This window comes from Pseudorca crassidens, chromosome 9 (genome assembly GCF_039906515.1).
Source record: "Pseudorca crassidens isolate mPseCra1 chromosome 9, mPseCra1.hap1, whole genome shotgun sequence".
Lineage (NCBI taxonomy): Eukaryota > Metazoa > Chordata > Mammalia > Artiodactyla > Delphinidae > Pseudorca > Pseudorca crassidens.
Genome location: NC_090304.1, coordinates 100,662,204 through 100,725,929, shown reverse-complemented (window position 1 = coordinate 100,725,929; position 63,726 = coordinate 100,662,204). Strand labels below are relative to the sequence as shown.

The 63,726-nt window shown below is 41.8% G+C and overlaps 3 protein-coding genes across 12 annotated transcripts in view; 1 reads left to right on the top strand and 2 right to left on the bottom strand.

Annotated features, from left to right (window-relative positions):
- Positions 1–4,601: 4,601 nt before the first annotated feature.
- On the bottom strand, positions 4,602–15,364 carry SPA17 (sperm autoantigenic protein 17). Of its 2 annotated transcripts, none has more exons than XM_067751414.1 (5): positions 15,225–15,364; positions 13,979–14,159; positions 10,314–10,384; positions 8,234–8,308; positions 4,602–4,914 (listed from the first exon to the last, which is right to left on the bottom strand). In XM_067751414.1, exons 2-5 carry the CDS (start codon positions 14,130–14,132, stop codon positions 4,771–4,773), a joined length of 444 nt encoding a protein of 147 aa, XP_067607515.1. In that variant the 5' UTR covers positions 14,133–14,159; positions 15,225–15,364; the 3' UTR covers positions 4,602–4,770. The 2 variants fall into 2 exon arrangements, with proteins under 2 accessions (XP_067607515.1, XP_067607516.1); XM_067751415.1 differs by lacking the exon at positions 15,225–15,364 and adding an exon at positions 14,721–14,834.
- A 45-nt stretch (positions 15,365–15,409) lies between these two features.
- On the top strand, positions 15,410–50,643 carry SIAE (sialic acid acetylesterase). Of its 7 annotated transcripts, XM_067751406.1 has the most exons (11): positions 15,442–15,561; positions 16,677–16,819; positions 19,140–19,301; positions 27,362–27,537; positions 36,188–36,326; positions 39,980–40,157; positions 41,569–41,678; positions 42,257–42,390; positions 46,395–46,552; positions 47,805–47,997; positions 49,410–50,643. In XM_067751406.1, the coding sequence occupies exons 3-11, from the start codon at positions 19,178–19,180 to the stop codon at positions 49,659–49,661; spliced, it is 1,464 nt and encodes a 487-aa protein (XP_067607507.1). In that variant the 5' UTR covers positions 15,442–15,561; positions 16,677–16,819; positions 19,140–19,177; the 3' UTR covers positions 49,662–50,643. The 7 variants fall into 7 exon arrangements, with proteins under 7 accessions (XP_067607506.1, XP_067607508.1, XP_067607507.1 ...); XM_067751405.1 differs by lacking the exon at positions 16,677–16,819 and having other exon boundaries at positions 15,410–15,561; XM_067751409.1 differs by lacking the exons at positions 15,442–15,561; positions 16,677–16,819 and adding an exon at positions 21,582–21,645 and having other exon boundaries at positions 19,229–19,301.
- A 2,658-nt stretch (positions 50,644–53,301) lies between these two features.
- Positions 53,302–63,726, bottom strand: part of TBRG1 (transforming growth factor beta regulator 1) — a 10,491-nt gene continuing 66 nt past the window's right edge. The window contains exons 1-10 of one of the 3 annotated variants that reach the window (XR_010946332.1): positions 63,384–63,726; positions 61,625–61,695; positions 60,778–61,010; positions 60,059–60,195; positions 59,617–59,763; positions 56,521–56,618; positions 56,167–56,277; positions 55,928–56,045; positions 55,614–55,756; positions 53,513–53,651 (exon numbers count right to left, since the gene is read on the bottom strand). The exon at positions 63,384–63,726 is cut by the window's right edge and continues 41 nt beyond it. Coding sequence is in view for 2 of the 3 variants with exons in the window: in XM_067751412.1 (XP_067607513.1) it covers positions 53,506–53,651; positions 55,614–55,756; positions 56,167–56,277; positions 56,521–56,618; positions 59,617–59,763; positions 60,059–60,195; positions 60,778–61,010; positions 61,625–61,695; positions 63,384–63,533 (1,236 nt within the window). In the remaining variant the exon portion in view is untranslated. Of the gene's footprint in view, positions 53,652–55,613; positions 55,757–55,927; positions 56,046–56,166; positions 56,278–56,520; positions 56,619–59,616; positions 59,764–60,058; positions 60,196–60,777; positions 61,011–61,624; positions 61,696–63,383 lie in introns of all 3 variants that reach the window. The other 2 variants (XM_067751412.1, XM_067751413.1) reach the window with 2 other exon arrangements.

Sequence of the window (63,726 nt, the reverse complement as noted above, 5' to 3'; positions counted from 1 at the left end):
CTGTGTTTGTTAACCCCTCCTTCACTGCTTTAACTATTTCCTTTTTTCTCGGTGCTTCCCTAGCCTTTGGTTTTGACAAAAAATTTAATAAATGGCGCAGTGTAGTGAGAAGCCATGTGGATTAAAGTACTGTGATGGGTATTTGTTGTTTGCTGCCCGGCATCCATTACCCCTTCCTCCTGACATTACTCTGTTTCCCTCAAGGAACTTCAAATTGCCTTGACTTTCACCCAGGTGACCCCTTACCCCAGGGGCGGGATCTGACGGTGATCGGTGTACTCCAATTAGCATATTCTTTTCCCCAGACCTCAATGATCCATTCAGGGATGGATGTATAACCCAATCAGAGATAGTTTGACAGAAGGGATATTTGTTAGGACTTCTCCCACTTCTGTTTAAGCCACCAGAAATAACTCACCCTTTCTGGCTGCATGTTAAAAAGGCTGTGAACAAAGTAGCAAATCCCTATCCTCCAAGAGCATACGTTCCAGCAGCAGGAAACAGGCAGTAAACAGGTTGGATGGAATGGTGTTCAGAAACAAGGAGAAAGATTAAAAAGGTAAGGAAAAGTGGTTAGAGAGGTAACGGGAGGCAAGATCTGCATAGAACTCTGTAGACCGTTATCAAGACTTTAGCTTTGACTCGGAGTGAGATGAGAAACCACTGGGGGTTTTAGGAAGAGCAGTCACATGATATGACATAAATTATAACAGGACATTCTGGCCTCTGTGTTGAAAGGGGAAAAGAATGGAGGCGGGGAGATCAGTTATGACAGCTACGAGGCTGTAGTTTATTGAAATATTGGTTCCAATTCTTCACTCCTCAATAGAATTAAATCTAGAGAGAGAGGGAAGCATATCTATAAAGAAATTGTGAGTGCAGCTTTTGACACATGGAGCTGACTAGAGTCAAACACACAGAAAACCCACAAAGTTTCTTGGAAAAGTTTATTGGCAAAGCATTGCCAACAACTAAAAGAGGCTGAGGGTGTGCAAGATGTAAACATCTTTGTACTCTCGGTTTTCTACAGACAGGAATCAGGTTGAGACACATCCACCCAAAAGGGTAATTTTCCAATGCCCTTTCCAAGGAAAGATGTATGGAAGATGACGGAAAAAGAATGATTGCCTAGATTATAGAAATAAGAGCTATGGAGACTAGACTGGACAGTCATTCTTAGGGAGCAGAACCAGCACTTAATCATGAAACATTATCTCCCCTCCCCAAATAGAGGAACCTGAGGACCTTTGCTCAGTGGGATTTTATAATTGGTTTGGACCAGTGACTGCTATTTGCTTCCATTATTCTCCTTAATGAATGAGAGTACTTTTTAGTGGTTATGTTATCCCTGTCCATTAGTTGTGGTATGTTGGGCGTACGAGAAGACACTTGCTTTTTTTTCTTTTTCTGGCCACGCCACACAGCTTGTAGGATCTTCGTTTCCTGACCAGGGATCGAACCCACGCCCTCGGCAGTGAAACCACTGGACTGCCAGAGAATTCCCAACACACTTGCTCTTTTAATTCACAGGTCTCTACATCAAGAAGAGCCATATCAGGACCTGATGTGGATCCTGGACTTCAAGGATTTGATGGGTCTTTTAGGGGCCGTGGGATAGGAATGAATGTATTGTGCATGTCAAAAGGACGTGAATATTTATAACCAAGAGTGCAGACTGTGGTAGATTGAGTTATTGGTTCCTCACAACTCTTCACTACCTCTTCATAGTAGTACTATGCATACACGAGGCCTTTGCCACAGTTGCATGGTAAGCAGTGTATTTCCTCACCTCTTGACTTTGGGCTCGGTCACATGACTTTGTTTGGTCAATGGGATGTTAGTGGAAGTGTTAGGAGCAAAAGCTTGAAATATTCTCCTATGTTGGCTTTTCCCGCTTGTGCTTCTGTGACCACCATGAAAAGAGCATGCCCCGGGTAGCATTTTCAGCATGGGCTCTGAATAGGACACATGAAGCAAAGGGACTGCAATTGACTCTTGGGCTCACGGCTTGAAGCAGACCTTCCCCAGCTAACCCACAAACCCTTAGCTTAGAGCAGACCTGAATCTACTCTCCAGCTTGAAGTCCAGCGCAGCTCAGCTAAAGTCTACATGGATCTACAGGTCCATGAGAAAAAATAATTGTTTTAGATCACTGAATTTGGAATGGGTTGTGCAGCATTAGTGTGGCAATGACCAATATAGAGGTAACTGCAGTAATTCATGAGAGAGCTGATGGGAACAAGGACCAGGGTGGTAACAACAGAAGTGGTCAGATTCTGGGTATATTTTAGCGACTGAGTCCACAGGTTTTGCTGATAGATTGTAAACGGGGTGTGAGAGAAGGAGATGAGTTGGGGATGAATTCTAGGTTTTTGGCTTGAGCAAGCAGAAGACTGGAATGGCCATTTTTCAGAGATGGGAAAAACTGAGAGAACTGAAGATTTGAGGGGTATTATCAGGAGCACAAACATGCTACTGGACATGTTGTTTGAGTTGCATATAAACATCCAAATAGGGATGTGCGGTAGGCAGTTGATTATACAAGTTTGGAGCTGGAGTGGAGAAAGGTCCAATATATGCAGGTGCACATCTGGGAGTGACCGGTATGCAGGTGGCTTTTAAAGCCGAGACTGGATGAGATTCACAGGTATGTATGATCACTTGAAAAGAGGTCCAAGGACTGAGCCTCGGGGCATTTTAGTATTTGGTGGTTGAGGAGTTGAAGGATTAGCAGCAAAGGAGATTGAGAAGAAGCAGCCAGAGAGATAAGAGGAAAATCAGACACATGCAAATAAAGTATTAATTCATATGTATGGTCCTAACACACCACACCCATTCCTCTTCTACCTTCTCCTCTTTCTTTTCCTCCTCCACCAAAAATATCACCATCCCTAGATGTGTGTGTGTGTGTGTGTGTGTGTGTGTGTGTGTGTGTGTATACTGACTATATGGAAGGCACAGTTTTAATCACTTCACATGTATATTAGAATTATTGAAAAAGTTAACTGGTACCTTTTTTTGCCCCGCTATATATTCACTGGGAAAAAACTTTTTCTCTTCTGGTCTTCTCTCCAGGACAGGGAAGTCAAGTCTTTGCCTAATTTGGAGTCCCCTTGATAATCTCCCAAGCAGGATGAATTTGTTTGGGGTGGAAAGTGGTTGGATTGGAATAGGTGCTTTGAATGGAATGAGGGAATGAAGAGCTGGAATCCTGGAAGACAGTTAAATTTTTTCTCTCTAAGCCTGGGAGAAGGGGGTTAAGGATGGGTGGAAGGGGTCCATTGGGTATTAGAGACTTGTGTTTAGCTAGCACATAGCTCTCTACTGGCAGTAAGACCTTGGAAGAGGGATGGCTGCCTGGAGGTGAGTGGAGATCAGAGGATGAATGTCACAACCTGGAAATCATTGGCATAAGTCGTCTGTATTTGGGTGGAGAAGATCACTTGGGTGAACTTCTGTTGTAGAGCCTAATAGAGGCTCTGATAGGACAGGGCAATCGGGTAACTCAAATGGGGTACCTTTCTGCTTTGCAAAAAGATAATGTCTGAGCTTAAGACAAGGATCTCAGCGTATGCAGTTGATGTGCATAACATACAGCTGGTTTTAGAAGCTCTTCAAGTCTGAGCCGCCCAAGCATGTTATTGAGCTTTGGGGAATAATGGCTGTGTGACTATGAACTAAGAGAGGTCTCACCCTAGAACCAAAGCCTGGGACATCCATTGTGGTGCAGACAGGAATATTAACCAGCCAGGACATTACCTCAGTCTGCTGCTCATAGACGGCAACAACATTAATTAAATGTTAAGACTCCACTTTCTCTCCATTTTGTTTTGGGAAGGGAACTGCATCTTTTGGTCTAAGAAATGAACCCTGCAGTTTCTTGGATATTCTAGGGTGGGGAAGCCTCAAAAAGGGAAAACTGAACTTTCTAAAAATAAGGCACCAGTAGCTTGAATGGTTCATTGGAAAAAAAAAAAAAAAAGGCATAGGCTCCTGAGTTTGTGAAATAGGTATTATCATTTACACATTAAAGAAACTTGGGAAGTTTTAGCTAAAGAAGAGAGCATTTATGATGTTATGATAACTTTTGTTTTTTGCAAATGTTATGCATTAGTCTTATTCTGTGTGGTTCTGGAGAGCAAGACAATAAAAAAAAAAAAGAAAACTGTCAACAGCTGCATGAGTGTAAGAGCAGATATTTACTACTAAATCCCAGCACATGAATTGTGCGCAATACATTTTTTTTCAATGAAAGATTGCATACATGACAAATGAAAACCAATGGGTGAAACTTACAGGGAGACAGATTTTTGACTCAACTTGTCTTCTAATAATTTGAGTTATTCAAAAATTAAATGGACTATCTTTGAAAAGCAGTGGAATTCTCTACTACTGGGAGTGAAAGAGGAGCCAAAGGACTATTTTTCAGGGATGTGATAGAGAGGAGTTATTCATTAGATAATGGTTGAATCACACAGCCTCTGAGATCTCTGAAAACTCAGATACTCCAGCTTTGTAACTCTAAATCCAAGGGTCTCTAGACATAGACCTGGGAGAAGTATAAATAAGACTCATGATCTCAGAGAAGTCTTCAAGAGGCATGGGTTCAATGGCATGTTTATTAAACACATGCTCGCGACAGATTTTCACAACAGCAACAAATGTTATTTCACTACCTCAAATCTCACTTATTAAGAAAAATAAGACAGTCACAACAAGGTTGATGGATTTGGATTTTTTCGTGTTTTCTGGGGTGTAAAGCCAGCCTCCTCACTCGTTTTCCTCTGTTTTTTCTTGAAGATCACTCGATTTCATTTTCTTTACCTTCTCTCTGGCTAAGTGTCCCCGGAAGGCTGCTTGGATTTTGATAGCAGCATTTTCCTCCATGTCCTTGTCTTTTTCAGAAGATTCATTCTCAGAGAGGAGAAAAAGTAAGAGACTTCTTAAGCATCTCATATTTTGATGCTATAAAAATAAGTGTATAAACTTAATCAACTTAGGGATGTAACAATTGAGATGGGTTGCTTCCTGAAGGAATTTTACATATCATCACGTTGTATATGTACCAAATGGTGAATGCCAAAATATCAGACATCTTGTTTTGTCACTCTTTGATATGTCTCTGCAATAAAAGATCATTGCCAACTTCTTCCCCGCAAAACAGCTCCTATTCAACATTTTTTTGGGGAAAATAAGTGAGAATCCTTGAAGCAGGGTAAAAATGCCAAGAAGGGGCTTCCCTGGTGGCGCAGTGGTTGAGAGTCCGCCTGCCGATGCAGGGGACACGGGTTCGTGCCCCGGTCCGGGCAGATCCCACATGCCGCGGAGCGGCTGGGCCCATGAGCCATGGCCGCTGAGCCTGCGCGTCCGGAGCCTGTGCTCCGCAACGGGAGAGGCCACAACAGTGAGAGGCCCGCGTACCGCAAAAAAAAAAAAAAAAAAAAAAGCCAAGAAGAATAGTAAATGTGTTGTTTCAAAATAATCATGATTACACAAAATGGATTATTTTTAATTTCTCAATGATTAGCTAATTAAAATCATACATTTAAAATGAAATGCCAAAGAGGAATCCATTTAGTCCAATAAAATCAGTTTTAACATGGTTGGTTGAATTTTTGTACACAGCTTCCTTTTTAAAAAAAATTTAGGTATAATTTACAGAGAGTGAAATGCACAGATCTTAAGTGTACAGGTCAATAGATATATAGCTTTTAATATATTTTTTAAATTAAAAAAGTGATACATATACATTTAAAAACTTAAATACCACTGGTAGTGAAATTTTCTCCATCTTCCCAAATCCTATACCTAAAAGGTAACCCATCATCATGGATTGAGTATATATATCCTTCTAAAATTTCTCTATATACAAATGTATTCATATGGGTATATATTTGCCTTTTTATTAAAAAAATGAGATCATGCTAATCACAATGTTCTGCAGCTACTTTTCCCATGTAACAATGTATCTTGGTTCCCTTTTTCCCTTTTTTTATGTTATTCAGTATATAATTCTGCCCATTCCTTTTTTTTTTTTTTATGATACCATTGTAGTCCATTGTACTGATATACTTTGATTTATTTACTCATTCTCCTACTAATGGACCTTTGGGTTGTTCAACCACCCCCTCCCCCCATGGCAAAGAGGCAAATCTATCTCTTAAACTTTATTTTTATTTATTTTTTGCGGTACGCGGGCCTCTCACTGTTGTGGCCTCTCCCGTTGCAGAGCATAGGCTCCGGACGCGCAGGCTCAGCGGCCATGGCTCACGGGCCCAGCCACTCCGCGGCATGTGGGATCTGCCCGGACCGGGGCACGAACCCGCGTCCCCTGCATCGGCAGGCGGACTCTCAACCACTGTGCCACCAGGGAAGCCCCTAGCTCTTAAACTTTAATATGCAAACAGATTGGTATAAAATCCTCTGAGATGATGCCCTAATGTGGGCAAATGAATTATGCTGAAGTTGGAAATCAATGGGCTCTCAATTCAAAGTCATAAAAACCTGTGTAAGGGCACCTGTTAAAGATGTAAGGAAATGACACTACCTTCCTTCTTTCCTGACCTCCCACTGCATCTTATGCTAATGTCAGGCTGACTGAGTTGCACTGATATAATTCTGAGATGACTTACAAAGGTTATAAGGTAAACTTATGACCCACTGGGTAGGAAGTAAGGTATTCCTGGAGGGGGATTGCCCATTTTGGGTGTCAATTATTGGGTAACTAACTGGGACATTAATACATGAAAAGAAACTCAGAAGTTTGGCCTTCAACACTGTAGACTGTGAGTTCTTCTTTCTCACTAGGCTTGGTCCTCTTGAATCTGGACTATGAAGCATATAGGCAGTGACATCCTGGTAAACGTTTAACAACTAGCTCTCCAGAAAAAAAAATTGGTCCTGATTTGTAGTATTTATCATGATCTTAATACTCCCACTGTGGCTGATTTCAAGCTATCAAAGTGATATTATTGAACACGGGGTTGTGTACATATGTGCATGACTGTCTCTTAAGAGCTGGCTTTAGCACACCACTGAATACAGGCATCCTTGAGAGTGGACCGAGCCTAACCCATTGTTGCTTGAATGTAGGCTGTCAGGCAGGAAGTCATTTTTGTAGAGCGAAATGCATGGAAGATGAGTAGGACTCATTGTGTAAAGCCATTTTATTTGGCTGTATGCAATTCCCCATGAGCTTCCTTTTGTTATGTCTGAACCTTTACCACTGTGTGGTGATGAAAAGTTAGTTAGTGAAAAGTTAGTGAAAAGTTCCTGAAGTGGAAGGTGAATCTGAAGGATGAAGACTGAGGCTGTATACCCTGAGAAAACCATAATTCAAAAAGACACATGCACCCCCAATGTTCACTGCAGCACTATTTACAATAGCCAGGTCATGGAAGCAACCTAAATGTCCATCAACAGATGAATGGATAAAGAAGATGTGGTACATATATACAATGGAATATTGCTCAGTCATAAAAAGGAACAAAATTGGGTCATTTGTAGAGACGTGGACGTACCTAGAGACTGTCATACAGAGTGAAGTAAGATAGAAAGAGAAAAACCAATATTGTATATTAACACATATGTGTGGAATCAAGAAAAATGGTACAGATGAACCTATTTGCAAAGCAGAAATAGAGACACAGACGTGGAGAACAAATGTATGGACACCAGTGGGGGGAAGGGGTGGGATGAATTCGGAGATTGGGATTGACATATATATACCACTGTGTATAAAATAGATAACTAATGAGAACCTGCTGTATAGCACAGGGAACTCTACTCAGTGCTCTGTGGTGACCTAAATGGGATGGAAATCCAAAAAAGAGGGGATATATGTATACGCATAGCTGATTCACTTCGCTGTACAGCAGAAACTAACACAACATTGTAAAGCAACTATGCCTCAATAAAAAATTTAAAAGAAAAGACTGAGGCTGTGATTTTTGTCTGTTCTTCCCCTTGGGGAGATTTTCCCATCCATAATCTTCTTCCATAATCTTGGAAAATAAGATTTTATTTTTAAGGGGAACAATGAGTTTTCCTTTATAAGAGGCACGGCTAAAATTGATCCACCAGTTAGTATATCACTGGTGCTAGTTATCTAAAAAGCAAAATCATGATTTTAGCAATATGGATAACAGACTGGATTCATATTTGGAGGATAATTTTAAATTGAGGGATGTCATTCTTTGTAGGAATCCAATAGTACATGGAAAATATAACTTACTAAGGCTGTCACCTCTTCCATAGATGTCTGAGACTTTTCCTTTTCAGGCTCACATTTCTCCAGTGGTTCTTGCTCCTAGAGGGGAGAGGGCCAAATAGACAATATTTCCAAAACAGTAAAGTCTTGGATCAAACTGCTTAAAGGTAATTAAATATTACTTTAAGTTATTGATAAGTGGTGGGAATTAAACACATATATTTTTTTTTTTTTTTTTTTTTTCGGTACGCGGGCCTCTCACTGTTGTGGCCTCTCCCGTTGCGGAGCACAGGCTCCGGACGCGCAGGCCCAGCGGCCATGGCCCACGGGCCCAGCCGCTCCGCGGCACGTGGGATCTTCCCGGACCGGGGCACGAACCCGCGTCCCCCGCATCGACAGGCGGACTCTCAACCACTGCGCCACCAGGGAAGCCCTAAACACATATTTTTTAACAAGGAAAGTAGGTTGGGAAAAGGGATAAAAGAAAACTCTCAAGGGAATATGCATAAACAAATATTAAAGACCAAGGAATTGGTTAAAAAGTTTGATCTTTTGTTTTTGGAATGTGTATAATATTGTTTTATATTAAAAACAAACCATTGTCTTAAACTAAAAGTTGATATGATGCTGTAATGAATCCTGAACAAGGAATAAAAAAGAGGTGCCAATAGTTTCTCAAACAGGAATGAAATAAATGCTATTGTATTCCATAGTATGAGGTCAAGTTGACTTTTTAATGATGTTTGTAGATTAAAAACTGAGTCAAAGAAGTAAGTTTTGCTGTAGGGAAGGATTTAAATAGAAAAAAAATGGAAACCAGCTCCATTTATTTTGACATGGTTACTGAAATATTACTCCAGAATAGAAGCATGGTTAATTCAAAACCTTATGGGAAGAGCTTCTTTAATTCATAAAACATAAATTTAAGCACATATAAGCTAATCAAATAAAGCCTTTAGAATTCAAAAGAAGAAAAACCACTCTAAAATTGCTATGTGAATAAGATTTAACATTTTTCAACATTATTCCTTTGATTTCAATAAAACATGAACACAGAGAATCTACTTAAATGGAAATAAACAGAACACCCTCATATCTGGCAGGCACAGATGGATGGAACTTCACTTTTGAATTCATGGAATAAGTGACAGGGGGATTTCCTCAGGAAATCCCCCAAATCTACTGTGCAACACCATCAACATTTGACCTTTGTTAACTCCTTTTAATTCTAATATCTGCTGCTGCTTCACGGCTAATTATTATCATACTTGCCTAGAGTACTGCTTCTCAGATTTTAATGTACCTACAAGTTACTGCGTGGATCTTGTTAAAATTTAACCTCTAGCTGGGGTAGAGCCAGAGATTGAATTTCCACCAAGTTGCCAGTTGGAGGCAATGACGCTGGATCATACACAGCCTTTCTCAACCGGTGTTCCTCATTGGGATCATAGAACACAGAATCTTGAAGTGATTATTTTTCTCAATTTCCCAAAGGATGGTACACAAATAGAATCATTCTAGATACAAAGAAGAGACATTGATTCCTTACGTGCAATGGATGCCTTTGGCTTAGGGCTTAATTATTTTGAGGCGTCTTGGTTGAGAAAGACTGGTTCTGAGAATGCTGCTAAAGAGAAGATAGACTCTCTGAACAGATTGGCTTAATAGAGAAGACTCTATACCATTACCATCTTTAATTCTAATCAGTCTTTTGTAAGACGTCAATGATAATGAAATAATTGGACAAACAGCGTTTTATTTTATGAAATATCATTCATTAATTCAACCAATATTTATTGGGTATCTGCTATTGATAAGCACTGTGATACTCAATAACATTGGAACAACAAATGAAAGTAATTATTCTTTCACTTTCAAGTACGTGCTTCCTGTTGATCATCTTTAAATTTAACCTAAGTACTGTACACGATGCAGAAACCTTAGAAAAGAATTTCTTGCCAGAAAGAACAGCACAATCAAAAAGGTTTCATAAGATATTTGTGATGCCTCTCACAATATTCATGATTTTGGGAGATCCCAAAAATCTCTGTATCGGAGACAGGAAGAAGAATTAACCAAATCCAATAGCTTCACGGGACCATACCTTGAATGCATGGTTGTTATAGAAGCGGTCATCTACCTTAGTCGCCCATTCTGCTGGATCAAAGTTGGTTTCTAAATAACAAAAATATAATAATTTCAGACTTACTTTGAGTTCATTAAAGTAAATGTAGACTAGTAACATAAAATGTTTTCTTTTTCAAATTATAGGTCCTTTACTGCCAGTTGAAAATTGTATTGACGCTGTACACAGCCTACTGCTGTAGATATAACCAGTGATTATTAAATATATGATGATGAATTAAACATTAGATGAACGCTTGAGGATATTTAGAAAGGCAGTTAAAAAGCCTAATTGCTGCTTTCAGAGTTTACAGTAAAATGGGAGAGACAGAGAACAAATGCTAATACTTAAATATAAGTATAGAAATTTATCGTTATATAATTATGGAAACATTATGTATTAGCAAACATGGGGGAAAATGTAACAAAAATAAATGTTAAATAGTAAGGAAGTTTGGAAAAGTGAAGGATGGGAGAAGTTTTTTAAAAATTAGGCATATTATGTAGTCAGTTGACATAGAAGTATTTAAACAGAATTTTTCTTTAACTTTTCATTATGAAGAATTTCAGATTTAGAAAGTAGAGAGGATAATAACAAATTTCCATGAGCACATTACTCAGATTCAACAATTATAATCTCATGATTGATCTTATTTTATTTGTAACTTCACTCACTTTCCTGCCCTTTCTTCTGATTATTTTCAAGCCAATCCCAGGCATCCTACTATCTTATCTACAAATACTTGCTTCAGTATGCATCTCTAAGATGTAAAGCCACAATACCATTATCACACCTAAAACTACTAACAATAATTCCTTAATATCATCAACTATCCAAATTTCTCCCATTGTCTAATATATTTTTGTTTATTTATTTTTTTACTGCTGATTTGTTCAAATCAGGACCCAAACAATGGGCACACAGAGCCTTTTGTTATGTCTTTTAAATCTCTTATAATTGAAACCTCCCTACCTCCCACCCCACATTTTTTTCCTTGCAATTTATTTGTTGAGGAAATTGAGTCATTTTTCCTTTGGAGTTTTCCACAGTTTAGATATCTGATTTCATTCCCGTTATGATTTTTTACCAAGTTCCTCTGCCTTTGAATTTCCTGTAGATTGCTAGTTAGATCTATAGGTCTTATCTGATTCAGGTTTGAGTTTTTTTTTTCAAGAATACTTCATAAGTAGCGCGGTATAATTCTGCCAGGAGATATATAATATCTGGTTGTTTCTCTTTATACAATTTTTATGGGCCCATTGATGATGACTGCTTAGATCATTTCTTTAGGGTTGCAAAATGGCAATATTCTAATTTGATCATTACTTCTTTATTTCTGGAGTACTCAATAAAAAATACTTTCCCTGTTTGGTTACCCTGAAATACAGTTCTTACATAAAAGGTAGGTTAAAGGTTTGATTCTTTTCCTTTATTTACCAGTTTTCAGATTAATCAGTTGGTTCCTTAGGATCCTCTCAACGAGTTTTCTTGATTTTCTTTTTTAGTAAATAATTATGAATTAATGAATATTTAACAAATTGAACGAATTTCAATCCACTGCATTTATTAATCTTATTGATGCTCTAATTGTCCAAAATTGGCCAGTAGGGGCTTATTCAGGTGCTCAGATGTTCCTGAGTCCTTTGGAAACAACTCATAATCTTTGATAGTTTTCTTATTTTCTGGAATGGCAAGGTGTTGAGGCTCATCTTGCATATTTCCTGCCCAGTTTATGGGATTGGTTAGTTCTCCAAGAAGCTCTGGTTCCTGGAAGATGGTAGTTGGAGGCCAAAGTCTAGGGACTAGGTGCTCACTGGGACTGGGTTGGTCATTGTTTTGAGGCCTTTAAAAAATATAGAGAGCTAGAAAATAATACTTTCACTTTTCAAAGAGAAAATATATCATGAAGTCTGATGATATTTTTCAATTCAAATTTAGAATTATGGGATTTTATCAACTTCTTTCATTTTTATATTTGTATGTCATTTTTCTTGCACTAAAAATCCTATTCCTAATAACAGTAGGACAGTTACTTATTTGCTATGTTCTACAATATATAAAAATTACAGAATAACTGCACTATAATATTATTAAATATTATTATTTTCAGTGATAACTGAAAACAATTTAAGATTTTTTTTAAAAACTTCATTTTATTTTTAGGCTGTATCCACCAGGAATGCACAAAGTACTGTGTTATAAAGTCTCTTGAAATAATTCTTTTTTGTGTGGTTATGTTACCCATTTAATACTAGTTAGGTTCATTTGTTTCACTTTGCTTCTAAATTTAGAAATTGCTTAACAATTAAAAAATTTAATTCTATTTTATAACTATGTGAAACATATATGATTTTGAATTTAAGATGTATTCAGACAAGTCTAGCTTCTGTCCTGTTCCCTCTGCTCTCTGTTCCTTCTCCTGCTAGAGGTAAATGTTTTTTTGCTTTTTTTTTTTTTAGAGGTAAATGTTAATTTTTTAAAGATTTATTCTTCCATTTAAAAAATATAAATGAATGGTTATGTATTCATATCAACACCTCTTTGTTAGATAATTGGTAGCATACTAAATACATTTTTTTCCACCTTACTTTTATCACTTAATATATCCTGAGGGTCACTGCATAACATCATAGAGCTCTTCCTCGTTCCATTTTTGTTTGTTTGTTTACAGCTATACATTAATCAGTAGTGTAGATGTACTCAAGTTAATTCAAAAAATCCTCTATGATGAATATTTGGGTTCTTTCCTCAAGTAACAATAAATTGTAAAATGATTAAAAATGGAATGTTTATTTGCTTGTGACTATTTCTAGTCATCTTTACTACTCTGTTGGAATACTGTAATCAAAAGTAATGATGACAGCTTAAACAAAATGGTTGTTCTAGTCAGGGTTTTTAATAGAAACTTATAGCTGTAATAATTCTCATTTTGACCAGTGGGTCAGGTCTTGATTGTCATGAACCGTCAAAGCTGGGAATTTGGAAATTTTATTTATGGAAGTGAAGAAACTCTGCTTTAGCTCTCAACCAAAGAGTCACAGTTGGCAGGAATCTTAGTCTCTGGACAGGATGGAACCTTGGAAATATAGAAAAAGAATATAAATTACCTTCCCAAGCTGGAAGTTCACTTTTCAAAGCAGTTTTTCTCTGTGCCTTTATTGAGGAACAGTTTCATATACCCCTGTGAATACCAACTTATTGAATCTAAGGAGTACAGAATTATTTTTTTTACAACACTTAATAATACTTTCAAGTAAAAAGAGTCAAAATGTAAAGAAAACCATAAACTCTCCTCCCAAGAAGAATAGACAGTCAACTGCCTGGGAGGCATAGGAACAGCATGTTGGAAAACAGACAGCTAGAGTGGGTGCTCTCCTGAGCTCCTCTTCCACCCCACGTGTCCATGAGAAATACAAAGAAGAGGGTCTGAGTGATAAACAGTAATCTTCAATAATGTGAAATAATGTGATTTAAGAGAGCCTGTCAAAAAGGCACATGCTGTTTCAAATAGCAAGAACTGTTAGTTGAAGATACCTGCCCCATAAAGGCTTTCTGTGGAATAGGAATGGTCTTAAGCAGGTCTCACCATAATCAAATGCTTAGTCTCTTATTTTTTAAAAAGTGCCGATTTTAAAAAAGCTTACTCTCTCTTTTCTCTAGAAGATTCTCAAAATATGCTGCTGCAAAAGCTGGTATATTGTCCGGTTGCTCCCTCAGAATCTCGCGTGTGAGCCCTTCAAGAAGATTCCCAAATCCTTGTGGAATTCGGTAGTGGGTGTTGGAGAATGGAATCGACATCTCCTTGGGAGGAACTGCCTATTGTACCTAGAGATTCATTAAAGAGTACTGTCTTTAAATTTGTCTGATTTTACTTATATAATCACAACTATGACAACAAATTACTTCTGAGACTCCAAATTTCTGGACTTCAGTCCTTTTTTTCCCCAACACAGCCCAAGTCCATCCATTTCTTCCAAAGAGTTTTGAATTTTTCCATTATTAGAATATTAAAAATATTTAATAGGTGAAATTATTTTTTAAAAATAATTTCCTCCCTTTTTGTCTTTAAAATGGTAATTTTTCCTATCCCACAGGAATTTAGAGAGAATGATTGTTAAAAATTCATCTTAAATTGCCGAAAAGACCCTGTTTAAGGTCTAAAATTAAAAAAACAGAGGAAAAAAACCTAGTCCTTGTTATAGAAATTAATTTGTCGAGTGAATTAAGTTTCACACTTAGTCGTTCCCTTAGCTTCCACTTCTGAAGCATGACCTACAATGCCTCGTTGAAGCATCTATATACTCTGGAAGGGGCAGTGGGGACAGAGCGGCTGGGGGCAAAGTCATGATTTTGCAGTTCCAGCCTGCAAAGTTTGGGGATGCTTACATTTTCTGGTTTTGTCTCGACCCGGTCTTCTCTTCCTGTCTTGGAATACAAGGGTCAGATAAGGATAGCTGCTAAGCAGCGGGATGGGCTACTGAGTCTGCAAACAACACTCAGGGACCTGGCCTGTTTGTGAGAGTATCAATGCCGAATAAGGCCGGAAGCCGTGGTAGGGGTCTAGGTGGGGGACTAGTCGGTTTAATGAGGCCGAATCTATAGAGTTTTTCCTTCTTATTTTGAGGGAACAGGAAATGAGGCATTGAGTCATTCTAGGGTTGTGAAAAGGAAAAGACTCTGAACTAACGTGGGGAGTGGAGGGCGGTCGGAGGGGGAACACTGGTCTAGTCGGGGGCGGCACGGCGAGGATCTGGGATTTCGGACTCGCTGCTTGGCTCCCAGTCTGCCCTAGGCTTCCCAGAATGCGGCGGGGATCCTGAGAGAATACGAGAGGCGAAGGGAAAAGGCGAGGTCTCGATTTCGGAAAGGAAACGGGGTAAACCGCCTCACCTCTCAGGTCTCTCAGAGCTGGAGCTGATGGTTCAGGTTGTGTTTTCTCGTTGCCGGGAAACCGTGTTTTGTTTTGTTTTTTCCATTCAACTACGGCGGCCGAGGAGAGGCACGGGCCCTCCCGGAAGCCGCGGACAGCTTCGCGGACTGAACGGCCTGGGAAGGGCGGAGTCAGGCCTTTTCCGCCCTGATCAGGCCCCGCCCCACGGCCCCGCCCCCGATGGCGTCCCCGCCCTGAGACCTTCGCTGTGGTGAGGGCTTCTCACAAACATGGTCGCGCCGGGATTTGTGTTTGGGCTCGTGCTGCCGTTACTCCTGCGGGCCGACGCAAGTGCAGGTGAGGCGGCCGGGCTCGGCCCGACCCCTGCCCGTCCGTCAGCCTGCGCGGGCTCCGAGATAACCGCGTCCTCCGCAGGACCGCCCCCCGCGCCCTTCTCTCTAGCTCCGGGAAGGAACTCCGGGTAGGAGCCGGGTTCCACCACCCGGGCCTCGGTTGCGGGTGTCCGCTGGGCGGGAGCCCCGGCCTGTCCGCTTCCTCCACTCCCTTCCACCGCCCCTATGTTGCAGCATGTGGGGCAGCGGGAGAGTTGGGTTATCTAAGGAGGGGAGGCCCAAATGTGCCCAGACCGAGGCCCTCAGTGTCTGAATAATTGCAGGGGAACTCGAAGGGGAGGGGGCGAAGCTAGTTAGATAATATTTGGAAACTGGTGACTGAGTCATCCAAAACATTTCAGTGCAGCCCCCTCAGTGGTGCCCCTGGGGAGGGTTTGCTTCAGGCTGGGTTGCTTGGGGGAATTAAATTTTCCTAGTTTAAGTGCTGATTAGGGCTAAGGCATACAACCCCCTCACTAGCTCAGAGTATGTAAGACTCAGCTTTGATTCCTGCTGCAGCTCGCAGACACTGCTGGTGGGATAATATGCATGGCATTGGGGAGGAGGATGACTCACTTTGACCATTGTCCAGGTCATATCGTGTCATTTGAATACCCCAGACTGGATGCTGGGTCACAGAAAAGAAATGAAAGTTGAGGTGGGAGAACAGAGTGCAGAAAAATGACTGCACTACCTAAGAACCTGCAAAGTACCCAGATGCAGACAAACCGAAGCCCTTAAGTGGTTTTTCAGGGTTTAACAAAAGTGAAAACTAGCAGCAGTTTATATCATTTCCTGACTCATCCCCACTCAGTGACCTTTGAGTCCAGTATATGAGGTGGGGAGAAGGGAAAGAGGAGAATAGGGCCCTTATTCTATTAATTTTTCTGTTAAAGGCTGTTAACTTTAACATCACTATTTTACCTTTGCTTTTGGGTCATATTGTTACATCACCTTCATTAACAATGACTTTATTTTCTAATTTATTAATGCTCTAAATTTTCTTCCCTTATTTGGTTGCATATCCTGACTTCTTTCCTTCAAATCATTCCCCCTGTGCTCATGTTTATCACGTAATAGTTGAAATGTGCAAACATGTATGTAGCAATGATAAAATGAACACCCCGAGGCGCTTCACCCAGCTTAAGAACTAGAACGTTCCCAGTTTTATTGAGACTCCATGGATATTCCTCCCTAGTGCATCCACCAGTTCCTCACCAGAGGTAACCACTGTCCTCATTTTGTCAGTCTACTTTTAACTTCCCAGAACACTAATTCCTGTTTTTCTACTCCAACACCCAAAGGAAACATTGAAGACCTAAAAAAAAAAAATCAAATGTTGTGTCTTTTATTTGACAAAAACAATTACCAGTCCCACCTCCTTTCTTGTTCTCCTGTTTTGTCCATTGCTCAATTCCTTGGTAATATTCCACTGTCTATTCTTATCAGCTTGGAATGTGAGCTTTATAAGAACAGGGAATATGACTTGTCTGTGATTTACCCCCAGTGTCTAACTGTGGCAGAGTGGAAATTGCAGTGACTTTGGAATCAGGTGGCTTGATTTCTTGTCCTGTCTTAAACTACCTATGTGATTTGAGGCCAAAGAAGTTACTCTTTGTTACACAGTTACTCTTCCCAGTAGAATGTAAGCTCCCTGCTGGCAAGGATTTTTGCCTGCTTTTTTTTTCTTTCTTTCACTGTTACATCCTCAATGCTTAAAATCGTGCCTGGCACACAGTAGGCATCTTTAAGTGTTTGTTGAATGAATTAATGCGCAAGCTATTTTAAAAAATTACCTAATCTACTTGGGTCTCAGTCTGTTGATCAGTAAATAACGTGATTATACCCCAGGGTGTAAAAAATTCTTTCCACCTCTAAAATTCTTTAACTCAGAATAGAGCCATGCACAAAGAGGTTCGGTGAATGTGTGTTGTCGAAAACAGACTTACTGGGAAAAGTATTTTCCCCAACATTTGAGAAGGTGGCTGCACACCTCCAGAGCCCCTTATTCGCCTGGGTTCATGCCTGCGGCAGCCAGTTTTATTCAATCCCTTCCCCACCCCATCCTCTTTCTGCTCAGCTCTTAGGCCTTTGGTTTTCAGGTTTTGTTCCATATAAAACACTTACCCAAGACAAGGCCTTCCCACGCATGCGCCTCTTCCCTTCCCTCCAACGTGCTTATGCAATTCTGGGCTGTTGTAGTCTCTTCTTAGAGCGTTTTGCTCCTGGTAGCTGTGCATCTCCAGCCCAGTGGGTCTTCCGGATGATCTTTGATTGTCATGTAGGTTTTATGATGGAACAAACTCCTAAGAGAGAGCTGAGGATGTCTAGGGACTGGGTTGTTATTCGAAGTGCAGGAAAAATAGGCCACCAAGTCTGTGTAGGAGACCCCATTAGCTGTGCTGCCCTGTTAAGTATAGCCTGAGGGGCTGTCATCATTGTAGCTTCCAGGGGGGAAAATGTCAACTTTGTTAGTTCTGATTCTCTTTCCTGCCAATCATTTTTGTTTAAAACCCTTTAAAAAAACCTTAATTTTGTTAATTATTTTCTTCTAGGGAGTTTTGTCTGTTTTGTTCAGACAAATTGGGATGTAACTTAAAAAAGATTTTTTTCCCCCTTATGAAGTTTTGATGAGGAACCCACTGAGATAATTTGGATAGATGCTTGTTATTAATAAAATACTTCGATATAGGCTGGATGTTAAAAATAGGAATGATATCGTTAAAGTGAATTCTTATTCAGTCTTGTTAGTGACTGTCTAGAATAGAATCCACAGTTTAAAGTGCTCATTCTCTTTTTGTATAATTTAGCTTGTGAAATGGGTGAATTGCAACAAAAGACCTTTTGTTCAGACACTTTGACCTTCTGTCTCTCACTGACCTTATTTTTTGCATCTTAATTTATCTGAATTTACCTTAGAAGGAAGCAGACTTGTTGCAGATATTCATAAATGTTTATTTAGAATTTTCAGTGGGTTGTCAAAAAACACCATAAGGAGAATTATTGAGGGAAATTGACACTGAGAGGATGGAAAGGGGGAGATAAAGAGGGAGGAAAAGTTTAGAAAAGGCTGTGTTGAAGAGAGGCAGCCTTCTTTATTCCCAGCTGTGAGGAGTGGGAGTGGTAATGGGAAGTAGGGAAAGGAAGTGGTTTATTTTTCTCATAAATACCGTCTGTGAGGTACATGAAAAGAGAATTTTGGTGATTATGGGGGCAGAGAGTCAAGTGTTTGGGCCAAGCCTGAGAGCAAAGGAAGATGAAGAGCTTTGAAGGGGAGGAGGCTTGTGGTAAATGGGTTGCCCTAGGCTTTTTGAGTTTTCCTTATTGGTCATCTTGTACTGTGATGCATATTGCTGGAAACTGTTCTTGTTATGTTGCTTAGCTAATTAGGAGGATTAAGCTCTCACTTTAGAAAATTAAAAGGACTGGTTATCTTCAAATTCTCATGTATTAAGACTGTATGTTCCTTGCCATTTAACCAGATTCAATCTGGTGATGAATCTCTCCAACGATGCTCTCCTAAGTGTTTGCTAAATTTTTTAGATGTTGGTTTTCGCTTTGCTTCCTACATCGATAATTACATGGTGCTGCAGAAGGAGCCTGCAGGGGCAGTGATTTGGGGCTATGGAGTATCCGGAGCCACAGTGACAGTGACTCTGTGCCAAGATCAGGAAACCATCATGAAGAAAGTGACCAGTGTGAAAGGTAAGACAGGCCATCCTCCGCTCAGCTTTTGTCTTCTTCTGCCACCTGCTGGATGATCTGAAAATGAATCCTAATAGTCCAGCTCAGGTTATCCATCCATCTGTCGATCCATCCATCGATCCATCCATAAAAGTTCTTTGAGTATTTACCATGTGCACTGAGGATACAAAGAAAAATAAGACCAAGTCAAAGTCCCTGTCCTCAAGGAGCTCATGGAATAATGGGAATAGACACCAAGCCATGTAGTGCAGTGTGATAGGTGCTCTGGTGGAGGTGGATATGGGGTATCATGGGATACAGAAGAGAAACATCTAACTCAGATTGGATGGTAAGGGAAGGTTTCTACTGAAGGTGACATTTGAACTGAATCATATATAAAAGAGAGGTAGTATTGAGGAGGGGTTAAGAACCTAGGCTCTGGAATTCACCATCCCCATTCAGACCCTGACTCTGTCGCTTAATGGCTATATAACCTTGAACATGTAATTTAACATCTCTGTGTCATAATTTCTTTATTTGTATAGCAGTGATAATAATAATATTTAGGATTATTGTGAGGGTTAAATGAATTAACATATCTAACGTACTTAGAACAGTGCCTGGCACACAATAAGTACTGAAGAAGTGTTAGCTGTTGTTATTTTTGTTACTATTATTATTATTATATTTAGTCAGTCACTCAAATATTTACTGAGTGCCTACTAAGTGCCAGATACCATGCCAGGCACTGGTTATGCAGTGATGAGCAAAACAGATGTGGTCTCTCCCCTAATGAAGTTTATGGATTTGAGGAGAGACAGAAAAATAAGAAGCAATTACAGTTAAGTGTAGTAAGTGCCACAATTGGGAAGTATAGAGTCCTATGGGATTGCTTAAGAGGGAAAATTAACTTAGCCTAAGGCTTATTTTGAAAGGTGAGCAGGGCGAGCCAGGTAGAGGGAATAGCCTGGGCAAAGGCATGGAGGCGTGAGTGAGCCTGGGTCACTGGAGGAATGACAGGCAGGTTGGTTTTTCTGGACCACTGGGGTGTGTGACCGGTGGTGGATGGCAGGAGATAAGGTTGGAAATGTAGGGAGGCTAGTTTGTCGTTGCTATGGAGCGTGCACCGTACTTTGGATAGATGGATTTTAAGCAGCAAAATAACACAGTCCAATCTGTGTTTTAGAAAGATTACTCTGGCACCACTGTGGAAGAAGGACTGGAGATGCATGAGACTAGAGGTGGTGGGACCTGTTAGCAGGCTGTTATGATATTTAGGCAATAGACCTTGAAGGCTTGACCCCAAATAGTGGCTAATTCTCAAATAGGTGAGAATTAGCAGTTAGCAGGCTTCAGGAGCAGAGACGTCCTAAAAGGAGTCTGTGTCTAGAAGAGATAAAGATGTAAAAAAAAAAAAAAGAGAGAGAGAGAGAGAGAAAGATGTATAAGATAACGTGGGGAGGAGCTCAGAGTTACTGGATGCAGGAAGGTGTGTTCAGGGCTGGGTCAAGTGGAGACCTGGTTACATCTTAGTTAGAGGTAACTAGGGAGCTATGGGATGTTGAGGTGAGAGTCAGGTGAGGAGGCTTCTCTGGGGGGGTGGAGTTAAGGTGGAGGCTGGTGGTTTGATAGGGACTTGAATATATATGTGACAGCGAAGCTTGTGGAAATTTTATTGGCCCCTGAAAACAAGGATTACCTGATTCGTTTTGTCAATATACGGGACTGATATCCAATCCAGAGCGATCCAGATGCTGGTGCAGACTTTTAATAATTCATTTCCATTCAGCAAACATTAAGAAATACTAAGTACCAGGCATAGATGCAAGGTAAGTGCTTCTAGTTCTTGGGTTTTAAGTCTTTTTAAGGTAAGAAGCTTATTGGGTGAAATTCAGAGACCTGAAGGGGAAGCTTAAGCTGATTGAGAAGTTGTTCTCTGTTAGATTTAAATGCTATTGGTGACTTGTAGGATACACCGAAAATGAAGAATTCAGGAGACTAGCAGTGCTTTCTTTTTGTGTTGTGTCCATCTCAGAAATGAGCAGTACGGAGTACAGATAGTGGTGCTCTCAGTAAAAAGACATTGATTTAGAGATCTAAAGAATTGATGTAATTGTTTAAAAACAATAAATAGGATTTCTTTTCCTTAGTGCTAAAAAATAGCATTACCAGTAAATATTTAGGAGACAGAGACTGTACAGTGTCGTAGAAATAGAGAAAACACATAATACATAGCATTTCAGTTTTTAAAAATATTCTTATGCATTATTTTTAGTTTTTTCCCCTTCATGGCTGTTGCAGGGCCAATATTTGGAGTGTCCAGAGACGAGACAAGAGGGTAGGTGGTGACGAGAAGGAATAAAAGGTAATAATTAGGGGATGAGCCCCTCTTCTCCTTTACGGTGATAGTGAACCTGCTCACTTATTTTGAGTTCAATTCTATAAACATCAACCGAAGGCTTATTATGTATAAAACACTGAGCTAGCAACCCTAGAAAATACAAAGAAGAATGTGCCCACCCTCCAAGAACTCACTGTCTCATGCTGTCCTTTCACATTTAGCAATTTAGGTTCAAGTAATGCTTCAGTTGCTTCACTGCAAAGTGATGCTTCGTTTGGAGTTAAAATATCCAGCAGCAACTTAAGGGAGCCAAGTGATTCGTGGACTCTTGAGGTAATTTTACAGGAAAAGAGATTGTTATTGGTGGGGTGGCGGGTAGATCTATTTGTTAGGCTCTCCACACTGGCTTGGGAGAGAAGAAAGGTACTGTGGTTTATACAGATCCACAAACCTACTTCAGTGGACAGCGTGCTCTGTCTTGCCCATGAAGAAAAATGGATAAAATGTTATTTGGAATAAAAGAGATAGACATGTAAGAAATTTCACAGGGCAGTGAAGAAAATGTTTCTCAAAGGAGATACTATAGGGCATATTGAAGGGTTGACTTCTATTTAAATTTTGATGATGACTCTGGGATTTTCAGCCAGACTCTCTATCTCTGTTAATATTTAACTTATTACCTATAATCCCCTAGGTGCCCACAGCAAAGTGGAATTTAACAACGTAAAGGTTTTTGTCCAGCAGACTGACACTTAAGCATTGGGAAAATTAAAACCTGAGGGATGACTTGGAATATGGTCAGGTTCTGGGCCTGTTCAAGCCAGGTTGTCAAGTGATGCATGATGATTCTCTCAGACACAAGGAGTAAAATTGGGGCAAATAGTCTATATCCTCTCACTTTGACACACATGGGGATGCATATGTAGGTGATAAACTGAAGGCGTATCTGCCTGAATTTGTCATGATTGAGGTAAATAGAAAATGCAAAAGGCCTAAACCTCTTAGAAAATTTAAAATCTCCTGGTTGCAGTGTTAGCGTGTGTGCTAGTTTTCTGCGCCATATAATAAGTTACCACAAACATAGGCGCTTAAAACAAACACACTTTTACTATCTCACAATTTCTGTAGATCTGAAGCCTGACCATCATTTATCTGGGTTCTCTACTCAGAGTTTCAGAAGGCTGAAATCAAGGTGTTTGCTGGGCTACATTCTCATCCAGAGGCTCGACTAAGGAATGATTCGCTTCCAAGCACCCTTAGGTTGCTGGCAGATTCATTTCCTTGTGCCTGTAGAATTCATGGCAGCATTTCTGCTTCTTCAAATCTCTGACCGCTAGACCCTATTTAAAGGCTCACCTTATTTAGGTCAGGCCCGCCCAGGATAATCTCCCTTTGGATTAATTTAAAGTCAACTGATTAGGGATTTTAATTATATCTGCAAGACCCCTTCATCTTTTCCATGTAATGTAACTTAATCATGAGAATGGCATCTTATCCCGTTTGCCATTTTCTGTTGATTGGAAGCAAATCATATATTCTGCCTGCACTTGAGCAGAGGGACTATACAAGAGTGTGACTCACTGGGGGTCCCCTTAGGGTGTGTCTGCCATAGCAAGCTATAGTTCAAGTAACTTGCATCAACAGTTTTATTGATAGAAAAATAGTTAAGCTTTTTTTTTTTACATTGATATTTGGTGGTGGTGGAGATGAACTTTATACAGAATAATACAGGTCAGGCAGGGGCGGTTTGGGCAGTAAGGCCTTCTTTATCTCCAGGTCACTTCCACAAACGAGTGGACCCGTTTGCAGCTGGTGAAGTACCAGGCTTCTGTGGGGGAAGAGGTGATCAGGGCCGCTTCCAGCTCTAGGTTTTCTCTCTTGGGAAGGGAAAGGTTGTGGGATAATTTTCCTTTTTCTCTTCTTGGTTTCTGAGATTTGGCACAATAACCTGAAAAACAATTAACATCTGATGTGAATAGCAGAGAAAATATAGCAAGATGTACTTCATGACTAATCATGTCTCTAGACAAATTCTTTTAATTTTTTGTCTTTGATTGTTTATTCCATTTTGAGGTGGGGTTGGTCAGGGAGATGGAGAGAACATGGAGAGAGTTCTTAACTTATGCTCTTGGCTGGAAGAGGAAGAGAAGAAGGACAGTGAGAAATAGGCCACCAGATACACTAACCATTGGGCAGGAAAACACAAAGCCCCAGTCAGTCTGCGTGGCTTTCTTGTCAGTATAACCCAGGAGGACTGGGGTTTACTCTCTGCCATTTACTTGATGGAGTGCCCGGCACCTGGTAAACGCTCTCAGTGGCTGTACAATGAAGGAAGGGCATGAATCTTCCTAGATAGAAGAAGAAAGAATGGGAGGAAGCAGAGGTTTGAATGCAACAAAAATGAGCATTTACAGAAACCTGAGCCCGGATCGGTAAGAGATGTCACAAGATAGCAAGTGATTGGGGCCCAGAGGAAGGAACCAGAGCAGGTGTTGCTCAAAAAGCCCATCCAGCTCAGCAGAAGCCAGCTGGATGGTGACCTTTAACTCTGTGGTTTGTCACTCAGTTTTTAAAAAATATTTATCTATTTATTTATCTATGTTTGGCTGCATCGGGTCTTTGTTGCTGCTCGCAGGCTTTCTCTAGTTGTGGTGAGCGGGGGCTACTCTTTGTTGCGGTACACAGGCTTCTCATTACGGTGGCTTCTCTTGTTGTGGAGCATGGGCTGTAGGCGCACGTGCTTCAGTAGTTGTAGCACGCAGGCTCAGTAGTTGTGGCTTGCGGGCTCTAGAGCGCAGGCTCAGAAGTTGTGGCACACGGGCTTAGTTGCTCCGCGGCATGTGGGATCTTCCTGGACCAGGGCTCAAACCCGTGTCCCCTGCATGGGCAGGCGGATGCTTAACCGCTGTGCCACCAGGGAAGTCCCGTCACTCAATTTTATTGCTTGGACTCAACCTAATGGACTTGGTGGGTCAACACAGTTTCTGAAATCTATAACTGGACGTCACTGGCCTGTGGTCAGCTCCACTTTCACCAGCCGGTCCTTAACGGACAGACCAAGGCCTAAATAATTCTCCTTGTGAAACGTCCCACCCTTGCCTTGAGTCTAAGAAACAGTCTTCACAAGGGCCGCTCTCCTTTGTATATATTGATACTTACATGGCAGTAAATCCACATTGTTTTAAACAAATTATTTCTGAGTTACTTTGACCATTAATAACCCCTCTGTAGTGGAGCTGGTTTCCCCTGCCTTGCGTGGCAGTTAACTTTACTTAACACTCATTCTCGTGTCAGAGTTTTTCTCTTATGAAGTGGGAGAGGAAAAGAGCTAGAAACTAAAGGAACTCGAGGACTAGAACAGAGGGAAGTCTTGGTGGAAGTGGAGCAGTTTCCTGCGGGGGAGCAGTCCTGGGGAACAAGGCTCAGATCTCCATGCCTAGCTCTCTTCAGACGCTTTAGGCTCTAGAGGGAGCTCATCCTCCGGGTGTAGGATGGTGTTGCCCTGTTTTGCCCCAACATCCCCCCCTCCTTCTTTGTCTTTTTCTTGCTGGGCAGCAAAGCTTTTCGGAAGCTCTGGTGAAGGCGCTTTTCCACACCAGCCATATTGCCTGGATGGAGACTAAATGTAAATACCTAATTAACAGCAGTGACTAGGAATAGCTTGCACAGTAGTAGAAGGCTCAAAAATAGTCCTGTCCTGGGTTTTCTAGGGATTGACCTCATCATCACAAATGAGTAATGTTGGTGGCAGGAGGACAGAGCTCCAGTAAACAGCGTCAGTGCAAGAAGTCTGGAAAGACATTGGCAAGGCTGTGGTTGGGACAGATTGGAGAGTCTGCCTGCTCAGACGAGAGAGCCATACGGAGCACATCACACCTGTGCGACACAATCTGTACTAGCTGCCCACTGTTTCCAAAACAGTGATTTTTCTGCTTTAGGTGAATTCTGCATTTAATATGTTGATGTCTGTGACTATGGGTGGTGTTAAAAGCAATAGCGAACATTTAGTCCTGGGCTTAATTGACCTCGCAGGGGTGGGAGTAGCAGGCTCAGTCAGCTGTGCTTCTGAGAGGAGCGACCTGTGCCCTTTCACTGATGCCTGAGGGTTTTGGATGTTTCCCACAGGACTCTGAGCAATCCTTTATGGTTTGAGCCTTTACCAATCTCCTGCCGTGAGGCTGGACTTCTCTTCTTAGCTCTTACTGATTAAGAGGAACTTAGCACAGTGTCTGGCACAAGTAGGCACTTGGCTAGTTTTTTTATAATTAATTTTTTCTGGTTGGTGTAATAACCTTAGGATGCCTCGTTTCCAGCTCTTGCGATTCTTTCCCTTTGAATTTACATTGATCCGATGGACACAAATTATAAATCAGTCCATATTCTTCAGCATTATGCCAAGAATATTTATTTTTTTAATAAATTTCTTTTCTTAAAAATTTATTTATTTTATTTATTTATTTTTGGCTGCGTTGGGTCTTCGTTGCTGCACGTGGGCTTTCTCTAGTTGTGGCAAGCGGAGGCTACTCTTCGTTGTGGTGTGCGGGCTTCTCATTGTGGTGGCTTCTTGTTGTGGAGCACGGCCTCTAGGCACGTGGGCTTCAGTAGTTGTGGCTCATGGGCTCATCAGTTGTGGCTCACAGGCTCTAGAGCGCAGGCTCAGTAGTTGTGGCGCACAGGCTTAGTTGCTCCGTGGCATGTGGTATCTTCCCAGACCATGGCTCGAACCCGTGTTTCCTGCATTGGCAGGCAGATTCTTAACCACTGTGCCACCAGGGAAGTCCAAGAATATTTATTTTAAAACAATCATCTCTCTATTTTGTCTATTTTCTCCCTCTCGTTTCTTCAACTTTGTTCCTGTTGTTTGGTTCTCCTAGGCATAATTTTGCCACTTGGAAGATATTTTTCTTAAGTTTCCGAGTATGATGTTGGCAGCGGTGGTGGTGTGCGTGGGTGAGATGTGGGAAGGTGGTAGGGGGGTGGTTCCTAAGGAATATGCTATGAATTTCTGAAATAGGGTCTTGGATAGCTTTTCATCTCCCAAACTGCATTCAAAAACCTTAAGTCTGGTGGATAACTCTGTGAAAATAATTAATTGGGCAAGTCTCAATATCTTCTTCAAAGAGAGATTAATTTATGTGCCTCCTACTACTTCTTTATGTGTCACCTGTTTAACTGTTGATAGGAGAGCCCAGAACCACTGGTGGTATTAATCCCTGAGAGCAACAGGGGGACGAGTTGGGGGGTTGACGACAAGGATGATACCATCAAGTCAGTTTCAGATGATAAGTGATTTTCTCTAACCTGTGCTCACATTTGATTGGATACTTACAAGTTAGTTTGGGGCACTGGGTAAATCTATTAGATTAGGATTAGGTTAATATTGATAGTTGGATGGTATAGGAAGAATTTCTATTTTATATTTTTGTATTAAACTCCCTTGAATTTTAATCTCTGTATTTTTGTCTGTCCTCGTTTAGGATTATAACTGGGTGATTTATTTTTCTTGTAAATGCTTTGATTAAAAGTAAGGAGGGATTGGTACAGATTAAAGATAGCTACGCTGCTGCTTTTGTTATTTCTGTTGACCTGTCTGAAATTTGGCCAATCTTCATAGCTTTGAATCCAGTTCATCACAGAAGCTGGGAATCGCCACAAATGATCTGATGCATGATAGGATTGGGTTTTAATTTCACTTTAGTTGATTGATTGATTAATTCTTGGAGCCTTGTTATTGTTTCAGCACACTCTAATAGCTGGATGGTGGTACTGGATCCTGTGAAGCCTGGTGGACCTTATGAAGTGATGGCACAGCAGACTCTTGGGAGGAAGAACTTCACCCTGAGAATTCACGATGTCTTATTTGGAGATGTCTGGCTTTGCAGTGGGCAAAGTAACATGCAAATGACTGTTTCACAGGTAATTTGCAGAGTCTCAGTGTTAATAATGTTGATACAAGAAGAGAAAGGAGGAAGAGGAAAGGGGCAAGGAGGAGAAGGAGGTAGAAGCCTTCTTTTTCTACTGTGTGCCAAGATCTGTTCTAAGTGCTTTCTTTGCATGTGTTAATTAATTTGATTAACAACTTTATGCGATAAGTACTTATATGATATTCCCATCTCACAGATGAGGAAACTGGCCCATCTGAGGTTAAGTTCCCTGCCTAAGGTCAGAGTGTAATTGTGGAGCCAGGATATGAATGCGACCCCAGAGCCTGCTTTCTTAGTCACGGCTAGTGTGTCAGTGTGTGGGGCACTATTTTCTCACCTTTCTGGGCTAAAGGCAGAAGCGAGAGAGTATCTGATGGTAATGGAGATTTCATATCAAATTGAAGGCAAAGTAGATTACTCTTCTTTTTGATTGGTTTAGAAGATGAGCTTCTGGAGAGAGCCTAGGGAATCAAAACAATTAGATTTTGTTTGAATGCTGGGCAGCTAACATACTCTGTCTTTTGTTGTTATGGAGATTTAAAAATTGAGAGTGAATGTTGGCTTTGCCTCTTACTAGTTGTATGGCTTGGAGCAAATCACTTGGTGTTTATGAAACTTTGTAAAACATGCTTTTAAAAAATTGTGGTTTAAATGAATATAACATAATGTGTATCGTTTTTGGTAAGTGTACAATTCAGTGGCATTAAATATATTCACAGTGCTGTGTGTACCCATCACCACTATCTATCCTCAAAACTTTTTCATCATCCCCAATGTATACTCTGTACCCATTAAGCAATAAATCCCCCCTTCCCCTTCCTCCTGCCTCCTGGTAACCTCTGTTCTGCTTTCTCTCTATGAATTTGCCTCTCCTAGGTACTTCATATAAGTGGAACCATACAATACTTGTTCTTCTGTGTCTGACTTATCTTGCTAAGGATCATGCTTTCAAGGTCCATCCATGTAGCAGATATCAAACTTTTATCCCTTTTTATGGTTGAATTGTATTCCATTGTATATGCCACATTTCGCTTATCCATTCATTTATTGATGAACACCTGGGTTGTTTCCACCTTTTGGCTATTGTGAGTAATGCCGCTATGAACATTGATGTACAGATATCTGTTCCAGTTCCTGGTTTCAATTCTTTTGGATATATGCCTATGAGTGGAATTGCTGGGTTAGTTCTATATTTAACTTTTGAGGAACCACCAAACCATTTCCACAGTGGCTGTACCATTTTACATTCCTACCAGCAATATACAAAGGTTCTAATTTCACTGCATTCTAACACTTTACTTTCCGTTTTCTTGATTATAGCCACACTAGTAGGTGTGCAGTGGTATCTTAATGTGGTTTTGATTTGCATTCTCTAATGACTAGTGATGTTGAGTATTATCTCATGTATTTATTGGCCATTTGTATGTCTTATTTGGAAAATTGTTTACTTAGGCCATTTGCCCATTTTTGAATTGGGTTGCTTGTTGTTAAATTGTAGGACTTATTTGTATCTTCTAGGTATTAATCACTTGTCAGATACACGATCTGTAAATATTTTGTTTCATTCTTAGTTTGTCATTTCACTTTTTTGAGAGTGTCCTTTGATACATAAAAGTTTTTAATTTTTATGAAGTTCAGTTTATCTATTTTTTCTTTTGTTGCCTATGCTTTTAGTATCATCTTCTTGAAATTGTTGCCAAGTCCAATGACATGAAGATTTTCCCAATGTTTCTTCTAAGATTTTTTTGGTTTTATCTCTTAAGTTTAGGTCTTTGATCTGTTTTAATCACTTTTTTGTGTATAGTGTAAGGTGAGGGTCTAACTTCATTCTTTTGCAAGTGGATATCCAGTTCTCCCAGCATCAGTTGTTGAAAACACTGTCCTTCATCTATTGAATGGTCTTGGCACTTTTTTCAAAAATCCATTGGCCATATATATGAGGGTTTATTTCTTGGGTTTCTAGTCTATTCCATTGGTCTATATGTCTCTTCTTATGGCAGTACCGTACTGTTTTAATTACTGTAGCTTTGTAGTAAGTTTCAAAGTTGAGACATGTGAGTGTTGCAACTTTATTCTTCTTTTTCAAGATTGTTTTGGCTATTCAAGATCCCTTGTAATTCCATATAAATGTGAGGATATGATTTTCCAGTTCTGCAAAAAAGGTTGTTGGAATTTTGATAGGTATTGTGTTGAATTTGTAGATTGCTTTGGGTAGTACTGACATTTTAACAATGTTAGGTCTTCCTATCCATGAACGTAGAACGTTTTTCCATTAATTTATATCTTCCTTATTTTTTTTCAGTAATATTTTATAGTTTTTCAGTGTACAAGTCTTTTACCTACTTGGGTAGATTTATTCTGAAGTATTTTTCTTTTACATACTATTATAAATAGAACTTCTTTCTTAATTTCCTTTGAGGATTGTTCATTGCTCATTTATAGAAATGAATGATTTTTGCATTTTGATGTTGTACCCTGAAACTTTGCTGAATTTGTTTATTAGCTCTAGTAGCTTTCTTCTAGGTTCTTTGGGATTTTCTATGTATAGGAGCATATTATCTGCAGTTAGAAATAGTTTTACCTTTTTTTTTTTTGCAATTTGGATGCCTTTTATTTTTTTATCTTATCTAACAGCTCTGGCTAGAACTTCCAGTACAATGTTGAATAGTAATGGTGAAAACAGACATCCTTGTCTTGTTCTTGGTCTTAGGGAGAAAGCTTTTAGTCTTTCTGTGATGTGACCTGTGGGTTTTTCATAAATGCCTTTTATCATATTGAGAAAATTTCCCTCTATTCCTACTTGTCTTAGAGCTTTTTTCATGAAAGTTTGTTGTATTTTGTTAAATGTCTGAGGCTTAGTTTTAATGACTATACTGCAACTATATCTGACCTAACTAACAGGGCCATTATGAAGATAAAACTATTTTGTTTGTCTCTAAAAGGCCCTTATAAATTGAAAAGTGATGTCTAAATATAAGATGTCATTATTTAAAAAAGCTTTTTATTGTAAAAACATCAAACACACACAAAAGTTAAGAGACTTATAAAGACCTATATATCCATCACCTAGATTGACAGTTGTGAGTATTTTGCCATATTTGATTTATCTGTTTGTTGTTGTCATTGTTGAACCATCCCAAGGTAAGCCGCGCGCAGACACCTTGATACTTCAGTTAGGGGTCATGTGTCAAATTGATATATATATTCATATATCAAATTAATATATATATATATATATATTTTACACAGAAATAAGAGCTGTTGATGACTCTTTTTTTTTTTTTTTTTTTTTTTTTGTGGTACGCGGGCCTCTCACTGCTGTGACCTCTCCCCTTGCGGAGCACAGGCTCCGGACACGCAGGCTCAGCGGCCATGGCTCACGGGCCCAGCTGCTCCGCGGCATGTGGGATCTTCCCAGACCGGGGCACGAACCTGCGTCCCCTGCATCGGCAGGTGGACTCTCAACCACTGCGCCACCAGGGAAGCCCTGATGACTCTTTTTGCTTAACTTTTTCATAGCCTAGGATTTCTTTTGTTAGTGTCAGTTTTTTTCTCTGTTTCAGTCATGGCCTTTGAAGATTAATTTTTCTTAAATTTTGAGAACTAGCATATTTTCTCCCTTATTGTAGCTATAGAGAGACTTCACTGGGCTCTTGTTTACCCTGATAGAATGTCGGGAGGAAGAGCACTACATGAGTTCCCAGATAGGGGATGGGGCATATACAGTACCCAGAGAATCAAATGGGACAGAACAAGGGAATGCCAACCTGCCAGTACATTGTCAGTGATGAAACTCATCTTGAGGTGTTCCTGTCCCCATTGCTATTAGAGGATAGGACCCCTCTGACACACGATGAGTGAGGTCTCTTAAGTAAAGCTGGATAAAAAGGACATTGAAAGAGTTATCAAGGGAGAAAGTTTCTTAGTTGTTAATTGGTATCCTAGCAAGACAACGGTGGTAGAACAAAAGCTTTGGTGCTAAATGTCTTTAGCACTGAGATTTCTTTTTAAAAACAACTCCACTTTCTAATTGAACACAAACACAGTCTAGAATAAAGAGAGTGGATTTCTAGGTACCGTGTGATGGGGTTATTGCTTTTGGGCCTCAGAATTGTCATTGCTTTGTTTGTTTAGTGGAAGCTATCTGATTTAAAAATAAAAGTAAGTGAGACCATTGCTGTTTCATTTATATTAGGATCAGGGCTGGACAGTAGCAAGTTCATAGACATATTTAAAGATTATCAGCTTAAAATATTGCTGAAAGATGAGTAAATATTTTTTACTCAGTATCAGACATCCAGAGAAGTCAGTGTGAGTTAAATTCTTTGGCACATTTGAAATTGGGATTAGTTTTCTTTGCTTGTCTGTATTTTTTGATTTTTCTATAATGAGCATGAAATAACTATAATTTTTAAGAGCAAGTTAAAAAATCAAGAAATTGATATTCACCTAACTGATATCTTAAATATCTATCAAAGGCTCAGTTTACAGTAAAGAGGTACATTATATAAATAAGAATCTTAGGAATAAATGATTTAATTTGCATTATTCATCAGAACTAATACATTTATATACTTTGATGTGTACTTTCATTTGTTTCCTTTAATAGGTTAAGATCTTGAAAAGATTATCATCTTCCCTAGCTCTTTCTCTAAAACTCTGTTCCTCCTCAAGTTGATTTTTATTTCCTTGCCCTTTTTCCATTATCTACTTCTCCATCTTTGAGAAATATTTAAATTTGAGATTTAAAAATCTCTACAGCTGGACCATGATCTCAATTAATCTTTTTAAAAAAATTTATAAAATTGAGTCCTTGCACATACTTATGATTTCTTATTTTGCTTCTATAGCTTCTACCCCTTATGGTTTTTTCCTTTTTTTAACCAATTAATAAATAATGCTCCTAAAAAGATTCTACTCTGGACATAGCTACTTCCTTTCATTATTAGTTTTCTAATTTAAAAATCTAAATTCTTGCACTTATGTCTTCCTAACCAATATTTTACCTAGTCTTGCTTCCTGCCCTACTTAAGTATACGGAAACCTTTTGAATTTAAATGTTTATTAAACTGGACTTTAACTGGGCTCCCTTTTAACATAAGTGAATAGAAGCAAAATTGAAGTTTTATCTCTTGATAGAAAGCATGGTTTTATATAGAAGTGGGATTGCTGTTAACTCATTAAGGAAAACAGTATTTTCCTTAATGCTTTAATTACAGTTCTCTGTTTGCACAGAAAGGCACGGACCAGATCTATTTGTATCTGTACAGTCAGGTTTTCAGCCGCAGTCTGTGCCAGGGGATCTCATCCCATTTTCTGTCAAGCTTAATCAGATTTTGATTGTTAAGACAGAACACATTCTTTCTGCCTGGAATTTACTCTTAAGCATATTCTGTATTAAACTAGGGCTACAAGCTCTGAGATACAGGGAAATAGAAAAAAGATTCCATCTGAAAAAGACAAGTGTTAATTTTTTTTATTTGTTTGTTTTAAATCACACACTTAGTCTGCAAGACTGAATTTTAGGTGCTGACAGTACCAAAAGCCAAGTTTTCTAGTCTCTAAACACTCGGTAGAACTTTGTTTTTTGATCAAAAGGATGCTTCACATGACTCCTCCTTGATTCCACTTGCTCCTTTCCCCCCGAAGACTCCCAACACACACGCGCGTATACACACATAGAGTCTCTGTCTTTCTCCTTCTCTCCCTCCGTGTGACTTTTCTGAGGAGATAAGATTTCCACTATAACCAACCACTCTTCACAGTCAAATGAGGGAAATGGCAGATTGTATGCCCATCTTGTTGTTAGGGTAAAGTGGAATTTTAAAATCAAGTGTTATTTATAACACTGAGTGAGATGTTTATAAATGAAGGAAAGTCTAAATGTTCATCTGTCACCTCCTAAGTCAGGGTATGTCTTAAGACTTGGATATTTCTAGTTAGCTCAGAAGAAGATGGCCAACATTAGATAGAAAGCCCATTTTTCAATATCTCAGCAATCCCCACATTCCTGCTTTACAAATAGGGGAATTAAAATCCAGAAGAGAAGGGCTGGTGCCACGTTACAATACCAGATTCATAGGAGCTGTGATGACTGGCTTATTTGTAGTTATTTTCTCAACTAAATCTGCTATATTGTACTGTGGTAGAAGGTAAAGTAACATACAGGATCCAAATTCTTTTAAGTAAAGTTTCCCTGTGTCCTTCAGTGCGTGCACTTGTGTGCACATACACACACACATTCACACACATGCCTTGCTCCCCTGTGCAGACCTCATGCCAAGATTCTCTGAGGAAATAGATTCTTGACGTTTCTTCATTAATTCAAGAATGTAGTATAAAGGTTACAAAATGAACACCAGTGAGCAGCTGCTTTGATGGTGAACTGCGGGTCCCCAGAGAGGTGGTAGGGCTCTCCCAGTCGCTGCAGCCTTAATGACTTCAAATACCTTGGTATTCATTTACATCCTCATTTCAATACTTGGTAGAAAAATAATTACACTGAGGTGTTTGATGAGATGAAATTTGATCTCAGCAGATGGAGTGAGGCTTCCCCTCTCATCAGCAGGGAAACCAAGTGTCATTTAAATGAAAATCTTCCTGAAATCTCTTTATTCCTAAGTTTGCTGCCAATATCCCCAAGGAAATCCTTCCATCAAAAAGGCTCGGTGATATTGGGACAGGGTACCAATTTCAGAAGTAATTGTCATCAGATGCAGCAAGAATTTCCCCCCACCCCCATTTTTGCTAACACTTTCTGTGGCTTTCGAGCTTTGGCTTGAAATAATACACAAATGTGAGTTTGAAAATGGAAGTTTTCCAGCCAATGCTTTGGATCCAGTTCTGTGTGCTGGTAACAATAGAGGAGGATGCCGACCCCCCCGCCCTGCTCCCCCCAATTCTGTTGGCCTTGCAGTACTCTACAGTGTTAGCAGCGGGTCGAAAAGAAAAGAGGCATGTTCCCTGCGCTGCCCCCTGAAACTAGCGTCTCATTGCGAGGAGGCACTGGAGTTCCCAGTCGGTGCAGAAGCTGGTGTGGGTGGAGAGAAGCAGTTTCATCCCCTGTTTCCATGGAAGCAACATACGATCCTTACTGCTTGGTGCAGAACTGAATTTCAAGGGAGGCGACTTTTTACAGGTACTTGCTGCTGAAAAATAACTTCCCTGCCAAAATATACTGTGAGTGCATTAGTCTCTTCTTAGTCTTTAATGTTTATTTTACATGAAACTTGCCAGGGAAGATCCTGAACAAGCAGGTCTGGATTTCCTATGGAATTTTCCTGAGACCATGTGTGGAAGACCAGTAACCCTGACAGCCTAGAGCTGCCATTACCCAGGGAGCATTTCAGGCTGCGGCTCCCACTGGGACCAAAAGAGCCATTTCTTTTGCATCTGGCCATCTTATTGGCCACAGCAGGCTCAGCGGCAAGTCAAAAGGCGATTCAAGGGGCCGCGCATGTCAATGAAGTGCTCTGCGGAGGCACTCTGGCTGCTCCTACACTGCAGCGGCCAGGCCAGCTGTATTCTCTGTGGCGGGTGGGAGGGAAAGCCAGCCAGCTGCACACTCTGTGGCCAGCAGCCAATGGAAAGCGGCCCAGCCTCCTGTGCCTCTGGCTGTGGCAGTCCTGGCTCAGCTGGAGCTCTTGTTCCCCGAGGCCAGTGATAACTGGCCTTCTGGAGGCTCCTGTTAGGCCTTTGTTTTGGGAAGACCAGACTGTCCAGGGGGATGGAGAGAAGACCAGGAAAAACAAACACTAATTAAAAAGCAAAACAATATATTTATGACACATTCTTTTTAAAATAAAGAGAAACATAACTACTGAAAAATCAGGATTGAAGGAGATAGCACTTACATGTAAGCCCAGAGAGGAATGATGCTTCATAGGACCAACAATGAAACCAGTTGGTGTAGCACACATTTGTGTCCAGAGGAACCCTAAGCCAGTCCTGTCACACTCTTGGCAACTGGTGAGGTTTCATAAAGTGCTTTGGGAAAAAGTGCTGTGTCTTTGGACGGACCCTTTTCTTTGTCTGGTTTCTCGGGACTGTTGTCAGCAATCACTCTGTACACCACCTTTCACACTGCCAGGCCTCCCGTGCTATTCTTGGGTGATTTTCCAGGACTGAGATGAGAAGATAAGCATCTTGAGGCTGATTTCAGGATGTTTCAGGAGTTCAAAAATCGTTTCTCAGGTGTGTTTCTTTTGAATATACCTCTCTCGTGGGCTATGGATTACATAAACTTACCTCCCCACGGCCTTTCTGGCTCCATTAAAAAAAAAAGTTAATGCCATGGCTTTATGTTAACAGATACTTTTTCTGAATAGAAGTATTTTCGTTTCAGGATATGGGTCTTCTTTAGCCTAAACCCATCCACAGCTCCTCTCATCTAACACAGACTTGTCCTTGAGATCTCAGATTTCATTGTGTTCCCACCTTCTCTGGGGACATGATTTATCGTGGTCTCTGTGGATCAAGGCGATCCGGACCAGCCCATCATTGGTTTTGATTATTCATTTGGTTTTGGTATCCTAAAGGCTCAGAAGGAGCTTGGAGGGTTGGCAGTGTTTACCAGGAGGCAGTAGCATCATTGACCATCCACTAGGTTGGTGTAAGAAATGACGTTCCTGCTTCTTTTCCAGATATTTAATGCCACAAGCGAGCTGTCGAACACAGCTGCCTATCAGTCTGTCCACATCCTCTCCGTGTCTCTCACCCAGGCTCAGCAGGAGCTGGAGGACCTTGCCAAGGTTGATTTGCAATGGTCCAAGCCCACCTTGGGTAAGTGATTGCTGGAACGTGTGCCATCTCTTCTGTGAGGGGCTGGTGCCCTGCTTGCAATCTGTGATCCTGAATTTGGTTCTGATCTATTTCATCCTTTTGTTCATTCTTACTGACCCCTCCCCCATTCCTGACGGTACCTGTTTCATACATTTCTTCCCAAGACTCCACAGTGAATCTTGCCCCCTTGCTCTGAGGAGATGGCTCTTCCTCCGACTTCGTCAGTCCCATTGAGGCCACTCAGCACGAGCTCCGCCAGCATCTCTTCAGCGCCTGACGCCCTCTTCTCCTCTTCTCTTTCTTCCTTTGTTTCTGTGTCTGAACACAGCTGACTCTTTCCTTTCAGGCCTGCCTCTGATGCGGGCTCTGACCTTCTCCAGGGCCTTCTCTTATCCCTCAGGCTCTGTCCTTTTACCCCGCTGTCCAGTCTGCACGAAATCTTTAGTTCAGGCTGCTCTGCGTCAGGCTCTGATCTAGACCCCGAGGGTGCAGCTGTGATTGGGGCAGACACAGTCCCCGCCCTCAGAGCTCTGCTTTTCTTTTATTCTAACAAAACCAAGGGAAACAAAGCATAACGCACACCCTTCTCCTGGTACCTCACCTCTCTCCTTTGCTCTGTTAAACCTTTTTAGAACGCCTTTTCATTCTTTCCATTGCCTTCCAACGTGTTCACTCTTTAACGCTTTATAATCTGGCTTCTGCGTCCAGGTCAACAACCGGTTCCCCCAAGGTTACTGCTGTTCTTCTACAATGCACTCTGGACACCCCGTAGCATCGGCACTGCTGACTGCTGTTTTTAGAAGCTGCGCCTTCCTCTGAGCTTGCTTGGTACTTCCTTTCCTTCGTTCTCCCTCTCTGTCCTCTCCCTGCCTGTTTCTTTGCTTTCTTCAGTCCCTTCCTCCAGACGTGGTCCCTTGTGCTCTTTCTGGTCCGTTTTCTCTTTCACCTGTATGTGCTTTACCTTGGTAACCTCAGTTGCTCCTACATTTTCAAGTATTAATTCATTCAGCCAATATTCGGATGCCCACTATGAGCTAGGCGCTATTCTAAGTGCTGGGGGTATAGCAGAGAATAAAGCAGGCAGGCACGCCTGGTCTCCTGGATGGAGCTCACAGTCTAGTGAGGGAATACAGAAAATGAATAATACAATTTGTAAATTATATACAAAGTATTGATACTATTCCGTATCACACTATCAGAACTTTCCCTTTAAGAACTCAGGAACTGAATAGATTTGGGTGAATTTTTTAGTGAATCCTTTGGTCCGTGAACTCTTAATGCATGTCATCCAAAACTCAGGGATCGATTAGATTTGGATAAGGTATTATACCTTGCTGTCGGCTCCATTGCACTCTCTGAACTCAGAGACTCAAATTTTTGAGCATCAAGGGATAGGTTAGATGGTAGTGCTTGCTGAGACAGAAATAAGTACATAAAATACATCAGGGAAGGGGGGCAGTACTGCTGGGGCTGGGATGGGGTAGTGGTTTCCCACTTAGAGTGGCCACGGAGGTCCCAGCTGAGAAAGGCAGCATTTCCGTAATAACCTGACAGAGGTGAGGCCACGCAGGTGTGTGGGGAAGAGCCTAGTAGGTCAAGCCCCTCTCACATTTCCAGTCTCTGCAGCCTCTTCTACTGCCTTCATATCCCTGACTGCAGCTGGGAAGGGTCTCTGATTTTAAAGACTCCTGTAATTAGCTTGGCCCTATCTGGATAATTCAGGACAGTCGCCCCCTCTCTAGTCCTTACTCTTGAAAACACCTGCGATGTCCCTTTAGCCACATAAGGTTCATTCACAGGTTCCAGGCATTGGACTCCGGAGACCTCTGGGGGCTGTGCTGCCCACCACACATTCTCATTCTCACGCATTTTCAAGTGGCTTTCCATTTCCTTTACTCCAAGATGTGCCTCTAGCCTCCCCTCCAGTTTTATCTTATACCATTCTCCTTTTGTAATCTATGCTCTAGGCAAATACTTTAAAAACTGTCCAGTTTTACGTGCCTTTGTACATACTGTTTCTTCTGCCTAGAATGCTAGCTCTACTTCCTGGACTCCTGTCTTTCAAGGCCGCCCAACCTCCCTCCCCTTCCCACTTAATTACCTCTTCCCTCTACCTGCCCATCAGTGAGTCACCTTTATTCCAGCTGCCCACAGCTACCCAGCACCAGCCAACAAACATTCACTGACTCTGCACTGGGTGCCAGACATGGAGAATATAGAAGTCCTAATGGTTTAGTGGGGTGAGGGAAACACCGGGCACAGAGTATGCCCGGAGCACAGGGAAGGAGGTCCGCCCTCACCTGGCATTTAATGATCTGCCTTTCATTTCTTATTCTTTCTCTTGCTGTTAAAACCCCTTAACACTTGTTTATACCTCTTAAAGCACTAAACCATATTTTGCCGTCTGTTTTACTCAGCTGAATATTTGTCTTATTCTGTAGAATATAAGACCTCTGAGGAGAGGTTTCATGTCTCTCCATGTCCCTTTAATTACAGTACCCCTATCATCTAGAAGCGCCTGGCACCTGGTGGGCGCTCAATCCATTTTAACTGATTTGAAACTGATTTCAATTCCTACTATTACGCTATCCGCATTTTGAGAGCCGAACTGTATTGAGTTTCGATCTTTCACGTGCCAGGCCAGTGGTTTACACATAGTGGTTCTTTAACAGCTGTTGGATTGGATTGATCCCATCAGCTGCGTGTGTTCACGTTGCCCTCTTCACCAGCCTTCTTCTAACATGGAAATTGCCTCTTCTGGTCTGTGTTGGTTACAGGGCTGTATGGACGAATGAGCTAGATGATGCTGAACATTTATTTATTTTTAAAAGATTTATTTATTTGTTGGGTCTTAGTTGTGGCATGCGGGATCTTTCATTGTGGCATGCGGGCTTCTCTCTAGTTGTGGCGTGTGGGTTTTCTCTCTCTAGTTGTGGCGCGCGGGCTCCAGGGCACGTGGGCTCCATAGTTTGCGGCACACAGCCTCTCTAGTTGAGGTACATGAGCTCAGTAGTTGTGGCACGTGGGCTTAGTTGCCCCACTGCATGTGGGATCTTACTTCCCTGACCAGGGATCAAACCTCCGTCCCCTGCATTGGAAGGCGGATTCTTTACCACTGGACCACCGGGGAAGTCCCGATGCTGAACATACACTGGTTTTGGTTTCTGTTACTTTCCCTTTTGGCCAAACTCCCTATCACTTGTTTGTTCTTGTTTTCATTACCATAGCTATAAAATTGGGTATAAAACTACCCAGAAAAAATATACCTTTCTTCTCGACATTGCCCCATGCTTGCTTGTTCCCTTCCACAGAGCTAAGTGGGGATGGATGCTGGGAAAGAGGAACACGTAGGTGAGGGTGGAATGGGGGCCAGCAGCCTTTCTGCCCCTCACCTATTGCAGAGGAGTATTAATCTTCCTAGATTCCCCGCCCACATGGTGGGGAAGCAGGGGGATGCCTGCTTGCCTGGCCAGAGAGCCTTTGGCTTTCTGCTAGTGAGACAGCTGCCTCTCAATCTTATCCTACTCTTGGAAAGTCTCAGAAAGAAATGCAAGGCCTGACCCACACCCATTCTTCTCACCTAGACTCACCTAGGAGCTGCAGTCCCTATCCATCTACTTTTTCCGTGACTGTTTAACTGTTTCTCCGAACAGAAAACTTGGGCCATGGCAATTTCACGTACATGTCAGCAGTGTGCTGGCTCTTTGGGCGTTACCTGCATGACACTCTGCGGTATCCCGTGGGGCTGATCTCCTCCTCGTGGGCCGGGACGCCCATTGAAGCCTGGTCATCTGAAAGGTCACTGAAAGCCTGTGGGGTCCCAAGGCAAGGGTAAGAAAGCGTCCTCTGGTCTGGGAGAAAGCCAGCCAGGAAATTTTGTAAGAGAGAAAGATCATGGTCTCCTTTGGGGAGTCAAGAATGTGTTTAATGTACGAATATGTATTAAATGTATGTAACTTATTCAGGTATTATTTTCACTGTCATCAGCACCACAATCATCTGAGAATACGTCAGGAAGTAATTATGACCCTTTTCCTTAATAATAGTGATAGCTAATACTTAATAGAAGCTTTCTAAATGCTGGATACTGTTGTAAGCACTTTATATATATTAATTCACTTAATACAACACTGTCTTGAAGTGGATACTATTAACATATGATGGAAAAAGGTACTAAGTCTGAGAGAGGTTTAGTGACTTGCTTGTGGACACGACTAGTAAATGATAAAGTCTGGTGTCAATGTCTGTGCTCTTAACCACTGTGCTGTGTTGCCTGTGAGAATAAACACAGTCTAACAGTTTGGAAGAACAAGTACCCATGTAATCAGAGAAGTGTATTAGAAGACTGATGGTGAAAGCACGCTCAGGAAGGGCTGGATCAGGAAGAATATTTGGGGGTGGGGGAAGGGAGAGAAAAGGCTGGTTAATAACATCTTGACACTAATGTTAAAACAGAGATGAACAATATGTGAACTGCTTTCACAGACCTTGTCCCATCAGTTCTGGGAAGAGCATGGACTTGAGCTCTTGGTATATCTTGGGTAAAGGTCTGCCTGTTGTGGAGTGAAGTTATCCAGTTTTGGAACAGAAAGACTTGCCTTCGGTAGAGTTGGAGGAATCTGAAGCCAGGCTTCCCAGGTCTCTGGGGACATGGCAGGGACAATAGCAAGGGGAAGTGGCCATTCTCATATGCAGCTGTTGCAAGTGTAAATTCATACAAGTATTGCACAGAGACAATTTAGGGACATGTTCAAAGTCTTAAGAAAATGTGCGCTTTTGACCTGGCAATCTCATTTCTGGGAATTTATCTTAAGGAAATAATTAAGACTATATGCAGTGATTTAGCTCTAAGGAAGATAATCATGGCATTGCTTATAAAAGCAAAGAGCTTAACGCAATCTCAGTGTCCACCCACTGAGTACTAGTTAAATAAACTTATTGCCTGTGCAATAGACTCATTAAAATGCTCCTCCTCCCTGGTCTTAATCACTAGATGGAAACCGGGGTGGCCCCGTCTGAACTCACAGAAAGCTGACTGATGACAGTGATTCTGGGAAGAACCTGGAGTGAAATTTGGAGACTGTCCTCATGTTTTCATGGAAACAGAGTGGTTGAATTGAACTCTGTGTTGCTTTCATCAGGAGCTTGCCCCGAGTGAAGCTGGATAGATGCCCAGCTCAGGGATCGTCATGTGATCAGTCATTGGCTCTCTCTTGACACTTGTGTGTCTTACTGATTTCAGGTTCATGCCGTCTGATCTTGAAACTGGTCCCAGTGAATACTCTGTTCTCTGGAATGCCATGATCCATCCGCTCCGTAATATGACTCTGAAAGGGGTGATATGGTACCAGGGTGAGTGTTCAGTTTGCTGGTTTTCCATTGTATCAGTTAGCTGTTGCTGCACAAGAAACCACCCCAGAACGTAGTGGCTTCCGACAGTAATAATGTTAGCGAGCTCACTATTCTCTGGGTTAGCAGGGTAGTTTTTCTGTCTGGGCTGCTTTGGCTGATTTCTGCCGGGAGCTCTTACGTGCCTTTGGCCACCTGGCAGGTTGTCTGGTGGCTGGATGACCTAGCCTGGCCTCTCCCTCATGCCTGTTGACTGGGGCTGTCTGTCTGCCGGGGCCTCCTGGTTCTCACGTGGCCTCTCATCCTTCAGCAAAGCTAGTTCAGACTTAATTTATCATTTACATGGCAGTGTCAGGGTTCCAAGTGTATCAGGAGAGAACAAACCACAGAGCTGAATTGCTTTTCAAGCCTCTGCTTGCATCGTGTTTGCTGATGCCCCATTGGCCAGAGCAAGCACAAGGCCAGTCCAGGGAGACCGCAGGAAGGCCCGCTACCTAAGGGCATGCATGGAGGTTGGGGAGCAGTGTGTGGCTGCCTTTGCATCTACCCCAAACTCTTCTCACAATTTGGACTGTTTTTAGGGGAGTCCAATGTAAACTTTAACAGGGACCTGTACAATTGTACGTTCCCTGCACTCATTGAAGACTGGCGCCAAACCTTCCACGATGGCTCCCAGGGGCAGACAGAGCGCTTCTTCCCATTTGGATTTGTCCAGGTACGTGCTGAGAGGAAGAGGGTTCATGGGCTTTGGTGTGGGGAGGTGCTGTTGAGATCTCTTCCCTGGAATCCGTCTTCCTTTTTTTGCCCTCCTAGCTTGCCTGCTGGTCAAGAACTGAGTGTAACTTAATTCATCTCAGTTTACTGATGGGACAATTACATCTTAAAAAAAGTTAATAAGTAACCAATATTTCTTCTTATTAAAAAGCATTACATGTTCATTAAAGAAATATTAAAGAGAAAGGCAAAAAAAAAAAGAAGCTAAAAACACTTATAATTCCACAATCCAGAAATAAGCAGACCTTTTCTGCTCATGTATTTTTGAAATAGGATCCACACCATAATACTGTATCATATCTCGCTTTTTCTCTTAAGGTCATATTGTGAACATTCTTCACGCCGATAAATTTTAATCTTCAGCACAATTTATAACGATTGGAGGGTGTTCAGAAATATGGTTGTATTGTAGTTTAACTAGTCTTCCATAGGCAGGCTCTTAGGTTGCTTTAAACGTTTTGCCTTCATAAGCAGTGGCATGTTTATTTTCCTTGTAGCTAAATCCTTGCACACAAGCTTAATTATTTCCATAAGATAAATCCCCAGACATGAAATTCCTAGGTTAAATTGCACACTTTTTAAGGCTTTGAACATGTCCTTAAATTTTTCTGTGGAAATGTATCCATTTGTGTATTTATACTCCTAGCAACCATGTGTGACAGTGTCCACCTCCCCACACCTTCCCGAACTTGCTGTTATCCCTCCCACCTCTGAGAATGAACCGCGCTCTTTCACTCACTCCCAGCCCACTGCGCATGCTCTCTGCCTGGAATAATCTTTTTTTCCCACACATTCCTAACTTTTATCATCCGTTAGCCTGGATATCAGTTAGGAAGCCTTCTGCGACTACCCAGAGTCTGTCCCCATATGGGTGACTGCTTAGTACCCTTCACTTCCCCTTTTTACTTGTATGTACTTTGTGCACATGACCACATTTTCCTGGATCACATTTATAGCCCCAGTACGACCTAATTGGTCGGCACTCATTAAATATGTCCCGACACACAAATGAAAAAGTATATCAAGAGAAACCATACTTTCAGTTAGTGGTACCTCGTCAGAAAGATTCTGCTCTCAGCCTTGTCTAAAAGGAATAAACATATTTAACCAAGTTCATAATTGCCTTGCCTCACCTGTTCACGTGACCCCTCCAAGACCTAGACGTCTTAGCAGGGTAGTAGTTCTGACTTGTCTAGGACATAGGAATTAAACAAGTAAGGTGTTATAAAAACGAGGCCCAGGTTCATGCCCCGGTCCGGGAAGATCCCACATGCCGCGGAGCGGCTGGGCCCGTGAGCCATGGCCGCTGAGCCTGTGCGTCCAGAGCCTGTGCTCCACAACGGGAGAGGCCACAACAGTGAGAGGCCCGTGTGCTGCAAAACAAAAACCAAACAACAAAAACAAAAACAAACAAAAAAAAAAACGAGGCCCACCTCACAGCATAAACACAAAATAGGCTTTAATGTTTGAGTTGGACGCACCTACTTCCAGGCGTCTGCCTCTGAGTGTCCCCCAGATGCTCTCCTCTCACCATCCTCCTGTTCCTCTACCTCATCCCATTTCATGTACCTTTTTTTGGATAAAGATTTTTATAGACCTTCTTTCCACTTATAATTACTTTACAATCATTTTCTTTCTTCTTTCTAACATTTGTTTTGACTTTGAATGAGAATATTCTGCTCATTATTTTCAAAATAGCAACTCCTGTCACCAGTTCTGTATTACTGTTGGTGGAAACTATTTTTTTGTCTCTCAGCCTGTGCACATGGTGATTTGAATGTGACTTCAACCGATTCAAGCCAAAAATATGTTTAAATGCTTATTACATGCCACGAACTGTGTGAGGTACTAGAAATATACCATGAAGCAGAGAGACCTGGTCCTTGCACTTGTGCATGTGGTTTAGTGGAAGTCCCTTAGCCTTGGGTGTCAACTTTATCATCATCAACAACAGTATGTTGGTTGTTTGTGGAAAACTGGGAATATAAATATAAATATAAATGTTTAACTTCAAAGGGAAATGGTAAATTCGGCAACATAATGGCTCAGAGCATGGTCTGGGGATTCGAATCCCAGCTCTGGCTTCTTTAGCTATGTGATTTCGAACAAGATATTGAACCTTTTTGTTATTTTAAGTATTAAATGAGTTAGTCCATGTAAAGCCTGGCACAAGCTAGAAAATGTCAGTGTTTATTATTATTAATGAGAGAAGTCAGAAAATCTGGAGGGACAGTTGTTGTGTAAAGGAAGATGAATTGACTTAATGGAAGGGCCGAGTGTGAAACGGTGGTGGCAGTAACTAGAGCACAGTTAGAGGCAGGACACGAACTCCGTGGAGAGAGCAGGGCTAGACACCTGTGTCTGAGTAGAGAGGTGAGCGGAGGCCCGGGGAGAGAGAAAAAGGAGCCGGAGTTGAGGCACTGGAGTCCCTAGGAGTGTGCTTTTTTTTTTTTTTTTAGGAGTGTGCTTTTTAAAAAGGGTTTTGGAGGAACAGTGGAACACACTGCAGACTGCAGATGCTATTGTGAAGTCCTCCAAATGTGCCCAGTTTTATATTCTTTGGCTATTATATGCTTTCTTTAGCAGTGATTAGTATTTCTACTAATCACTGCAGGAGACTGAGCAAGTGCCCTGCTTTATCTCAGGAAAAACAGGAATTTCATGCGCGTGTGGAGTCTGCTGGTGCCCCCATGAGGCCAGTGTGTAGTAGTGCAGCCGATGAAATAGTGGAGAATTACTGCAGCAATTCTCAGCAAACTGCCATTTTGAGACAACTTCCTAGGCTTGAGTGGCTGTTGGTAGCATTTCTCCCGCAGCGCTTCCGGTTAGTAACTCACCCTAGACTTTGTTGCCATGATCCTCATCATGGCGCTGGTTGGTGAACATGGCTCCACTTTCACTCTTCTTCTGGCTGTTGTGTGGGAAGAAGTAGGGTCACTTACTGGATCTTTTTTTTGCCATTTTCTAGTTTGCATGACGTTTCATTGTGCAGCTTCAGCGCCTTTTATCATTTCATATGTTAAAGCCAATTTGCATAAGAGATTTTAATAAGAATCAAGTGGTGGGGAAATGTACTCCTTCTCTTAGTGGGAGAAACCACAGAGCCATATGGCAGGAGGGTGTGGCTCTTGGAAGGTGTGAAGAACTGGGGTCCTTGATGCAATCTGCCACGCACTCAAGGGCAGATTCCTCCCTGCTTCCCTACAGTGCTTTGCCCTGTGTTGTACACAGAGTTGTCAGTGACGGACCTACTGCTTTGTAACAAGCTACCTGAGAAGTTCGGGGCTTACCACATCAGCCACTGTGTTTGCTCCTGATTCCGTGGGTTGGCCAGGCAGGCAGGGCTCAGCTGGGGTGGCTCATCTCTGCTCTGTAACTTCAGCCAGGCTTGCTCATGTGGCTGCAGTTTGAACTGAAGGATCTAGAATTCACATGATTGGCCCCTCAGCTGGGACGGCTGGGATATTAACACCTCTCTCCTCATGACCTTCCAGTTTCCAAGGCTGCTCTCTCCACATTTCTCCAGCAGGGTAGCTGGACTTCTGTTACATGGCCATCTCAGGGTTCCAAGAAAATGAAATCTGAAGGCAAGGGCTCTTGAGGCAAAGCCTCAGAAGCTGCACACCATCACCTCTGCTGCACTGTTTGTCAGAGCAAATCACAGGCTTAGACAGGTTCAGCGAGAGGAGAGAGAGACTCCACCTCTTGCTGAGAGGGGTGGCAGAGTTTCATTGTGGCGAGGGGGATGAGAGGTTCAGCCACAAGGGTGAGAGGCTCCGTAAGTACGTGTTGGATGAGCACGGGGGTCAGTGAAGCAGAAGCAGGGTCTTCTTGTGAAAGGCTCTAGTGTAGCTTTCTTTTTAAAAATGTTTAATGTTTTCCAGCTTTATTGCAGTACAGGTTCCTGGTGAAATAAAATGCTGATGCACAATGTCTACTTTCTAGTTATCTTCATATTTGTCTGGTGCAACCCCAAATGATGGGCTTCCCGAGATCCGTTGGCATCAAACGGCAGACTTTGGCTATGTCCCTAACCTAAGGATGCCCAACACTTTCATGGCTGTAGCTGTGGATCTCTGTGATAGGAATTCGCCTTTTGGCAGGTGGGTGCTTCTTGGGCTTTGTTTGAACAATAATATATGTTCTTTGTCTGTGGCCTTCACTCTGATGTTCACTTGTGAGGGGGCCCGAGGATTGGACATTAGAAGCATGATTTATCAGTCATTCACATGGGATGTGCTGCAGTAGCCAAAAACCCTCACCATCCCAGTGCCTTGATGCCACGGAACCTTATTTCGTGTTCACACTCCATGTCCAAATAAGGTCAACAGAGAGGCTTTGCTCTCATCGTCATTCACAGATCCAGAGCGACAGAGGCTCCAGGGTGATCTGTGCTTCCACATGCACCTACGGTTTCACGTTGGCAATTAAATGCTTCCCAACCCAAAGCAACGTAAGTCACTTCTGCTCACATTGCACTGGCCAAAGCAAATCCCATGGCCATGCCTGTCTTCAGCGAGAGCAGGAAATGGAATTCTACCGTGGACTCAGAGGGGGACTATCTGGATGACTACCCCGATGTTAACAGCCCCTATGATTACCACCCACTAGCTGTAGGATACCAGGGGATTTCATTGTGAAACGGAGCCCAACACAGAGTGTCTGGATTATAGTAGGAGCCTGAATGAACATTTCTTTCTTTCTTAATTTTATTTATTTATTTATTTATTTATTTATTTCAGCTGCGCTGGGTCTTTGTTGCGGCGCGCGGGCTTCTCTAGTTGTGGCGCATGGGCTCTAGAGCACGCGTGGGCTCCGTAGTTGCAGCATGCGGGCTTAGCTGCAGTATGTGGGATCTTAGTTCCCTGACCAGGGATCAAACCCGGGCCCCCTGCATTGGGAGTGCAGTCTTAACCACTGGACCACTAGGGATATTTATTTAGTTTTGAATGAATGAATGTTTATTGAATGAACAAATAAACCTAGAGGAGACCAAGTAATGAACAGCTGATTCAGATGAAACACAGGACTTTCAGTGGTTGCAGCAGTCTTACGAGAGCTCTCCTAGGTTAGTTCCAATACCTGCCCTCCCTCCCTCCTTCTCTCCCTTTATTCTTTCCTTCCGAGTCCTCGGTTATTTCAAGGTTTCCGACCCGTAGAAGGCCCAGAGCCCCATCTGTGGTTACAACTCACCGTTTCTCTTAGGCTGACTCGCCACAGATCACTGGCTATTAGATTCAGTCAACTTTATTCTCACCTTCTTAAGGGGTGCTTTGTATAAGATTTCCTTTTTTAAAAAACGTGATTATTGTTGAGCCCAAACCCACAGTTCTCTACCTCTTCTTTATCCTGTAGCACACACCCTCGGGATAAGCAGACGGTGGCCTACAGGCTGCACCTGGGGGCCCGTGCCGTGGCTTATGGGGCAAAGTTGACCTTTCAAGGACCACTGCCTCAGAAGATAGAACTCCTGGGCGACATGGGGCTGCTGAACCTCACATATTCCCAGCCAATCCAGGTGCAGAGGCACAACAACAAGATATTTGAGGTGAGAACTGCAGAAACAGTAGGGGTTCATCCTGTGGGGGGTTGGGGGGGGGCGGGATATCCTCCACGCCGAGGCCCACCTCTAATTATCACATGACTGCGAGGCAGGTTTTGGTTGGTCAGGGGCTGAGTTTATCTCAGAGCAACAAAAAAGCAGCTACTGATTCATTCACTTAGAGGCAATTTTGATGGGACCACCAAGGAAGGGAAGACGTGCCCACATTGAAATGATACTCCTTTTGCGTTTTCCCTCCCAGAGCAGCCATCTTTGCGTGCGAAAGGGCCCGTGGCTTTATGTGTGGACACCTATTGAAAGGACCCTCGCTCCAGAATGTTTCCCTCACTCGTAGACATCTTTTCTTTGTCACACTATCCTAAATTCTGATTTTCTTTTGAGTCTCTCCTTTAAGAGGTTGAAGCTTGGTGATTTGCAACTTAGTATGAATTACTGTAACGGAACTCTGTACTCGCTTCTAATACCTGGTGAGGATCATTCGTCTGTGGAACTGGGGCTATTGATTAAACAGCTTCTTTAGGAGTCTTCTAAGGTCGGGGTTGGCGGTGGAGGCATTCCCAGGTGGAGCATTTATATGAGTGTCTTTGGGAGCCCCGAAGTCGTTAGGCTGTGGCGGGCGGTGAGTGAAAAGAGGGCATTGGAGGGGGGATGAAAGAATGTAGAAGACAAACTGTACACAGGAGTTTATCTAGGACTGTTCCTCCTCTGGAATCCTAACCAGAGCATCCATCTGCCTCAGGTGCTTCCTCAGCACCTACGCCACCTAGCTTCTTTGCATGCTGGGTTTTAGGTGAATCCTAGCTCCAAGGAGCCTCTGTGTTCTGAGTTCTCCTCTCTAGTCAACAGCTGGCAGCCTGCCCATCGTCTGGACCTGGAATCTTAGCTGGGACCAGGACAGAATTGAACCTTGGGAACTGGGTATTTTATGCTCCCTTCACCAGATAGTTTGTTTTCTGACTTGAGAACAGCTTACCATCCAAAGTTCCTTTGTGCCCCTTCTTCATTCCCCAGCTCCTTTGGGAGCCAGAGAGCAGCACAGCGGTGCCTCGCTTCACCCAAATTCCTGCCTGCTTTGCTGTTTGGCCGGAGGATCACAGGAAGGTTGTTCAGGGGAGCCTTCCCTGAATGTTTCATGACTACGCTGCCTTGTCTCCCTCAGTCATTTAATGTTTTACTCATTGATTTAAGCTATTTATTTTAGCACGTGAACTTTTACTATGGATCTGTGGCTGTGCTGACCAGACCCAGCCTGGACTCAGGTTTGTTCTGGTCACTGTAGGAAATGTGTCTGTGGCTGCGCGTGGCCGCTTCTCCTCTTTCAGTCTGTCTGAAGAGCAGTCCCGCCTCTTGGCATATCCTCCTGACCTAACTGTTCCTGTTTATGACTCTCCTGTTAGATCTCCTGTTGCAGTGACCATCAGTGCAAGTGGCTTCCAGCTCCCATGGACACTTTCTCCGCCCAGACGCTGGCCCTGAATGTCAAGTCTTGTCACAACAGCCTGGTTGCTGTTCGCTATGCGTGGACCACATGGCCTTGTGAATATAAGCAGTGTCCCCTGTACCACCCCACCAGTGCCCTGCCAGCTCCTCCCTTCACTGCTTTCATTACAAACCAGATTCCCGGGTATCGCAGCAAGGTTGCTAAATGATTCCGTTGCAGTATGATCACATCTTAGACGTAAGTGTGGATCCTTTAGATTTGGGCATTTAGGAGTTTAAATGACAGCTGTTGCTTTTTAATGGAAATGAATAGAACTGCCTCATTGACAGCGCCCGGCTAGCACATGGCTGTTTCCATATTCTGAGATGCCAGAGCTGGTAGGCAAATGAAACGCTTGTCTTTTGTCCTCCAGTTGGGCCAGGTATCTGTATTAGAATAATTCCAAACTACAAACAACTTGAATCTCAATGTCATTCGCTTCCCTTATTACTGGGAGTGAAATGTCTTTAACACTTTTGTCCCCTTACCTCCAGACTGTGGAAACTCGGGGTCGGAAGAGATTTTAAGGCCCTGCAGGCCGGCTAGCATTTATGTTTTTTTCTATAAAATATGAGAGGTGGTTATCAAATTTCTGTATAAAGTTTCCCTTCTAAACTTCCCAACAGTTTTTCCTCAGGTGGAACTGAAATGTTTCTTCCACTACACAACAATCTTTCAGAGAACTGATTTCAGCCCTATTTTGTTCCAAGCTGAAAACAATTCTATTCCTTTAGTCTAAATAATGATAATGTGAATATTTAACAGAAAGAAACCAGAATCACGTGCAGGCATTTTGGGAGGCGCTAAGGGACGGCCTCAAGGAGGGAAGAGAAAGGCGAGCTGGAGCAGCCCATGGGGAGCCCATGTGACCGCAGAGGTCATTGAGAAGCAAACAGAGATATCAGGCTCTTTAAAGGTAAGAGGTTTAACTATGAAAAGGACAATCCAGATGGAGGAACAATGTGAGGCTGAAAGTAAAGCTACAGGATAAGCATTTAGAAAAGTAATCTAGATGGGGCAAATGTGAAAGAGGGCTTTTGTGTATACTATTAAGAATCATAATGCTGTTTATTGGTTGATTAAGAACAGTTAAAGGCACTTGACAATTGTCTGTAATCTCTAAGAAGCTGGAAATAAAAGTATAATCATTAGTCACGTGTACACATTCCTCTCTAGTCAAAACTGGGTTATGAACGGGCTTGCAAATTGTCCCCTGAACCTGAGAAAGGAGTGAGACTAATCTGTGGGTAGTTTCCATTCCCTTAATGTGAAAAATGAGAACGAAAGCATAAGCATCACTCTCTCCATACCTGTCCCCCAAGGGGTCCTGGTGTAACTGAAGAGCAGGAATGCATCGTCAGTGCCAGGATCTTAGTAAAAAGCGAAACAGCTACGCAGCTTGCAAGGAACTCTGCTCCTTCAAGGACTTCCCAGTGCACAGCTGGCTCCTAACACCCAAACCTTGGCCTCTTATTCATCTGGCCTAACAGGAACCACGGACCCAGTAACAGACTCCTGCGGAAAAGCGAATGTACTGTCCACTCCTCCTCACCGCAGCACTCACGCGCGTCGCGTGGCAGCCGTTCTAACTTGGAAGAAGCTAGAAACAGTTAAGCGCTCCAGGCCCAGGTTCCCTTCACCCCCAGTAAGCTAGGGCACACAGTGTAAAACGTTAGGTTTAGGTGGTGGATATCTTAATGAAAAGTCATATGAAAGTTTATTTTTAATGGTTGAATAATTTAAAACATTCTGTGGGAATTCAGTTTCTTTCCCAAATGAAAATAACTTTTTACTATTTGAAAAAATCGAATTCATAATCACTAAGAAGACTTGGATGCTAAAGAAAAGTATACGTAAGTAAAAATCACCACAAAATTCATCATTTGGAGACACTTAATATCTTGGTGAACATCACCTGATTTGTTTAGGTCACATTTTACATACTACTACACGGTATATTATTTTGTAATCTGCGTTTCTGACTTATTCTAGAGAAATAATTTTCCTATGTAAAGTGAAAACAGATTTAGTTTGTTTCAGTTTGTGGGAGCTCTATATTTTCTTTAACCAATTTGCCATCAGTGGACATAGAGGGTTTTAAACAAATACTGTGATAACTGTTACGCAAACACCATCCCGCACTTAATTCCTTAGGGTCCTGAATATGGAATAATGGGTTTAAGGATAAATATGTTTAACATTTTGACACCTATAGCTTAACCCTCCCAAAGGGTTCAACAGTTTACATTTCCACCAAGGCACAGTCCCATTTTCTCCCTCATTTTCACTGACATTGGATGTTGTCAAACTATCTTCAACAATCCAGTAGATGAAAAGATTTTTTAAGTATGCCAGCTAGGGCAGTGTTTTTCAAGTTACTTAAAATGATGATCCATAGTAAAAACACTTTACATCATTCCATGTGTCCCCATGTGTATTGTGTGAATGGTGTATAAACGCCTATATACACACTATAGTTGAAACCAGTTTCAACCTTTGACATGCAATGCATTCCAATATGTTCTAATTGTCTTCTAATTTAATTTTAAAAGATGTGGGTCTTGATTGCCTAAGTTTAAGAACAACTAGTGTGTTGAAATTTGTAGTTTGAAAAACACTGTTCTAGGAAAGCTACAAAATGAATACTTTAATTAAAGGAAAACCGTGCACTAACTTACATAAATTTTTTTTAATGTCCTTCTTAGAATGATGCTCACTTTGAATCTGTGATTAACTCAGGCTGTAACAGAATGGAAAGATATTGGTTATGTGATAAAAGCAGCATATACCATTTCTGTGTAAATGCAAATGGCTTCAGGCACCTTATGCAGAGAAAAAAGAAAAAAGAAAAACATTAACAGTTTTGAGTAATCTCCTTTCTATCCCTGATTTGCTATTATCCAAATTTTACTATTGTTTTTGCACTGTAAAAGCTATACAAACTTGTAAGACTATAAATAAGAATCATAAAATTAGTGTTGGTTACTTTAGTTTCTGATACTTTGCAGTGGCCAGTGTGATGTGCTCTAAATGCTGCATCAGATCCCTCCCTCTGCCATCCAGATATAGTCCTGTAAGATGCTAGGCCCATTTGTTTCCTCCCCCGTTAGCAGCTATGGACGGTAGCACAGTGACAATCCAGTTCTCACCGCCTTCCCCATTCTTCTACTTCCGGGGTCCTTTTGTTCCTTCCCATTCCAGGCCGGGCTGGGTGGGCAGCGAAGCATCCCACAAGGCACCGTGGAGTTGTCCTGGCTGGGATTAGGTGGTGTGGTATGCCTCTACCTTAATGCTGTAAGCAGAGTCCAAAAAATTCAGTTATACAGAATGCGGAATTACGTCAGTACACGACTAACGAACTGTTGGGGTGAGTCTGTTACGGAGGATGGGAACCAATCACGTTCTGTCTAAATGTGTGTTATCATGTGGTTTAGCTAAAAGCACATTCTCCAATAAGGAGCCACAAAGGGAATGTAGGAAGGGTTAGAGAGGATTTTTTGATCCCCTTGTGAAATGTGAAAAAGATGAACAGTGGGCCTGGGACTGGGCCTTGCAGCTTGGGGATAAGCAGGATTTCACTGTGGTGACGCTGACATGAAAACAAAGCAGCAGCTGGTTGTAGGGGCTGCGACTTAATATTCACTGACCTAGATCAGAATCAAGGGTGCAAGGTTGTCAGAATCTTACTACCTTCCTCATGAGTCAGCAGCCATCTCTCCCTCTGGTTTACAAAGGACTTAAGTTTACCTCAGGCAGAGCTAAGCCAAAAGATTATATCCTGATTACAACAAGATGAAAATAAGCAGAACTGTCAAGAAAAATTTATTACTAAAAATAAAGCAGCTGAAGTTTTTCCCAGGAAAGCTGTCACCATGGGAACCTCCGCGACAAAATGTGTTAATTTACTATCTTCTTCACTTGAGTCGCTGCCTTCTTCCATATAGTCTTAAGTTTTAGTTTAAGATAAAAAATCCATCCTGATGAAAATGATGTGGTCATTGATCCCTTCCTGTTCAATCTGAAGACTGAGTTGGGCTACACTGCGACGGAGACTTCAAGTGCTGTAGGTGAGTATCTACCAAGCGTTCATGTGTCAGGAACATGCGTTGATAAGAAGACACAAAGGCTGTAGGCTGAAGCTCTGGGAGGTCCAAGGATCCTGGAGAAAAAAAAATTCCTCAAGTTCCACTGCTACCTGGGAATCTCAGGAGACTGGCTTGACCAGACACATACGTGTCCTTTTAATTCTTTCAACTCTTTTGCATCTGTCAGCCCAGTTCTGCCCTTGTTTGGTAAGACAGGACAGATACTTACTTTTACAATGAAGAAAACTGTGGCTGAAATACAGCAAGTGGTACTGGAAAAATTGGACAGCCATATGTAAATCAGTGAAGTTACAACACACCCTCACACCACATACAAAAATAAACTCAAAATGGCTTTAAGACTTATTATAAGACATGACACCATAAAACTCCTAGAAGAGAACATAGGCAAAACATTCTCGGACATAAATCATACCAATGTTTTCTTAGGTCAGGCAATAGAAATGAAAGCAAAAATAAACAAATGGGACCTAATCAAACATAAGTTTTTGCACAGCAAAGGAAACCATGAACAAAATGAAAAGACAACCTACGGACTGGGAGAAAATATTTGCAGACGATGCGACTGACAAGGGCTTAGGTTCCAAAATATACAAACAGCTCATACAACTCAAAAACAAAAAAAACAACCCAATCAAAAAATGGGCCAAAGACCTAAATAGACATTTCTCCAAAGAAGACATACAGATGGCCAAGAGGCACATGAAAAGATGCTCAACATCACTAATCATTAGAGAAATTCAAATCGAAACTACAATGAGGTATCACTTCACACCAGTCAGAATGGATCATCAAAAAATATACAAACAATAAATAATGGCGAGGATATGGAAAAAAGGGAACCCTCTTGCACTGTTGGGGGAATGTAAATTGATATAGCCACTATAGAGAACAGTATGGAGGTTCCTTAAAAAACTAAAAATAGAATTATCATATGACCCAGCAATCCCACTCCTGGGCATTTACCCAGACATAACTATAACCCGAAAAGATACATGCACCCCTATGTTCACAGCAGCACTATTTGCAAAAGCCAAGCCATGGACAGACGAATTAATAAAGAAGATGTGGCATATACACATATACACACACAGAGGAATATTAGCCATAAAAAAGAATGAAATAATGCCATTTGCAGCAACATGGATGGACAGAGATTATCACACTAAGTGAAGTAAGAAAGAGACAAATACCATGTGATATCACTTATATGTGGAATATAAAATATGACACAAATGAACATATCTATGAAACAAAGACTCACGGACATAGAGAAAAGACCTGTGGTTGCCAAGGGGGAGGGAAGGATTGGGAGTTTGGGACTAGCAGATGCAAACTAGTATATACAGGATGGATGAACAACAAGGTCCTACTGTATAGCACGGAACTATATTCAATATCCTGTGATAAAACATAATGGAAAAGAATATGAAAAAATATATATGTGTATAACTGAATCGCTGCTGTACAGCAGAAATTAACACAACATTGTTAATCAGCTATACTTCAATAAAATATTAAAAAAGAAGAACAAAACTGGCTGAAATAGATCAAGTGACTTGCCTAGGGTTACACAGCATAGTAGGCAGAGACAGAGAAGTTAATACTATCTTCTTATTTCTAGTCCAGAGCTCTCCCTATATGACTCCTATGCCGGATCCCCTGATCACTCCACTCATTTGTGGAAGGGAATCCACGGAACATAGGCAGGACCAAGGCCATGACCTGATCCCCTTCACTACATCTGAAATTTCAGTCCCACAGTAAACTTTCCCTTGTATTCTGCTTAGGTCTTATTTAGGTTAGAAAATGAGATGCCCTAGTTTCTCGGTGAGCCCTGCCTCACCATGATCTCAGCCACGGCTTGTGACTTCTGCGAGGGCTGCCCATGGCCAGAGCAGGGAAAGCTTCTATCACTCACTGCCCAGATATGGGATACTCAGCGATGGATGAAGAGGGGAGGGTTGCCTAAAAATGGTCAATTTTCGAAGCAGAAGGGAAAAAATAAAAGATACCTTGTAGAATGGGATCATTGTGATCTTTATGGAAGGTCTGTCTCTGAAAGGCTTCAAAGCTTGTAGCTGCATCATTCTCTAGCTGTCCTTGGGGCGGCAGACTGTCTCCAGGTTTACACACGTCGAACTTCACCCACTGGTAACTGCAGGACCAAAGGGATCATTACTGAGTTGTCTGTTGGCCATACAACCCATTCTTCCCTTCAAAGGGACCAGGTATTTTTTTCTTTAGGTCTCTGCCATATATATCTGAAAAACATATTAACTAACCAAAAATGAAAAGCACACAGACAGGCTTCTTTAGTGACACTTACTCTGCAGGACTTCCCAATCCGTTTGCTGTCATGGTGCACACAGACGATAAGAACTTCAGTACAGTGGGGTACTGGCTCCTGCTCGCCGTCCAGGGGCCGCAGAGGACCAATACTGTGCCTTGTGCACAGAAGCAGCTCATTAAATAGATGAATGAGCAGAGCAGTGACCGCCAGTTTAGGTCCCTGGCCCACCTGGTCCCTGGGGCTTCTTTCAAGGGAATGGATTTGACCCCACTTACTTGACGCATTTTCGAGCTCCTGGACAACTCTGGATCAGGTTGTGGATGGCTGGATGAGAAAACCCAAAAAAGTCAGCTCCAGATGGATGCACGTTGGGCATTAGTTTCCCCCTAAACAGGAGAGGGAGAATTTTAGCTTGAGAGCTGAGAGGGAGGTGAGAATGTGGGTATGAACACATGGAATAAGCTTTCCTCACTTGGATACTCTGGAGACGGTAGCTGCTAAGACATTCAAAGGACACAGGATAGCTTTCTATAAAATAAGGGATCTCTACTCATTAAAAGCAAGAGAGAAGGCCTCAGTGTACCCAAAGTGATCTTTTTAGCCTGTCTCCAAGCTGTTGGTCAACTTACATAGCAGCACTTATGGTCTCGAGCAGTTCTGCATGACAGGCGTCTGCAGAAGAGCTGGCAATGGCATTCTGGGGGTCATCTTCAGGAACAATTTCAAACTGAGAAATACAAGGGAGCAATGAGGTCAGTCTTCAAGAAGGGGGTAGAGAGAGTCACACTACTGCTATTACTCTTTCTTCACTCTGGAACCTGAAGCTCAGTATACCAGGTAGGAGGTGGGTACCCTTCCTAGAGGGCTGTTAGAAATTCCAAGCCAAGAAAACAGAGCAAGTCTTCTGTTTAATTTTATACTCTTTGCTTGACTCCTCTCCAGAGGCCAACACTTATTTCTTATATACCTTTCCAGATGCTTTCTTATCCACTTACTTACATTTGTAAGTATAAATACAAATGGTATTTTAAAAACAAATGAAATCATTCCCCACATAATCTTAGATTTACTTTATAACGCCTAGGAAGAGTATAGGCCGTTTTGACTGCAAATCGCCATTTCACTTTACTTTTTGAGTTGTAAAATATCCTTTTTATAAAAAGAAACTGTTAAATCAAAATTATACTGATACTGAGGAATTTCTGCCAAGAAAGCATTATTGTAACAAGTGCTATCTACCCAACTTAATTCCTTGACCAGTTTTCTATAAAGTTCACGACTTTTTGCAAAAAAAAAAAAAAAATTTCTGTAACAGCTTCTCTTTAGTCATTTAAATTCCTTAACCAGTTTTCTATAAAGTTCAGTTAAGCAGTTTCCAGTTTTTCAATGTTTAATAAAATTATTCCACACAGAATTAATTTATTTTCTGTGTATATATATATATATTTTTTTTTTCTTTTTCCCCCCAGTGATGTGCATTATTGATCATTTTTTTAGACTCCAAAAGTGAACCTTACTGAGTACAGTTTCTACTGCTGTTAGTTTTCTTCTGTGGTTATTTCATTTGATTCAATTTTCCTGTGTCAATTTTAGAGCTCTTTCAATTTTGTCAGTAGTAAATTATCTTGAGAGTAGTTTTAGTCAATGGTTTTGTTACGTCAGTGACATGTTGCAAGTTTAACATTGTGATGGTTTATACTGATTTCTCAGCTAATTCATGAAAAAACCGTAAACAATTATCTTTAAATATTTCAGGATTGCTCTTCTACTTGGTATTGATCATGCCAATTCCAATTTTTTATATTGTGTGTAAACTATATATTCTATTTGAGCAAAGAGCAATTAAAAGGCCAAAATGTAGTATTTTGGTTTGGGGTCTTTCCCTACTTCATTCTTTTAACTGCCGTATAATATTACACAAGGTGGATATATCTTAATTTTTAACCATTTTCCTATTGGTGGGTATTTAGGCTACTTTTAACTTCTTGCTATTGCAAACAATGCCACAATTACATTGTTGTACGTAATTCTTTTGTTCACATTTGCACATTTCTCTAAGACATACTAGAATATCTAGAAGTATTCTGGATCAAAGGAGTCACACATTAAAATTGTTGATACTGCCCAGCTGCCTTCCAAAAAAAGGAACTTTACAAATTTTCCCTCCTACTAATGCCATTTGTACTTATTTTCCTACATGCTGGCCAGCATCTGCTATTATCTATCTTATATTTGCCTATGAGAAAAAATAAGATCTTTCTGTTTTATTTGCGTCTCCCTAACTGCTAGTAAGGTCTGCTCTCATCGACCATCTGCACTGCTTCTGTGAAATGCCTGTTTTATCTGACTGCTTTTTTATCTTAGATCACAAGAGCACTCTTTCTGGATATTAATCCACTGTGACATATTTTCTTCTTGTTTGTCACTTTTAACTTTGATTATGGTGGTTTTGGTCATTCAGAAGTGTTTAAATTTTTAATAGTCAAATCTGTTACTGCTTTCCATTATGGCTTCTACTTTTCACATCTTGCTAAGGAAAACCTTTTCACCTCACCCTAGGATCATAAATATATTGTTCAATATTTTTTAAACATATTTATAGTATAAAACATTTTATAAAGCTAAAGCAATTAAAAGTCATACTGGCATTTATAGACAAACAGATGAAACAGAATCATCTGGAAACACACTCAAGTATTATACGTATTTAGTATATACTAAATGTGTCACTTGATGTTAGGGGAAAAAAATTAAAGCTCACAATGTACCTGAAAATAATGTCTGGATGGGTTAGTGGCTTAATAAAGGAAACCAAAAAAACCCCAAAGATTTTTTTTTTAAAATATTTTAGCAATTTGTCTTTCAGAGGAAATTAAGGACCAGCTTGTCAATTACCATTTACATTCTATTAGGATTTTGATTAGATCTTCCTTGAACATATAGATTTGTTATAATTATTGCTACAATATCGAGACTGTCTGTTAGAGCACTTTCTAAAGAGAAATGCTGCATGGCCAAGGTCATCCAAACTCTCAGCTGCATCCGACAGCGTTCTAACCAGGATAGGAGTGACGCAATACTGTCCACATGTGTCAGGCAGGCCCTCAGCTTCTGCTCAAAGGTTCCTTCCCTTGCTTCTATCTCCTTCCACCCCATTTTCTAGCGATCTGTAACATCATCAGACAGTGAAGCCTGAAACTCTGAAAATGGTCTATTTTCCCCCAATGATCAGAGGAAACTGGGAAAGTGAATTGTCTTGAACCACAGCACCGAGAAAGATGAACAAAGATACTTAATATGACTAGGATTCAGGTCTCCCAGGTCCTCAAGAGTACGTGCAGTCAGAAACTAATATGCAGTTTCTCTGCTACCTTCATCTTGGTCCCACCTGAGTTGGCAGAATGTCAAACTAATCTTCCCTGAATGTAGGCCTGCACTTTACAAACAAGAAGCTGGATCAGGCCTCATGTGGTCACCATATTGACATTAGCACCAGCACGGTTCAAGGGAATGGGTGTCAGTAGGACACTCACACAAATGCAGATTCACATCCCAGCTCAAATCACTTATTAGCAGAGGTGTGACTCAGGGCCAATCACTTTCTGCAACTTACACACTATCTACCTTGTAAAGTGTCTGAATAGATAATATATATTAAGTGCGTGTCACAGAGAAGGTTCTCAAAAAAAAAGAAGAAAACCAGCAGTTATTCTTAGAGTGGGTACCTGAGGCTGTGTGCCACCGTCCTTGATCTGACAGGTGTACAGACACTGCTGGTCTGGGCTCTTCATGCTGGCGTACACCCGAGTGCTGCAGTAGCCCACAGGGTAGATGGCGCCCTCGTCATGGAAGCCAGGTCGGTCGGTGATGATCTATAAAAAAAGATTCCCCCAACCCGCCACTGAGGTCACCAGAGAATGTAGAAGTCCAGGGTACTGTGGTAGCCTTTAGAACCACCTTGGGGCTGCAAAGAGTGACTCAAATCAGAGAGAGAAAGAGCGTAGGATGTGTAGCAGACAAAACTGACCTGGTTTCCTAGGGACTGGAGATTTTCTGGGGTTGGTCTGGATCAGCAAGGGGCTGCTGCTAACGGGAACAGGGAGGGAAGGCTCAACCCCACTCCCGTATTTCTGATTCTCCTCTCTCTTTATCGCTGGTCTCACTCACCTCCCCCAGGCTATATACTGTTAGACCCCCCAGTCCGATGGGGAACACAGGCCGTCCTGAGGGATCCAGGGCAATGGGCTGAACCAGCTTGCGAGCACCTGTCTCCATTTTCTTTTTCTTGGATGTTTTCTTCAGAACTGAAACGCAAATCTAGGGTCACCCACTTTAGGCCCCTCCCAGTGTTGAGGGGAAGGGAAAACTCTGCACGATGCTAAGAGCAATAAGCCAATCCTGGTTCTACACACTCCCTGAATGGGCACATGGGACTTTTCCCCAAAGCCCTGAGTATCCTTCTACCCACCCACCTGGCAGTAACCAATTTTGGTATCAGTGCTTAGTATCTAAAAGCCTTATACTTTTTAAGGCCTCTGACTTCATTTATAAGGTCAGCAATTTCCCAGGTCATCTGTGTGCTCAAAAGGCCACCAAGCCCATTTCCCTGCCTCTAGGAAAGACTGAACTGAAGGCACCCAGAGAGTCGGGTGTGTAGGAGAAGGGGGAGGCCTTGGCCTGCTCCCATCACGTTTAACCAGGTCTAACTGCAATTCCTCCACCTGAAGTGGCTTTAAGACACTTGGTTTTCAAGGGCTACCAGGGCTGCTTAAGGACCAGGTGAGAGTTTAAGTCATCTCTGTGGCCGAGTGTCTACCAGTTAGTACCAGGTCTTCGTCATTAGTCGCTGAGCCACTGGGGCAACTGATATCCTCTCCCCAAGGTACCTTCCAGTTTGTTGTTCTCTTTGCCTTTTTCTTTTTTCTCCTTCTTGGATTTCTTTCCAAATGGTTCCTCAGCTCCAGTGCTAGGCCCAGAAAGCGGCCCAGCTCCCTGGATAGTTCCCACAGAGCTGGCCACACCGTAAGTCAGGGGCAAACTGGAGCTGTGGGAAGGAGCTGCAACCTGTGCTTCCCCTTCAGTTAGAGCCTGGAGCTGAAGGAGCTTCTTTAGCAAGTACCTGAGGTCAGGAAGGAAAGGGAGCAGAAGTATGAGCTTCTGTTTTATCACAATTCCATATTTTATTCAAGTACTGGGAAAAGCCAGAACTATATACAAAGATTATTGCATTCACAAAAATAAGGTTCTTATTGGACCCCGGGAAAAACGAAGCTCCAGAGAATACTACTTCAAGAAGCTAAGGATAAAGGATTATAGCGTATCTCTTTTGCATCTGGAGAGCTCTTCTAACTGGATGTTGGAAGGTGTTAGGCTTCTGAAGGGCACATACCATGAACTGCACATGTACATGTACTCACGGAGTACTACATATGGAATAAATATATGTAGAATGAAATGCAATTTCTTTTATTCCTTGGCTTTTATAACTGCAGAGTTATAATAAAATTACTTATAAGATGTGGCAAGAGAGATGAATAGAGCTGTTTCATCATCATGGTCCAACACAACCTAGGTAAACAGGAACCAATACCATAGGTTGTGACTTTGTACCAGATTAGTGGCCAGTGGGCTGTGCAAAGCACAAAAATCCCGATGGAGGAAAATTCATAGGATCAGAAACACCGTATCAATCACCAAAAAATGTAATTCTGAACACAAAATGAACCAGCTCACCGTCTTTCTTCTTTAGCTTTAAGAAATTTTTCCTCAAGACGAGCAATTTCATCACAAATAGCAGCATTTTCCTTGAAGAAAATTTTGAATATAGTCACACAAAATGAATGAAAGATCAAAGTATTATGCTGAGAAGAGGAGCTATATTCCAAACCAAAGAAGTCTGTGTTGCTGGGTGAGAAGGAAGTGCTAGTCTACCTTGCAGAGAAACTGTAAACAAACCTATAAGTAAAGGTAGGGTCAAGTTCTAATGTGGGCAGAGTAATTAGATAATTTATAGAAACTGGTGCACCTTTGCGTGAAAAGGGGGAGCTATTGATGATTTTGCCAGAACAATATGGCAAAGTAGTAGGGCTGTCCTAGGCAAACCAAGACATATGGTCACCTTAATTAGGGTAGCCTTTAGCAAAGAAAAGGGCATACTGCTCAAAGCATAGATGCTTAAACTCAACCCTTGTAAATATGGGGAAGGTCCATTCCCAAGTGCCTTGACTCTTGGGGAGCTTACAAAGCGAACCTAACCCAAAGCATCCCATGTAGTATGAACCTTAAAGAGAAAATACAGATGGAACAAAATCTAGTCTAGTCTATAAAATTCTTAAATTTCATAACCTATTTATGTGTATTCAAGCATCAGCTTTCTTTACTGACGATTCAATCTAGTTCCCAAGCATGAGTCCTGAGGGGACTGCTCCAATCTGGATGCTCCATAGTTGGGACCTCAAACTTTGAATGATCAAAACAATATCCTTTTTCTTCACAAAACCTTCTGCATAGACTTGGTGGAACCAGTATCCTAACAACATAGGTGCCAGGCTTTAGGTACCTTTGACATTTAGGGAATAAAAGAAAGGTAACATAATTAGATACTAAATCCTCTTAATTCTGCTTTTCTTACTTCTCTCCAGTGTACATGGCAAGTGCCAAATAAATGTTTTCGGAATGAATGCTCTGATTTCCAAACCTTTCCTTATGCTTCCAAAAAAGCTGAGGGATGTTCTAGCTTTTGGTAGAAGAAGAGGTAAGGTAGTGGTGATTCAGATGTGGGGAGATATTTGAGACACCTGCTATTTCCAAGCATTGAGGTGAGCTTGAGCAAGCCAGAATATTATAACACTTGGTTGTGGCTGGAAAACCATTTCATTCATTCAGTAAATCCAGTGCCGCTACGATAAAGGATCGGGAAGACTCAAAAGAGGTTAGAAGGGGGGATTACTGAGAGCTTCATGTGCCTGTTCGTGGAAGGGGTCAGTTACGGGTAAGCGGGGTGCTTGGGAAACAGGCTGCGTAATGGAAGTACTAAAGAAACTAGAATCAGGTGTTTGAGTTGGAGCCAGGGCTCAGACATAGCGCCCTCGAGCAAATCATCTCTCGGGCCTTAAGTGCTGCTACTTTAAAAATAGCGCCTCATTCTCAGGTTTCTCTGGAGGCTCAAAGGCATTTCCAGGAGTTCGGCGGTAATAACGATAATGACTAAAACTTATTAGCACAGCTTCTAGGTACCGAGAGCTTTACTTTCCTCATTTAATCTTCATTAAGTCTTCAAGGCAGTTATTAGCTCTCATTTGCAGATGAGGAAACACGATTACAGGAATTACGTAATTTGTCCAAGGCATGAGGCTAACAAGAAGTAATGTACAATGTAAAACCTAACACTGTATTAATACTGTCACTCTGGGAAGGGGTACAGCTCGGGGAAAGATTTCGCGCGTTAGGAGAGGCTCGAGGCTGAGAAGGGCTGAGCGCCGGTCACACTCACAAACACCGTGGCTTTGGCCGCTTTGCGCAGCCGCAGGTACTTGAGCCGGTACTTCTCGTTCTGGCTCTTCTTCGGGAGCTTTTTCATCCTGGCCTTGCTGGACTGCAGCGGGGCCCGCGGCGAGGAGGCCAGGCCGCCCAGCAGGCTCATGGTCCGGCCCCGCTACGGGGGCTCCAGGGAGCGGCCGGCATCAGCTCCTCGGCCGAGGAGTGGCCCCTAGCGCCGGCTACGTCTGGTCTGGGCTGGTGGAAGCCGGCCGCTAGGAATCGACCTCTCTAGAACATTCACGAGGCGCAGGGCTCGGCCGCAAATCCTGCAACCAAACCCGGTTCCCGGTGCCTCC

What these genes read in the sequence shown, in the direction of transcription:
- SPA17 (XM_067751414.1), bottom strand. Translation starts at nt 14,132, where the DNA reads ATGTCGATTCCATTCTCCAACACCCACTACCGAATTCCACAAGGATTT. An exon ending in TCTTCTAGAGAAAAGAGAGA is followed by an intron (nt 10,385 to 13,978) that starts GTAAGCTTTTTT and finishes TTTGTTATTTAG; the next exon opens with AAACCAACTTTGATCCAGCA. An exon ending in TGGAAGAGGTGACAGCCTTA is followed by an intron (nt 4,915 to 8,233) that starts GTAAGTTATATT and finishes CTCCTCTCTGAG; the next exon opens with AATGAATCTTCTGAAAAAGA.
- SIAE (XM_067751405.1), top strand. Translation starts at nt 15,495, where the DNA reads ATGGTCGCGCCGGGATTTGTGTTTGGGCTCGTGCTGCCGTTACTCCTG. An exon ending in TGCAAATGACTGTTTCACAG is followed by an intron (nt 27,538 to 36,187) that starts GTAATTTGCAGA and finishes CTTCTTTTCCAG; the next exon opens with ATATTTAATGCCACAAGCGA. An exon ending in TGTGGGGTCCCAAGGCAAGG is followed by an intron (nt 40,158 to 41,568) that starts GTAAGAAAGCGT and finishes TACTGATTTCAG; the next exon opens with GTTCATGCCGTCTGATCTTG.